This window comes from Humulus lupulus, chromosome 4 (genome assembly GCF_963169125.1).
Source record: "Humulus lupulus chromosome 4, drHumLupu1.1, whole genome shotgun sequence".
In the NCBI taxonomy this organism is placed as follows: domain Eukaryota; kingdom Viridiplantae; phylum Streptophyta; class Magnoliopsida; order Rosales; family Cannabaceae; genus Humulus; species Humulus lupulus.
In genome coordinates this window covers 113,150,306-113,222,394 of record NC_084796.1, presented here as the reverse complement: position 1 = coordinate 113,222,394, position 72,089 = coordinate 113,150,306, and the positions used below count along the sequence as shown (strand labels likewise).

The following is a 72,089-nucleotide window of genomic DNA, read 5'->3' as shown; positions in this document are numbered from 1 at the left end:
TTTATCATTATACTGAAATAGTTGGTATAAGGAATTAATAAAATCAATAAATAAATTTCATACAACATACGACAGCCACCAAATTTTTGGCTCCGTTGCCGGGGACTATTTTATTTAATTTGTTATTCATTTTTTTCCTCTTTTTACTAACTTGGTCTATTAGTTGTGGTTGATGTTTTTAGGGCTTGCATTGAACTTGGTTTGGGACATGGAAATGTACTATCAACATTGTTATGATCCTCAAATGAATAGATATGACTCATATTCTAGCAATTACAATACACAATGGGAGGAGTATTCTCATACTATATATGGTGGAAATCAATATGTTGAGCCAAATGACTACTCTCAATCAGAATATAATGAGTTCACCCACAATATTCAAATCCATCAATTGGAGATCTCATCAATGCATTGAATGACAACACTCTCCAACTTCAACAGATGTCAGAGCAGGCTTATGTGCCTTTTCCTCAACAACCTCCTATAGGAATGTCACAAGATCAGGAACCATCAATTTTAGATATGCTAAAAACATTGCTGGCTTCAACTATGCAGACCCAAGTTATTCTTCAGAGTACAGAAGCTTCCCTCAAGAATTTGGAGAGTACTATGGGAAAAATTGTTACATCATTGAATAATCTTGAGGTTGACAATATTAGAAAATTACGCACAGAATTAGAGAGTAATCCAATAGAGAATGATGGTACCCTAACTCTTCAAAGTGGTCCGCAACTTGACATGCAACCTCATCCAGAGATAACATTTGATCCAATTCCAACTCAAGAAGTCAACAACTCAACCCCAGAAGCATCTTCTCCATCGGAGATCAAAACTTTCACGTCAGTTGGTCCATCATCGCAGAACATGCTACACAAACCAACTGTCAGATCATATGTCCCTATTCCTCCTTTTCTGAACAGATTGACAAAATTTAAGAATGAGGAGGAAAATAAGGTAATCCTTAAAATCAATATTTCGCTCCATACAACCATTAAGCAAGTACCACCATATGCTAAGCTTCCTAAGGAGTTGTCCACAAATAAAAGGAAGTTGAAAGGTGATAAAAAGATAAGTGTGGGGAGAATGTTTTTGTTATTCTCCAAAGGAAGTTGCTACCCAAGTGTCAAGACCTTGGGATGTTTATAAATCCATACACTATCAGTAAAAGCAGGTTTGATCATTGTATGATAGATTTAGGAGCACCTATTGATGTTATGTCTTATTCTATTTTTGCTTCTTTAAATCTAGGGTTATTAAAAGAAACTAGTGTTATTATTCGATTGGCTAATTGCACTAATGCTTATCCCCTAAGTGTAATGACCCCAAATTCGCTAATAAGGCTTAAGGGCCTTGATTAGTGTGTCGGGAGGGCATTATTGGGTTAAATGTGATTTGAATGATTTTATTGATTTCAATGCATAATTATATGATTAGTAATGCTTGTATGATTATATTGATATTAATGTGATATATATATATGGCATTGTGAGAACCACATTATTATGTGGGTAGGTCTACAGAGCACGACTCGAGGCAATCCTAGGGCTAGATAGTAGGGAAAAGTCACAACGGGGCTTAACAGTTGACTTTGGATAAGTCAAGGGTATTTTAGGTATCGGGTAGTTATTTAGACTACCGGGTTATGAAAATAAATATATGGAGATATATTTGAGGTTAGGAAGTCTAGGGGGGAATATTGGGGAATTTTACTGTTTTGCCCTCGGGGACGTTTCCGGCACCCAAGCCTCGGGATTGACTTAATGGGATAAGATTAGACTGAAGCTTTAGGAAAACAGTAGACAGAAATTAAACCGACCTTTATTCAGCCTTTCCTCTCTATTCTCTCTCAAGGAAAACACAAGGAAGAAAACACTGAAATCTTAGGGGAATTCAGTTGGGAACTCAGAGGAATTCAGGAGTGATATAGAGGCTTAACTCAAGAATCAATCAAGAACTTAATCAGGACTAAGGTAAGCATTGAATTTCCTTTTCTGTGGCTAGAAATTCTGGGTTTTGGCTAGGTGTTGAGGTAATTGTGGTTTTGATGTTTAAGGGCAGAATTAAGGAGGAAGGCTTGGGAATCAGCTTGGTTTTGGCTTAGAGAAGTGGTTCAGCAGAAGAGGTAAGGCTCAATTCATGATTTAGAGGTTTCAATTTGAGTTTGAATGGTTGGTTTGAATGTTTTAAGTGCTTGAGTTTCAGGAATTGGAAATGGGATTCTAGTGGGTTTTGGAGCTGTAGTTCTGTTGGGATGTGTTGTTAGAATCGTGATAAAAATGTTGTGATTAAAGGGTTTTGAATCGAGGAGCTTTGGGATGGCCTTGGATGAGGTTTAGATGTTGGAAATGGTGGGTTTTCTGGGCTCGAAGGGAAGGGTCGTGACTCTGTTCTAGAGTGATGCGGCCCTAGGATGAAGATGAGCCAGGAGGGCTCGACCAAGGGTGACCGCCGCGGTGCCCAAGGCAAGGGCCGCGGCGCGTGTCTTCTTTCAAGCTTGCCCTTGGTTCTGTTTTGAGGGCAGGGCCGCAGCTAAGCTTCGAGAGCTGCAGCCCTTGGGTGCACACTTGGACATTTGGGGATTTTAGGCATGGGAATATGGTCTAGAATACTCGGAATCGATTTCACCACCGTGCTTGATGGAATTCGGATTCCCAGAAGTTAGTTTTGTACTCGGAAACCCTTATTTGAATATTAATGGAACCCTATATCTTGGTTGTGACTAGGTGATAAAATCTTAGGCTCGGGAACGGATCGTGCTTGAGGAGTGTTGCTCGTAATCAGTAACCGCAAAGATTAAAGGTAAGAAAACTGCACCTGGTTGAATATATGTGATGGGACTAAGGGTTCCCTATTGTGTATGCTTGAAAAGATGGTATTATGCCATGCAAGCTAATTAGTGAACCAACGGCCTAAGGGTGCCAAGGGTTACACTAGCGCACAGGACGCGACTTGGCCACTGGTAGCCGAGGACAGCTTAATATGCACTGAGCTCGGTTTAAGCGAGCTGGAGTCAGTGGGATAAACAGAGGGTGTGGCCTAAGTTGTCGACCCTGAATATTATGTGTTATATATGTTATAAGTGATTGGTTGCATCCTTGATCCTAAATATATGCTGATTGACTAATGTGGATTATTTGATGAGAGCTCATGCTTGGTGAATTTACTGTCTGTTATTACTGTTTGTGTTGCACATGTTTTCTTGCTGGGCCTTGGCTCACGGGTGCTACGTGGTGCAGGTAAAGGCAAGGGCAGACTTGACCAGCCTTGATTAGGAGAGCTCTGCGAGCGGAATGTACATGGCCAGTTGCTCAACCGCCACGGTTGAGGTTTAGGTAGGGACGTGTGACCCAGAGATTGTCCATTTTGCCTTAATATGGCTAACAGTTGTTTGTATTACTTATGGAAGTCTGTAATTCAACTTTTAAACTCTGTTTCTTTTGGGATCCCGTGTATATAACTGCTCAATTATATAAAACGAAACTTTTGAGACCAAAACCTTTTTAACCCTAGTTCATACATGTTTAGTGACACGTTTTTAAATTAATGACTCGATTAGCGAGTCTTGCACCTTTATAAGTACACAGTGTAGCGGTCTTGGCTATCCAGGGCGTTGCACTAAGGGTAGTTGAAAATGTTTTGGTGCAGGTTCAATTTGCCATTCCTACTGATTACAAGTAGAAAGATGGATGTCAAAGAATGGGCACTTACAATAGAATTTGATGGTGAAGTTATACAGTTTGATAAGTTTAATTCTATTAATAAATACAAGAGGAAGAAGGTTCTGTTAAATGACCCACCATAACAATCTTGACCACAGCATTCAGTCGAGCTAACGAAGTTAAACAAAGCGTACTTGAGGGAGTTTTTTTTTCCTTATCTTTCCTTTTATTTTCATTGAGGACAATGTACTATTTTAGTGTGGGGGAAGGGAACAATTTCATTTTGTCTGTTGTTGGTTTATTTTTTTTCTGTTTTCATGTTTTTTTTTATTTGTTTGTGTGTTTTCTTGTGTTGGTCTTGTTGAAAGCATTGGTCGATGATGAAACTTTGAATTGTGCTTAAAGTGATGTTAGACAATGGGGAATTTTGTATGATTTGTGTGCTTGACTCCTATATGAATTTCTATTTTGATTTATGTTGTTTTTAACTTTATGCACGAATGAATTCACCACTGAAATGTATTGGAAAAGATTTATGCTTGTTGAAAAAAAATATATTTTGAAGTCCCAACCACTCTAGAAATCATTGATCAATTGTTTGAGGCGAAATCATAAGTACACATGATTAGGAAGATGATTAAGGCAGTTCTTTGGATCGTTTGAGCCGTTCAAGCCAACCTATTATATGATAATCCCTAGTTTCCCATGTTTGAGCCATGACGACTGTTTCTTTTCTTCTATGAACTGAAATTTTTGACCCTATACCTCTGTGAAAAATATTTTTTTTGTAACCCATTGCACCATGGTTATATATATGATTTTTTATTTTGTGGGATGATTTGAAAGAAAAAAAAAATACTTATGGGTTATTTATTTGGTTGTAATTTGTGTATGATCTCTATTTCTCTCCTTGGAATATTATGAAGAAAAAAACAAAAAAAACAAAAGAAAAAAAAATGATTTGCAATGAAAAAAAAAATTCTTATATGCAAATTTTGCAAAAGTATTAGTGTGGGGGAAATAGTGAGATCATTATGTAAAGAAGAGTAAGAAAAAATAGGTATTTGGGGCAAGTTCAAAGAATGGAATTGATGTATGCTATGGTGTGATTTGAGCTTAGATGTATCTTTCTCAACTACCTTTAACCTTAGCCTTACATTACAAGCCTATAAAGACCTTTTGATTTTTTATCATTGTGTGTTTATATTAGTGGAGAACGATTGGTTAATGTCTATGGAGGGAATGTTTCTTAATTGAAAAACATTTTGGTATATAGGAACTGATTTAAAAGAAAATAATTTTGCAAGCATGGATTAAATTTGATGCATTTGAGTTGGTGTTGTGATTAAGTGCTTAGCAAATTATTTTTGAAAATCAAATGGTAAATTACATATGGAGTTGAAATTCTAAAGAGTATGAAAATCTGAATTGTTTTGGCATTACTTATTTGTATGATTCTCAGAGACATTCAAGCTTTTCACAAGAACTTTGTTTAGTGAGTCTAGATTAGTTTGTTTTATTTTCATTTTTAGTTTTTTTATTTTAGTGTTTTGCTAAGGGACTAGCAATATTCAAGTGTGGGGGAATTTGATAAGGTCATTTTTATATTAATATTTTATAAGTTTTTCCAATGCTTAGATGGTGTTATGATAGCATTTTTAGTAGTTTTAACTTAAGTTTCATGACTCTACAATATATTTTCTACATTGCATTTTATGATGATAAATCTAACATTTTGATGGAAAGTGTAGTTAAAATGAAGTTTTAGGAGTATTCCAGGCTTTCAGGATTGAAATGTTGAAGTGGAAGAAGCGTACAAACTTTCTAAGGTTGAGAATTGAAGAAATTAAAGATAGGCCGCGTCCCAAAAACTTCAGGCCGCGGCCCTTTAATTGAAATTGACGTTTCAGATTTTCTGTTCCAGACAGGCCGCTACTCAGATTTTTTAGGTCGCTGCCTGCATGACAAATTTCTGCACATATTTTGTTTTAGGCCGCGGCGCGAATTTTCTAGGATGCGGCCTGCGACGTCGTTTTCAGATTTTTAATTACTTTTTAATTAGAATTTAATTGAGACTATAAAAGATTTTTAGGGTTAATTTTAGAGGAGGTTTTTATTACGGTTTAGGAGAGAAAAAGACTTAGAAAGGGCTGGAGAAAAGACTACAACACTATTGTTCATCAATCTAATTTCTATTCTTCCCTTAATCTCTTTAATCTTAATTAAAATTATGTTTGTGATTATGATTACTATTATGGAATAGGTTCTTTTTAGGTTAAGGGTTAATTCAAAACCCAAGACATGAATTCTTGATTGTTGATAATGAGCATTATTCTTTAATTTCTCTCAATATTAAATTGTTTTTATTTTTCCAATTGAATGTTATGGATTTTGTGATTTCTTGTTAGGTGGCCAACTAATTAAGCTTTTACATTGTTCAATTGCCATCTTAGAATTACTACTCACCTAATAGTTTAGGATTCTAAGTGTATGTGATAAATTGCAATTGATAGTGATGTCAAAAGAATTGTTGATTGTGATGAAAAATAGAACCTAGGTTAAATGAATTATATGCTTCATTAATTTATTGCCTAGATTAACTTGTTTCCATAGGACTTAATGCTTTATCTAAGTTAAATAGATTGTATGCTTCATAAATTTATTGCTTAGCTAAAAGAGTTAATTATTGAGCACTTCGCCTTGATTACTTATAATAGGGAGACTGGGATAATTGTCTGCTTCAGCGTTATCTGTGGGGTTAATAGTTTAATTGAGAAATTTGAATGATATTTATTATTAGTGATTGGGAATGATTGTTGAGGGTGGAGATTAACCTTTAACTGTTTTTTTTAATATCGTAATATCAATCTTTAATTGCTTTCTAGTTTATGTTATTTAATTTTGAGTTTGAAATCTAAATCCCCTTTCTTTATTAGTTTTTATATTTTGAATAATAAATTGAATAGTAGTCCTCATGGGTTCGACCCTTATTTATCACTATACTGAAATAGTTTGTATAAGGAATTAATACAAATCAATAAATAAATTTGATAAGGCATACGACACGCATCACTTACCCTTTTGAGACTTCAGTCTCGATTGAGGTAATTTCGTGATCTCGAACTTTCGAGCTTGGATTACGGAAATTGCGCTTTCTTTGTGATTTCCCTTTTACTGGGCCCTCACCCTTTTCTTTCTTGTTATTTGTTGTAGTACTCTGAGACTCAGTGGGGGCCCAACCTCACTATTCCATACTCCCCGTCAACTCCCAGTCCCGAATCACCTTTCACGCAAAACCAGTGCCAGATATGTGAGCATAGAGAAAGGTACGAGCAAGAAGACATCTGAGATCGGTTTCAACGTCAAATTGACGAGGTCAAGGAAAGAAAGAGAAGAATACTTCGGGTCGCAGTTTATCCAGATCTGAACCCCGAAATCAGACCAATTCCACTAGATCCCAAGCTCAAAGTCACTGTTGCCTTCGAGCCTGGTGCACTTTCATTCTTACTAATGGAAGAGCTTTCACAACGTCCTTCCACTTCCCAAGCCGCTTCAATTCCTAACTCGAAAGAGGAATTCTTTGAGGCTGAGCATTATTGAGCTCACTCACTTCTACTAGCCAGATATCTGAGTTGCTAACTTACCACGGGCTTAAGCTTTTTGGCACCCTAATGTGCCGACCTATGACTTCAAACGAACGAAGTTGTTTCGCCTCGGGAGACAGAAATCCTGACACCAAAATCAAGCTCACCGTGTGGAGTCGCGAGCATATGAGGGCATGGGCTCTGCTTCCCCTAAAATCGTACTTCAAGGACTTCATGGACTTTGTGGGGCTGGCCCGATTCTAGCTCCAGAAAAACTCTTTCAGGGTGTTATCAGCCCTTAGGTCGCTCTACCACGAGCTAAAGTGGGAAGGGCCCTTTTGCCTTAAAAGCAACCCATCTCAGGCTCGCGGAGGGGATGGATTTTATTACTTATCAAGTTACCCGAAGGAAAAAAAATTGTTTGAAGATATGCCAAACCATCCTCCAAACTTCAAGCTCGCCTTCTTCTGGACGAACGGCCTCGCCCCTTCAAGATTCTACTCCTTTCAACGTATCCGTAAGTATCTTACCACAAGTCCCTGAGGTGGAACCATGTGCCGCTTCCTGGTAACAAACTCCACCCAAGCGGAGGTCTTCGAACTCGCGGGCTCGTGCCCCTGTGGTCCGCCATCATGATCAGCCTTCCTTGGGCAATGAAGCCCAAGATGAAGCCTCACCAAGCTCGATTGATGGAGGTAAAGTAGTGCTCAACTCCTCCATGTGGTCTCCCTCTTCTCTTAAGCACAAACCCGACATACTGATCCATTTTCCAGATCCTAGGGATAACTTTTATGTTTGGTCTTGGGTAGATTATAGAGTTCGTAGGTTTGATAGCTAGTTAGGCCGATAGAAAACTATGTATAGTCTGAACGAGGTCTGGGATGGGGTTGTCGTTCATTACGGAACCAACATTTATAGAGACCTCTCGAGGCTATCTCCTTCTTATAGAGATGGGACTCCCCCAGCATCCTTAGAAAATAGGGGGACTCTTGGTCGCCGAGCTCAAGCTCAGCTGAGAGTACTAGTTAGGTTTCTTTTATCCTTAGTCTTACTTGTTTTAGTAACCTTGTCTCAATCACTAAAGGGACTTTTTTTTTTGCAGGTGATATGGAATCTGATCTCGACAATGTGCTCAACCGCCCCTCGATGGCCAAGGGAAGCAAACGCCCAAGGGCTTCTCAAAGAGGGGGCCATCCCTCCAAAGTATCCAAGAAATCTGAGGTGGCCCCCCCAATCTCGGCTATTCAGGGCCCGAGCTAGGCTACTGACCCTAATCTCAAGGTCTGAGTAACTACTGAGATCGAGTTAGTGGCGCCTGTAGACCCCCTGCCTCCCCCTTCGGTGCGGGTCTCCCAATAACTTGTTGCTGCCCCAAAAAGGCAAGTTCCCACACAGGAACGATTTTGGTCAATCTCAACTCACATCCCAGAGTACATGCTTGCTAATGCAGCTGGGTCGCACGGAGTCAATCTAGGCTCGGATGTCCTATCCCGCATTGGTCAAAGTCTCAACAACCTCGGTGCCCCTCAATGGGAGTTTCTCACCTCCTACCACGATGCCAACACCATCTTCAACAAGGGTGGCGAGCTTCTATCTTCGATAAGTCATTTGTACTGTGACTTTGTCATACTGACTTACATCGCACGCTTAATAACTTATATTTGTTTTTGTGTACAGGCATTCATTGCATTTGTTCAACACAACTTTAAGCTGAACAACGAGATGGATACGAGCAGGGCACATGCTCAAGAAGCCAAGGACCTCCAGCTGAAGCTCACAGACGAGCTCAGAGCAGCGAAGTTGGAGGTGGCAACAGGGGAGGTAGCCATTCTCAAGGTGTCTGAACTTGAACTGAAGCTGGAGGCTGCCCTGGAGACTGCTCAAAGAGTGTCTGACCTTGAGTCAACGATGGCAATGACCTTGAAAGAATTCGAGGTCAAGAATTCCGAGATCAAGGAGATAGACTCCAAAATTAAGGAACTTTAGGAGCTGAACGCCAAGTTGGAGGAGGAAAAGAGGGCAACCTTCGAGATAATCGAAGGTGAGAAGGTCCGCCTTCTTGAGGAGTTTAAGATCAAGAATGATCACTCTGTAGACATGGCGATGTATCAAATCTGGGTCAACAACCCTGACCTCGATACTAGCTTTTTCACCAACTTAGAGGCTGAGTTTGTTGACAAGTGGCAAGCTCGACTTGAGGAAGAGGAGGACAAGCTCGAGTCTGAGAAGATGGCAGAGGCACCCGGCGCTGCTGGTGGGGGAGGCGTCTACCACGTGAAGACGACATCATGGGATGCATCCCATTAAACTTTTTGTAACTTAATCAATTATTTATTTTATATGTGCTCTTGGGGCAGAGATAATACATAGCTCGATCTAGAGAGATTTTTATTAAATATTAACTTTAATCTTTATGCATACTTTTCTGGCTTGAAAGTCTTTTATGCATTTGATTTTATTTTAAGATTTTTGCCTTAATAGTATGCTTTACATTTCTGGGTCGAAATATTTCGAGCATATTATATTAAAGGCTTGTTTTTATATTTGTTTATTTGTACAAATACATCTATTGGATTTAAGCTTTAATTTCAATGCACTCATGCACAGTTTTATTCAGAGTATCCACTTTCGACTTCGTTAATGTCAAGGTCGAACCTTACTTTTACCATGCACTCGAAAGTACTTAATTAGCATGTAATTTTAATATTTTAGTTATATCTTGCTTTTTTAGTCCCTTTTTCTCACCCTCGAGTATATCCTATAGGTTACGAGGTTGAGACTTATTTTGCAAAACTTTCCAACCTTAGGATCGATTTTAATTCATAGTTGGTTTAAATTCAAACTTCTTTTATTGTTGCTTAGGTCAGTTTGTTCCAAACTAATTTAGCTCGTGTTTGGTTAGTGATCCATACACTTAAAAAAATTATTTTATTTTATCATATACCACTTATGCCCCCCTTAATATCATGTGAGTGTGATCCTAGGTTATTAAATTAAGAGGGTTTGCAAAAAATACAACATTAAAAGAGAATACAACTTTTTTGAACAAAACTTAGAATTGTTGATGAAAAGCAGAAAAAATAAAATTTCTTGGTTGCAATGAAAACATCATTCCTATATTATTGATGATAAGGTCGCAAATGTTCACCATTCCAAGCTCGCGACACCAACTCTCTGTTTAGCCTTTCCAGTTTGTACACCCCAGGTCGAATGATAGACTCAATCTGGTAATGTCCTTCCCAGTTAGGTCCAAGTACCCCGGCAGACGGGTCTCGTGTAGCTAAAAATACACGCCTCATTATCAGGTCTCTCAATCTGAATTTCCTATCTCAAACCCTCTTGTTGAAGTATCTAGTAGCTCATTGTTGGCATGCAGCATTTTTCAATTGCGCTTCATCTCATTTTTCTTCAATAAGGTCTAGACTTTCTTCTAAATGAGATTGGTTTGAGGCCTAATTGTATGCATGGCTCCGTATTGTAGGGATTTCGACCTCAATAGGCAACATGGCCTCGCACCCATAAGCTAGGGAGAAGGGAGTATGCCTTATTGAAGTTTGTGTTGTGGTTCTATAAGCCCACAAGACTTGAGGCAATTCTTCTGGCCACCTCCCTTTTGCCTCCTCCAACCTTTTCTTTATGGAGCTCTTTAAGGTTTTATTTATCGCTTTGACTTGGCCGTTTGACTAGGGATGGGCCACGGAGGAGAAACTTTTTATTATCCCATTTTCTCACAGAAATGTGTAAAAGGGTCACTATCGAACTGGGTTACATTATCTGATACTATTTTTCTGAGCATTCCATATCGACAAACGATGTTTTTTACAACGAAGTCTAAGACTTTTTTCAAGGTAATAGTTGCCAATGATTCAACTTCGGTCCATTTTGTAAAGTATTCGACCGCGACCACAGCGTATCTTACTCCGCACTTTCCAGTTGGCAATGATCCTATGAGGTCAATTCCCCATACTGCGAATGGCCATGGAGAGCTCATCATGGTGAGTTCGGTAGGTGGGGCTCGTGGAACCGTGGCAAACTGTTGGCATTTATCACATCGTTTGACATATTCGAACGAGTCTGCCTTCACTATGGGCCAGAAATACCCCTCTCTTATCACCTTTTTGGATAGACTATGCCCCCAGTGTGGTCTCCACAAAATCCTTCATGGATTTCTTCCAAAATTTTCTTTGCCTCTAGAGGAGTGACACATCGGAGTAATGGCATAGAGTACCTTATTCTACACAACTTTCCTTCCACAATAGTGTATCTTGGGATCTGATACATCAACTTTCTAGCCTCGTTCTGGTCTGCTGGGAGACTTCCAATTTCAAGGTAGTCAACTATCGGGGTCATCCAGGTTGGTTGTGAGTCAATCATGCATATGTCTTCATTGTCAGGATCGCTAATATTCGAGGTCAGCAAAAACTCTACTGGGACCACATTCAGTGTCGGCCTCGTTAGTTGTGGCGTGCCTGGCCAATGTGTCTGCATTTGAATTCTGTTCTCGAGGGACTTATTCTATAGCGTAGAATTTGAACTGTTCGAGGGCAGTTTTTGCCTTTTCTAGGTACGCAGCCATTTTTGTGCCTCGAGCTTGATATTCGCCCAAGACTTGGTTAACCACTAAATGTGAGTCACTATAGCAATGTATAGCCTTTGCTTTGAGCTCTCTGGCTATTCGAAGTCCTGCTAGTAATGCCTCGTATTCTGCCTTGTTGTTTGATGCTTCAAAGTTGAACCTTAAGGCCGAATGGAATCGGTTTCCTGCTAGGGTAATTAATATGATACTTGGCCCCGATCCGTTTTCATTAGAGGACCCATCGACATAAAGTTTCCACAGCTCGTGGGCTGGGGTTACAATTTCGTCATCTGAGATCCCGGTACATTCGACAATGAAATCTGCCAGGGCCTGTCCTTTGATAGTTGCTCTTGGGTGGTATGTGATCTCGAATTGCCTTAAAATCTTCCGAATGCTTCTGGCTTGGAAAAAACTTGTTGTAATGGTTGGTCGGTCAACATGTGAATAGGGTGTGCGTGTAAATAAGGTTGGAGCTTTCGAGATGCGTGTATCAGGCTCAGAGCCAGTTTTTCCATTAATAGATATCTCGATTCTGCCCCCAGTAATCTTTTGCTGATGTAGTACATAGGTTTTTGTATTTTTTTTCTCTTCTCGCACTAGTATCGCACTAATGGCATGCTTGGTTGTAGCGAGGTATATATACAAAATCTCTCATGTGATCGGTTTGGACAAGATTGGTGGTTTGGCGAGGTGTTTCTTGAGATTCTAAAACGTGAGCTCACACTCCTCTGTCCACTCTAATTTTTTGCCCCCTCTCAAAAGATTAAAGAATGGAAGGCACCAATCCGTAGATTTCGAGATAAACCTACTTAAAGCCGCCATTCGTCTAGTTAGGCTCTGGACATCCCTATGTTTTCGAGGTGAGGGCATATCGATTAATGCCTTAATCTTTTCTAGATTACCCTCTATTCCCCGTGCATTTACTATAAATCCAAGAAACTTTCCCGAAGACACTCCAAATGAGCACTTTTGTGGATTAAATTTCATGTTGTATTTCTGAAGTATAGTAAAACATTCAGCGAGATCATCCACATGGTTATCGTTATGTTTAAATTTGACTAACATATCGTCCACATAAACTTCCATGTTATTTCCTATCTGCTCAGCAAACATCCTATTCACCAGCCTTTGGTATGTGGCTCCAGCGGTTTTGAGCCCAAAAGGCATGACATTGTAGAAGTACAACCTTTCGATTATGAAGCTCGTATGTTCTTGGTCTAGTACATGCATGGAAATCTGGTTATATCCAGAATACGCATCCATGAATGACATGATGCCGTGGCCTGCACTGGTGTCTACGAGCTGATCTATCTAAGGTAAGGGGAAACAATCTTTAGGGCACGCCTTGTTAAGATCTGAGTAGTCGATACAAGTTCGCCATTTGTCGTTGGGTTTTGGGACCAACACTGGATTGGCGATCCAATTCGGATAAAAGGCATCTCGTATGAATCGATTTTCTTTTAACCTATCAACTTCTTCTTTGAGGGCCTTATTTCTGTCATCGTTCAGGAGCCTTCATTTTTACTGCTTCGGAGGGAAGCTCTTGTCAATGTTTAGTGCATGGCTTATGACATTTGGACTGATTCCTACCATGTTTGAGTGTGACCATGTGAACACGTCCTGGTTTTCTTCCAAGAAGCAAATTAATTGCTATTTTTCCTTTTTTGAAAGATTCTTACCTACTTTTACCACCTTCGTTGCATCCATTTCCTCGAGCGTCACTTACTCAAGCTCTTCCAGAGGTTCGAGATCAGCCATTTCTTCTACTCTGGGGTCGATCTCCTCATCTATCTTAAAGACGGGCCCATCCGTCTCCTGAACAATTACAAGTGTCTGCGCACTTGTTTGATTCTTTCCTCTCATGGAAATTTTGTAGCACTCCCTTCCTGGGAGCTAGTCTCCCTTCAACATCTCGATGCCACTAGAAGTCAAGAACTTGATGGCCAAGTGCCTGACAGATGATACTGCCCCTAGCCCAATCAGGGCGGGTATCCCGAGCAATATGTTGTAGGCCGACGGGGTGTCCACCACTATGAACTCCATCATCTTGGTTACTGAAACTGGATAGTCTCCCAAGGTTACGGGGAGTTCAATGGATCCCGTACAGGCAATCCCTTCTCCTATAAAACCATACAATGTTGTTGCACACGCTTTCAAATCACGAAGCGTGAGTCCCATCTTTTCTAGAGTGGCTTTGTAAAGGATATTCACCGAGCTCCTGTTATCAATCACGACTTGGCGTACCTTCCTGTTTGCGAGTTGGAAAGTAATGACTAGGGAATCGTTGTGAGGAAATTGAACGTGTGATGCATTCTCTTCAGTAAATGTAATGGGCTAAGTCTCAACCCTCTGCTGCTTTGGAGCTCATGGTTCAGGTCGTAGGGAGAATTGTTTCTAGTCTTGAGCTCGTTTACATATCTTTTTTGGGCGTTCCTGCCCGAATCTACAATATGCGGTCCCCCCAAGATGGTTACTACATCCTCTCCATTAATCGGAGGGGGTCGATCATCCTCCCAAACTCGGGAGTTATTGTTTTGGGCAGGTTGTGCAGATGTTGCCCTCAGACCTGTTGAGGCTTGATTGGAAGTTCAATTTCTAACATACTGCTCGAGAAATCCTCTCGAGATTAAGCCTTCGATATCGACCTTCAGTTGGTGACACTCATCAGTTGTATGCCCGATGTCTTTGTGGAATCTACAGTATTTGTTTAAGTCCATTTTTGCCTTCTAATTTTGCATGGGATCAGGTCTTCTGAATGGGACCTGATTTTCATTGGTCAAAAATATTTTTTCCTGAGACTCGTTGAGCTTGGTATATACTGTGTAAACGGAGAAATATATATCTCCTTTCTGCTTTTTCCCTCCATCAGCCTCGGGGTTATTTCCTTCGTTATTCTTCCTTTTAGAAGGGTTATCCCTTGAGGGTTTCGAAGTTTATGGGGCCGCCGAGGTGGAGGCAGAGTTAATGTTTGTTGTAGTTATGGGTTGAGTGGTTAGTTTTAATGCTAACCTTGCCTCTTCTACATTTACAAACCTTTGGACCCTCCGATTGAACTCGGTTAGTGACCTGATGGGTTTTCTCTATAAATCTTCGCAAAGGGGACTTCCTGGTAAAATACCAGCTCTAACGACCATCAATTGGCAACTATCATCGACATTTCGGGCTCGAACCACTTCTACGTAAAACCTTGTTATGTAACTCTTTAGTGACTCCTCTTATTATTATCTAACATTGGTGAAGGCTGAGGCTTCGACCCTGATACCAACCATAGCCTTGAATTACTTTTTAAATTCTCTCGCTATTTGATCCCAAGACGAGATTGAATGTCTTTGAAACTTTTCAAACCATTTTTTTGCTAGTCCCATAAGAGTAGCTGGAAACAGCATACACCTGAGCTCGTAGTCAACATTGTTGGCTCGCATGATGGTATTAAAAGTGCTCAGATGACTGTACGAATCTGAGTTTCCATCGAATGGTGCTATGTGAGGTATTCTAAATACTTGTGGAAATGGGGTGTTGGAAATGTGTAGGGCAAAAGGCTTGAGCTCCTCATCGGACTCTTCAGCCTTATCTCTACTCCGCTCATCTTGCAGGAGCCTAAATGCCCTTTTTAACTGATCAATCCTTTCTTGGACTAGATCCACTGGGGGTTGAGCCTGAGCTTGAGCTTGAGGGAGTTGGTTATCGTTAATAACAACCCCAGTCACTTGGCTCAGCATAGGGTTATATTCTGACTGTTTACGACCATTCAGATGGTCTCGCAAATGAGGGTTTGGGGGATCAACTCGTTTCCGGTTATGGTTCAGGTGATCCCACAAATCAGGATGATTCCCCCGATTTCCTGTATGTCTAGGCTCAATATTATAAATGCTTACGGACCGACTGTAGTCCGAGCTTCTGCTTGCGTAGCTTGCAGCCCTTTCTGGCTGTGAGGCTCGATAATTACGGGGTGGGTCTCTCCTTAACCCAACAGATTGTGATCTTGAAATTTGTCTTCCCGAAGGTTAAGGAGCTTTGTGCTCTCGAGTAGCCTCCCTTTCATTTCCTCGTCCAGATTTGGCCTATTGGTTTCCATCCCAATTACCACTGCAAGACGGTCTTCGTGGTGAAGGTCGGGGGACCTCTTGGATTGGTGAGGGGTGCCTTATTGGTGACAGTGGATGCCTTATGGGTGACGGTGGCTGTCTCCCATTGTTGGGCCTGGATGGCCCAAAATTTTCCCACACAGGTTCCAAGTTATTTCTCGTAGCTTCAGGATTCGGGTTCCGAGCCACTGGAGGGGCTCGGTTATTACCCGTTCCTGTTGACAATTCTATAATCAAGTTGTTAGTGGCCCCAGCCTGAGTGTTTCTCTGAGGCCTTGGCTGATGCTGTTGCGATGCTTGTTCCACCCTCCTGGCAGCCGTGCTCGCACGAGGACATCCTCTCGGCCTCCGGTGAGGTACCTGGGTTTCAGTAGCCTGCCTAGATAATTCCTCATTGTGCTTTGTTGCCTCCGCCAACTGTTTGCGCAGTTGGCGATTTTCAAGTTCCATGATAGGGACATAACTTTCAAGATTGTAGTACAGATCCTCATCAGGCCTGGGAGCAGGTGGCCCCTGAGAATCAAATGAATCACTTCTTTCTTTAGGGCCTAGGTCAGCCATGGGCTACTTTCCAAGTTGTCGCAAATAGTCTTCGGTACGAGGAGTTTGCTCCTCTGGTATTCGGGGCAATGGTCGCCCACCAGCGCTGGGATTTTTTTGCAGTGACCATTGATTACTCGGGAGGTTTTCTGATTAAACAGGCTAACGTCTTGTTTAATGGCTTTCAATGAAAGTACCAAACTATTGACGTCATTTTTCGTCAACTTAGAAATGAAGAGCACTAAACACAAAATCAGAAAAATAAAGAGGAAACACGATTTTTTACGTGGTTCAGCAGTTAAAATCTGCCTAGTCCACGAGTCAATGTTATTCACCTATGGAATTCTCTCAAAGCTTTTTGGAAGCAATTCGGCATAGTATTCCCAGTGCCGATTTCCATGTGTCTACAAATAAATTTCTCCAATCTATTTATAAATTGGTTTACAGAATATCTCCCCTCACATTTTGGGGAGTTATCATTCAAAAATCAAAAAATAAATACAATTAAATGCATATGAATATATAATACGCATATAAATCCCTTGATACTTGGGATTTATTAACAGATTACAACTGATTCCTTAGGTATAGGGATTCTTAAACAGTAACCGCGTCCACATTTGGCTATCGATCTCGAACATTCGACTTACATATCTTCGAGATCAGCAAATCATCACGAGCTCGCTAGCTCGGCTTCCCTCGATCTTATTAAATAACTTTATCAAGGTTGTCTCCTCCAAGCTTGCCATGCCTAGGCTCAATCCTTCGTAATTGCCGCTAATACAAACAGACTAGGAACATTAAACAAGTGTTGAACCCTTGTCACTGTAGCTTTGAGCTTGTCTCGTAACCTCGAAACACCTTCAAGATCACGTAGTTCCGAGCTCACCATTTACGACGTCATCATTTTAATATTGAACGAGACTGTCAAACTCGATTCTCATTAATGATGATCTCATAGCCAGTTTGCATATTTCGAGCTTACACTTTACGAGCCTAACTTTCGAGACCAAAACTTCTAATCTCAAAATTTGGGTGTAACAGTTAATATTGATGATTAAATATTTCTAGGTTCATCTCATCATCATTTAATCATTTAGTTTCTTATGTTCAAGATTAACAGTCATATCATGAACATGTTTTCTTTGATTATCAAGAATTGCATACATATGTTGAATTTGGATCTTGATTAATATCTAGGATTTGGAATATTGCATTATTCCCATTATTCATTGTTGATTTGCAAAGTGTAAAGCCATATTCTCATCAATCAAAAACTTTATCCAATTACTTTCATTTTTGTGTTTTGCATAATCAACAATTAGGGAAATTGGTTCATCTTCTACGACCATCTAATCCTTGCTTCAAGATTTGGTTTACGTTGAACACATAATCATGAAAGGTTAACGAAAGTTCTATTTGGATATTTTCTACATTAATGTGGATATGGATTCAAAGTCTTCATAAACAAAGGATGAAACAACACAATGGGATTACATACTTAAGGAGATTGGTATCATCAAATTCCTTGTTAATAAATGTGTAGATTTCAAGAATTTGAATGAAATGCGTTTGCTGCCATATTTTCGTGAGTTTTAGATTATTATTTATATTAAGAGTACAATGGTGAATGTTATGAACAATTCAAGGGTGATTGTTATACTTGTTTTGTTTGTAAAGTTATTGATCATCGTGTGAGATATGGTAATTATAAAATTAACCATAATGAGATTAGGGTTAAGGCAATTGATGTTGAGATCATTTCACTTGTAAATAAATTTAATTTGGTCACTTTAATTTATGATGAGATCTTTGTGACTTTGATTTAATTTAATGCATTTAATGAGGAATGCATTGTAACCCTATTTGAGAATAATGTATTCGATAAGGAATGCATGATAACCCTAAAGAGAATTAACATAGTTCATGCATGTAGTGATGAGACTAATGCAACCTTAAGAGAAGGTGAACATGTCAAATCAATTGATGATGAGATCATTGCAGAAGAAAGTGAAGATACTAAGGTCAATGCATTTGATGTAGAGATCATTGCAAATCTAAGTAACGAGACCAAGACTAATGCATTTGATGTTGAGATCATTGCAACCTTGAGTGAAGTTAATGCAACCCAAAGAAAGGTGCAAGGATGGTGTTATGATACTTGTGCCACCATTCATGCAACCTATGATAAAACTCTTTTCAATACCTTTGAAAGTGCAAAGGTGGGACTTGAAGTCCAAATGGGAAATGAAAAGAGATCCAAGGTACTTGGAAATAGCTGCATTGATGTTTTCTTCACTCATGGAAAGAAAGTGGCCCTAAGTAATGTTTTCTATGTTCTCGATATGACTAGAAACATTATGAGTGGAAGCCTATTGAGTAAATCCAATATCAAAATGAAGTTTGAATTCGGTAAACTCACTTTGACTAAATTGGGCACTTTTGTTGGAAAGGATTATACATATGATGGAATGATCAAACTTTGTACTCTTGATAGTGACAATAATGATATGGCATCTAAATCTTCGAATATGGTTAATTCCAATTCTATTACTTTGTGGCATAATAGACTTGCTCATATAAGTTATAGCACAAATGAAAATGTTGTTAAATGTGAATTGATTAATTGTGATGTGAATGAGCATGATAAATGTGAATTATGTGTTAAATCTAAAATGTTAAAGAAACTTTTTCCAAGTGTTGATAGATGTACAAACTTTCTAGATTTAATACATAGTGATTTATGTGAATTGAATGCATGTTGACTAGAGGAGATAATAGATACTTCATGACTTTTATAGATGATTGCTGTAGATATACTTATGTGTATTTACTGAAGAGTAAGGATGAGGAATTTAATGCATTTAAAATCTATAAAGCTGAAGTATAAAATCAATTGAAAAAGAAATATGTACTCTTAGAAGTGATAGAGGTGGTGAATACCTTTCAAATGATTTCAATGTGTTTTGTGAACAACCTGGCATTATACATGAATGCACTGCACCATACACTCCACAATAAAATGGAATAGCTAAATGAAAGAATAAGACTTATCTTGAGATGATAAACTCTATGTTTTTACATGATAAACTGTGTTATAATTTGTGGGGTGAAGCTTTGCTTGCTGCGTGTCATATATTGAATCGAATTCCTATATAAAAAAAAGAACAATGTGTCTCCATATGAAGAGGTGCCTTGCTTACTACAAGAGCATGGAGCCTAAAAGGACTAAGTTGGGTCCAAGGGCAGTAAGTGTGCAATTGTAGGCTATGCCTCAAATAGCAAGGCTTATCGGCTATTAAACTTGGAGTCTAAAGTGATAATTGAACCAAGAGAAGTGGAGTTCTTTTGAGAATATGTTATACTATGATAGAAACTCTCAAGAACCCACAAGTGTTGGAGAATCTCTTAAAGAGAAAGATCCAAAGGATGAAGAGCAACCAATATTGCCTCGGCGATGCCAGAGGCTTAAAGAGTTGGGATCAATTGAGAAATGTTGTCAAGTAGAGATACTCTATGGTAGACTTGAAGAAGTCACATAGAAATTTCATATGATTCTTCAAGTTGAGGATGATCCCAAAACCTACCAAGAAGAATTGTCTTCGAGAGACTCTAATTTTTGGAAGAAGGCAATAAATGGTGAGATGGATTCAATTATGTAGAACCACACATGGGAATTGGTAGACCTTTCACAAGGTTAAAAACCAATTGGGTGCAAGTGGGTATTTCAGAGGAAATATCACACTGATGGCACATACAAATCATTCAAAGCTAGATGAGTAGCTAAAGGATTCAAACAAAATGAAGGAATCGATTATTTCTACACATATGCACTGGTCGCTAGGACAACCACAAAAAGAGTTTTATTTGCCTTATCATCAATATATAATTTTTATGTTCATCAAATGGATGTCAAAATGACATTCCTAAATGGAGATTTGGCTGAGGATATTTATATGACACAACTGGATGGTTTTGTTCTAAGGAGAAATGAACATAAAGTGTGTAGGCTTGTTAAATCATTATATGGTTTTAAAAAAGCACTGAAACAATGGCATGAGAAGAGTAATAGATCTATTATTTCAGATGGGTGTAGACACAATAATGGACAAGTGCTTATACTATAATACTTGTGATGGCTATGTCTTCTTGGTGTGTCCATATCTTGATGATTGTTGATTTTGAGTAATGAGATGATAGGCATAATAGAAACGAAGAGGTTTCTATCTTCCACTTTCTAAATGAAGGACCTTTGAGAGGTCGATACCTTCTTTGGTATAAAAGTGAGAAGAAATAGTGGGGGTTATGCCTTAAGTCATGCTCACTTTGTTAAGAAAGTGCTTGAAAAGTTTAGTAATCTAAACATCAAAGAGGTAAATATACCATTTGATTCAAGCATAAAGCTTGATAAGAACAATGGTAGAGTGGTTAGTAAACTAAGTAGGTTTACTAGCAATCCAAGTATGGAACATTGGAAAGTGATTGAGAGAGCTCTAGGGTACCTTAAAAGGACCAAGCATGTAGGCCTCCAATATTCAATGTTCCTGCAGATACTTGAAGGATTTCCGTTGCTAGTTGGATATCAAGTGTAGGAGATAATCTATCGACAAGTGGTTGGGTGTTTATGCTCAAAAGAGGAGCGGATTCTTAGGACCCAAAGAAACAAACATATATTGCACTCAACCATGGAGAATGAGTTTATAGCTCTAGTGGCAAATGGAAAAGAGGCCAAGTGGCTTAGGGATTTCATGAGGATTATCCCAATGGTGATAAAAAAAAGTCATATTAGCTAGAGTTTATAATGGCATGAGAAGTCTAGACATATAAGTCTAAGACATGAGTATGTGATACCATTGATTCGAGGAGGACTCATCGATCACATATATAAAACGACAAGTGAAAACTTAGCAGATCCATTTACAAAAAACGTCTTGCGAAGAGGTTAGTAAGTTCCACTTCAAAAGGGATGGGACTAAAACTCCTAGAATAATATATTCACCAATGATGGCAACTCAACTCCAAACTTTTGAACATCAAGGGCAAGAGTTCAATTGGTAAATACAAGTTATTGGGTGAATAGTTTCAACACTAACAAAGTCGTGAGTTTCATCCAAGGATAATTAGTGTTGGTTGCTACCGAGTGAGGGTTAAGCCTAGTGCTTTTAATGAAGTTCAATTGTGTGCAACAAGCATATGTAAATGTAGCAAAGATGTTGTAAGAACTTCATGTAGCGCACCAAAATATTTTTTTTAGTTTAATTAATTTTCTCCTTTGTTTTATTATCAATTGTTAAGTATTAGAAATTTATTTTTAAATATTTGAATTGTTTGGCAGGAATTATGTGAATTTATTTTGTTACTTGTTTATTTTAATTTGTAAGTAAATGAGTTTTGATTGAATGCACCAAGGTGCATGGTAAGTAGTGATGCACATGAGCTATTGTGTGTGTGTGTGTGTGCATGGTTGCATGGTGAGCATGCAATAGTTTTTCCTACACATAATTTCCTTTTTATTTTATTTATTTAAGAAATTAAAAAGAGAATAAAAAGGAAAGAAATAGGAAATGGAAGGAATTTCTTTTCCAATTATTTGTTTTATTTAAATCAAGAGAATAGACAAAAAGGGTAAGGCTTTGATTTATTGACTTGTGCTAAGTAATTAAGGTAGGATTGTGAATAGATTAGTGTGAAAAGGCCACACATAGCCGAAATTGAGAGAGATAGGGTTCGGTCAAGAGAGAGATTTGGTCTCCCTTTATGGTGCTCCATCACATGAAATTAAGGAAAGGAATCAAGGGAAATTAGGATCTTAAATGGGGAACTTCCTTTTTCTTTTTCTTGGATCTAGGGTTCGATCAAGGAGTGGTTTATATAGGAAAGGATGGGAGTGTGAGAAGCCCTAGTGGCTGTCGTGTGCATAGAGGAAGAGGGAGAAAGAGAGAGGCTCGGCGAGAGAGAGAAAGGGAGAGGGAAAGAGAGAGCACGAACAAGGAGAGAAGAACAAGAACAAGGACATTTCGAAATCCCTAAGGTATGAGTTTAGGTTTATGATTCCTTTTTTCTCCTCTTCTTGGTTCTAAGTTTGATGGAATCCATTGGTAATGCTAGGTTTAATCTCACAAGTGCATAGGGAGGTGTGGTTTAGGGTTTTGGCCTACAAGGGTAAGTTTGTTTTGGTTCCTTATGTTGATTTATATGGGATTTTGGCTTGTTAGGTCTAATGATTTGGTGATGATGATAAGGTGTTGGAGGCTAGCATTTAAGAGGGTGACCATAGTTATTTTGAGTTCTTTGATTATCCTTGAAATGGTTCTTGTTGTTGTTGTGATATTTTTGGTATATATACTCTTGGGGTGTTTTATTGGTTGATCAGTTATGTTCTTTTATGTTAAAAAAAAATTGTTTTCTATCTTGTAATCAATAAGAGCATGAAAAGAGATATGCATATTGATTAGGTATGAGTAGTTCTTTAAGGGATTTTCTATGAAGTTTATATGGCTTAGGTGTGTGGGATCTATGATTTTATGTGCTTGAGTATGCTTGGGCGTGTGGTGTATATAAGCAAGCATGAATAGAAATTTTTGGGCATGCATGAAGTATGAGATCTTATGATTATGTTTTCATGGTTATTTTAAATCTAATGGTTTATGTAACAAGAATGCAAGAATGCTAATTGTGGATGCCAAAAATCCACCAAAAAGAAACTCTTTAGTCCCTGGTTGGAACATAGGGATAAGGGTCGCTTATTCATGCTATTGGGCTCGAGCCTGTAGGCCTTGTTGAATACAGGAGATCATCTCATGAGAAACAACACATTATGAGCCACAAGCTTTGGCCCTGCTAAGCTAAGGGGCCACAATGAATACTGCAAGAGGATAGGTGCACAAGGCCCTCACATAGTGAGGTCCGACGTGCCCGCGCAAGGCTGACATGCTCATGGGTCAAGATGCACTCATACGCGTGAATGCTGCCAAAGACGCCCGGGACATACACCTATGGATGCTCAATATTCCACGCTTATAAAAGACCCAAAGAACGTACTTAGACCCCCATACGCCTACACTCTCATTGGGTCCTCGGGCCATCAGGCACACGCCCCTAGTGAGGCCATCAGGCACGCACGCCTCCTAGCGAGGCCATCAGGCACACGCCCCCAGTGAGGCCATCAAGTACACGCCCACAGCGAGGCCATCAGGCACGCACACCTCCTAGCGAGGCCATCAGGCACACGCCCCCAGTAAGGCCATCAGGCGCACGCCTCCTAGCGAGGCCATCAGGCACACGCCCCCAGCGAGGCCATCATGCATGCACGCCTCCTAGCGAGGCCATTAGGCACACGCCCCCAGTGAGGCCCTCATGCGCGCGCGCCCCCAGCAAGGCCGTCAAGCGCGCACCCCCAGCAAGGCGCTCATGCGCACGCGCCCCCGCGAGGCCCGTGGGCCACCATCTTCTCGGGAGGCCGTTGCACCATCGCGTCACTAGTCTAGATCCATGCCGCAAGGAGAAAAGTATAGCTAGGCCCCTCGCCACTAGGAGCCTTGCAAGGCACGGCCAGTGCATGGGTCATTACCTCCTCGCATCTATGCCTTGCAAATGAGGGTCACATGGCATTGATCTCATGAGGTACGGAGTCCACTGACAAACTGAAAGGAGTTAGAGTACGGACATAGTACCCACGTCAGATAAGTAGTGGAGGTACGAACAAAGTACCATCTGTTGTTCTCACCAGCCACTCCTCTGACACCCGTACCAGGCAGGTAGTGGAGGCATGACCAGGTACAGAAGGGGAGGTGCTCCCATGATCTCTGACCTTGTACCAGAGCCGACACCACTACCCCTGGAACCACTCTCCTGTTAGTGTACTCGTGTACCATCTGGTCCCCTGGACCACCATGTACCCAGGGCCATTAGAGCCTACTATAAAATGAACCCCACTTCCACAGAGAAGGGGGTTGGAAAATTCATTGTATGCAGAGGCTATTAAGCAATATACATTTTTCACTCCATTGTTCATCTGTGTTTATCCTTTCATAAGTTAATTCTAAGTTCTTATCTAAACTTCGCTGCATTTACCTTTAAGTTTTCCGACCTAATTTCGTTGACGAGATTTCACCGTCAACAATTTGGCGCCGTCTGTGGTAAGAACAAGCATCAAGCCAGTGTTCTTCCATCATTCCCAGCAAAGAAAGATGCTGAGACGTTCAAAACGCCTATGGCAAATACAAGATGATGAGGTTCTCCGGGATGAAGTAGAGCGGAGGGCTACCCAGAAAGACCCCCCTCCGCCTAAACATGGAGGCAGACCGGAGGAGTCTCTTCCCCCAAGGGAGGAGAAGGAAGCCTCATCTCTGACCATCCGGCCCGACGGAGGTCATTTGGAGCCGCCAGTGCATTCACTTCACCAACCTCTGGTAGCACCACGCTCAGGCCACCAAGACCCAGGTCCATCAACGCACGGGCCAAGCAAGAGTCCCGGGGTACGCTCGGTAAGTTCAGGCTCAAGGACTCGCCTCTACAGGGATGAGATTCAAGAGTTACATAAAAAGACTCGAAAGCTGGAAACCCAGATAGAGAACATGCAAGAGGTTTTAAATGACCTATTGCGAGGAAAGTCAAGCACACCCCCTCCTGCGCGTAAAGGGAAGGAGCATGAAAAATGGGAAAGCACTGTCTCCGTAGATGATGGGGGAACCCAACTTTCCGCCAGTAAAACCCCCCAGACAAGGTATCAGGGGGGACCTAGGCCAACAAAATGTCCCCAGAAGCAAAGGCGGAGGGAAGGTGATGGTCGTAAGAACAAGGCCAAAGTCCCCTCAAAAGAAGCACCCCCTGGCCTAAGAAAAGAGCCCCATGGAGAGAGGTCAGAAGTAAGAGACGTACCCCCCGCGGTTCCCTCGAGGGACACAACCAAGGCAAGGGATCAGCCCTAGAACCTGCAAAACTCCTTATGCAAAAAGAGGAGGGGACTAGACACCAAAATGCGAAGCCCTCGAGGCAAGATCACCACTGCACTTGGGGGGCACATGGATGACGAAGAATTTGACCGTGATTCACCCTTCACAAGGGAGATTCAGGCTGAGCGGATGCCCACTGGCTTCAGAGAGCCTCACATGACTTCGTACGAGGGTACTACTGACCCAAAATATCATTTAGACACCTTCAATAACTTGATGAGATTAAGAGGGGTCAAAAACAGGGCAAAGTGTCATTGCTTCGTCGTTACACTTAAAGGAGTGACATACAAGTGGTTCAAGATGTTGAGGCTAGGGACAATTGAGTCATGGCAACAATTCTCTGATGAATTTCTTCAGCAACACCATGCAGCCTGTGATAACGTCATGCCAACCACCAGCCTCGCTAACATAAAACAAGGTGAGAATGAAAGTCTGAAGGACTACATCCATAGGTTCTGTATAGAAGCAACAAAGGTGAAAGGTTTAACCAAAGCGGAGCACAAGATGGCTATTACAGCCGGAGTTCGTCCAGGAAGCAAGTTGTGGGGGAGCATGCTCAAAAGAGAAGTTTCGAATTTGGACGACTTCGAGAGAGAGCACAGAAGTACATACGTGTGGAAGAGGGCCATAAGAACTTCTACGTGGAAGAAAGCGAACCTTCCTTCAGTTGCCCTACTACCAATACGTATGAAGATTCCAAATAGAATGGGGCGTCGTGCTAGAGGGGTCGCTGACCAAGCTCGAGATTGAATGAAGACCATCTAGCCATGAAAGTCCCGACCCGAGGGGAGATCAACTCAAAAGTAGCAAAAAGGGTCTCCAAAGTAGACGCCTGCAAAATGGGCCTCCAGAGTAGACGCCTGCAAAAAGGGCCTCCAAAGTAGACGCCTACAAAAAGGGCCTCCAAAGTAGACGCCTGCAAAAAGGGTCTCCAAAGTAGGTGCCTGCAAAAAGGGCCTCCAAAGTAGACGCCTGCAAAAAGGGTCTCCAAAGTAGGCGCCTGCAAAAAGGGCCTCCAAAGTAGACGCCTGCAAAAATGGCCTCCAAAGTAGACGCCTGCAAAAAGGGTCTCCAAAGTAGGCACCTGCAAAAAGGGTCTCCAAAGTAGACGCCTCCAAAAAGGGTCTCCGAAGTAGACACCTCCAAAAGGGGTCTCCAAAGTAGATGCCTCCAAAAAAGGGTCTCCGAAGTAGACACCTCCAGAAAGGGTCTCCAAAGTAGACACCTCCAAAAGGGGTCTCCAAAGTAGATGCCTCCAAAAAAGGGTCTCGAAGTAGACGCTTCCGAAAAGGGTCTCAAAGAAGACGCCTGCAAAAAGGGTCTCAAAGAAGACGCTTGCAAAAATAGTACTATGCCTAATGACGAGAAGGATGCTTCTCGCAAGATATAAGAAGCGCGCGCGAAAATATATAAAAGGATAACTAGAACCCAAGGGGTCAATATATCCTTATAGGTGCAACCAAGGTGCACCAAATAGAGACCTATCGAACTCCCTTTCGCGTGGGTTCCAAAGGACCTCGAGCATAAAAAATATATATATATATACACAGAATAGAAATCAAAAGAAAGAGAAGAGTCTACAAGAACACCTAAAGGCCTCCCTATAGACTGGGGGGCAAGTGTGGATGCCAAAAATCCACCAAAAAAAAACTCTTTAGTCCCTGGTTGGAACATAGGGATAAGGGTCGCTTATTCATGCTATTGGGCTCGAGCCTGTAGGCCTTGTTGAATACAGGAGATCATCTCATGAGAAACAACACATTATGAGCCACAAGGTTTGGCCCTGCTAAGCTAAGGGGCCACAATGAATACTGCAAGAGGATAGGTGCACAAGGCCCTCACATAGTGAGGTCCGACGTGCCCGCGCAAGGCTGACATGCTCATGGGTCAAGATGCACTCATACGCGTGAATGCTGCCAAAGACGCCCGGGACATACACCTATGGATGCTCAATATTCCACGCTTATAAAAGACCCAAAGAACGTACTTAGACCCCCATACGCCTACACTCTCATTGGGTCCTCGGGCCATCAGGCACACGCCCCTAGTGAGGCCATCAGGCACGCACGCCTCCTAGCGAGGCCATCAGGCACACGCCCCCAGTGAGGCCATCAAGCACACGCCCACAGCGAGGCCATCAGGCACGCACACCTCCTAGCGAGGCCATCAGGCACACGCCCCCAGTAAGGCCATCAGGCGCACGCCTCCTAGCGAGGCCATCAGGCACACGCCCCCAGCGAGGCCATCATGCACGCACGCCTCCTAGCGAGGCCATCAGGCACACGCCCCCAGTGAGGCCCTCATGCGCGCGCGCCCCCAGCAAGGCCATCAAGCGCGCACCCCCAGTGAGGCGCTCATGCGCACACGCCCCCGCGAGGCCCGTGGGCCACCATCTTCTCGGGAGGCCGTTGCACCATTGCGTCACTAGTCTAGATCCATGCCGCAAGGAGAAAAGTATAGCTAGGCCCCTCGCCACTAGGAGCCTTGCAAGGCACGGCCAGTGCATGGGTCATTACCTCCTCGCATCTATGCCTTGCAAATGAGGGTCACATGGCATTGATCTCATGAGGTACGGAGTCCACTGACAAACTGAAAGGAGTTAGAGTACGGACATAGTACCCACGTCAGATAAGTAGTGGAGGTACAAACAAAGTACCATCTGTTGTTCTCACCAGCCACTCCTCTGACACCCGTACCAGGCAGGTAGTGGAGGCATGACCAGGTACAGAAGGGGAGGTGCTCCCATGATCTCTGACCTTGTACCAGAGCCGACACCACTACCCCTGGAACCACTCTCCTGTTAGTGTACTCGTGTACCATCTGGTCCCCTGGACCACCATGTACCCAGGGCCATTAGAGCCTACTATAAAATGAACCCCACTTCCACAGAGAAGGGGGTTGGAAAATTCATTGTATGCAGAGGCTATTAAGCAATATACATTTTTCACTCCATTGTTCATCTGTGTTTATCCTTTCATAAGTTAATTCTAAGTTCTTATCTAAACTTCGCCGCATTTACCTTTAAGTTTTCCGACCTAATTTCGTTGACGAGATTTCACTGTCAACACTAATAGACACATGATAGGGCATACGTTTGGTTTGGCCTATGTTATGATAATGTTGTATTTAAATATTCTTGTAAAAATGCAAAATAAATATGACATGATCATGAGGGTTTCAACATAGGGTCTTATTAGGTGTTTGGTTTTTGTGTTGATTAATTTTCATGCTAAATGTAATAGTGTGGTGTTCAAGTGGAAGAGAATGTTAGGGTAAATTGTTAAATGGATAAAAGCATTTTATGAGAATTGTTTAAACATGATTTGGTAATTGTATGCTTGCTGTTTTTTTTTCTATATATTTTGTGATGGCAATGGTAAAATAATGTTTTGAAATGCACATATGATTCCCCAAAGTGGTATTTTATTTTATGAAAACAAAAAGACATTTTATTTCACATATTAATGGTGTTTTTAACAAATTAAATACATGCAGATTTTTGTATGTTTTTATGAAAGAAAATATAGTTTTAAGTCAAGTGTGTGAGTTTAGTTTAATAAAAATAGATGCTGAAATTTTAGTTGATAGTAGGAAAAGTATTTTTAAATGAGATAAATAAAACTAATGCATCAAATAAACTAAATTATAAGTAAGTATATGATAAACGTGATATTATTATGATTTAAATATATATTTTCACACTTAAGAATATATGTAGTTTTTTTTTAATTTTGTGAAAAAGAATATGGTTTAAACTCAATTTTATGATTTAAACAAATAAATTAGCTTGCTGAAATTTTGGTTTATTAAGAAAAAATGATTATTTTATTTAAGATAAGTAAGTCCTACACTCCAAATTAAGTCTTAAATTTTATATATACAAATGTAATTTTTTCACACTTTATTTATGAATTTTCACATTTATAAACATGCAGGTTTTTGAGAGATTAGTAAAATTATTTTTCTAAAAGAAAACAAGAAATGTATTTAGTTATTCTAAAAAACTACAATTTTGTCACAGCCTTTTTAAATGTTATTTAAATAATAAATTGAATTATTATTTCATGAGAAATTAGAAAATTCTAAATGAATTATCTTATAAAATAAGTAGTTATATTAAAGTTTTGTATAACAATTTTGTGGTTAAAGAAACAATTAAATGGTAAACAAAGTATGTTGTTGAATTTTGTTTGAAGAGGCAAGAAATTATCGCTTTAGAACGTTAAATTTTAAGAACGCTCCCACGTATGCATGTTGCATGCAAATGCATTTTTACTTTCAAATATATGTCTATTGTTCAAATACATCACTTTACTTTGTAACCATGAAGGATTAATAGATAGAATTAGCATTATTCCTTTATGATTTTATGTGAAATTATTGTATGTTTGCAATTGTAGTGCAACTTGTGCTACGTGTGCATGGCCCATGCACACGTGGGGTATATATGTTGGGCATAAGTATTCTTACATAATTCTATGAGACGAACGTTTGATTATGATTATAAGCTCATTGTGAAGTTTTCTTATTTTGGTTTTGTCGAACCTGAGGTAAGGAAGTTAGATAGAATTTTCTATGTTTATGCTATGAAATGGTAAGATTTATATGTTACAAGAAATAATGTGCTATGGAATTGAAGATGCTATGTTTTGATGATAAACCAAGTGATATGGAAAAGTAGAATTTTATCTTGATATGTATGACAAGTATGATGCAACATATATTTTCTATGTTTTGATGTGAATGGATTACATGTGTTTGTATGATGAATGAAAAGAAAAGTTTGCTAGTGTGCTGAACGAAACACAACAAAGGAGTTACTTAGGATATGACGTAACTCAAAGGGCGGACATGTCGAGGTTATTCAAGGACCTGAGATCCTGTTTACCTCATAAAGGAGGTTTTACTAGCCCATGTTATACTGGTTACCTCAAGATGTGACATGGACAATAAAGGTGTCATGATCACAAAGAGTATGTTTATGATGTATGAATGTGATGTATGACTATGACTTCGTTCATGTTTAAGATATATGAGTATGATGATGTTATGTTCTACCTTGTTTCATTATACATGTCATTCTTGTGTTTTCTTGATATTGTTGTATTGTTGTACTTCCTTACTGGGCTTTTAGCTCACCCCCTTACTTTCCCCCTTTCAGGTAAAAAATAGAGTTTCTCTCTGGCACGCGCTGTGATGTGGGGAGTTCTGATGCCTGAGTATGTATGGCGTGGGGGTTTCCTATGAACAAATAAACAATCAATATGAACACCGGGATTTAAAGAAATTGTGTTATGAACATTATTTTCAATTACACCAGTGGGACATTCTTTTAAACATTGCATATGAATACTTTATTTTTATTTTTAACTATTGGGCCCAAACTTGCATGTTTTATCAAGGCCCCACTGAGTTATTCCTTTAAGTGGTATTTTTCTATTATCTATGAGATAATTGACGTTTTTATAAAAAAATATAACTAGGGCGGACTTTACACTTCACCTATGTGAACTTAGAGGTGATGCCGCCTCTCACGGGAGTTGGAGTTTCTCCCTGAAAGTTCATGAAATGGATGACCGCATGACCATATGAGTGTTGAGCGAGAAAAGTGAGAAAATGAATGGTCAAGTGGAGGTGTGTGAGGTGTTACCAGTTTTATCATTAAGGAGTACTTAGCTCAATCCTTAAGACAACAATGACATCGATAAGGCTTTGTAATACTTTCACTAAGGTAAAGTTCAAATCGATAGATACTTTATTTTATGCACCAAAATTGGTAAGCTAATAAGAGAGGATTATATTTAACCAAGTGAGGGAATGTTGAGATTGGTTAAATATAATGGTTAAGATGTTTACACTTTCAGGTGCAAAACACGTAATGGTTTTCACTTAAAGAGAAGTGAAAACATGAGATTGTGTAGAAGGCATCTAAAACTGACTTTTATGGGTATAAAGTGATATAATGAGGTATCCAAACATTCCCAAAACGTTTGGGAGCATTTGGAGGTGTTTTAACACAAGTCTCAGAGTGCCAAATGAGAGACATCGGCAAGGCGACACGTCGCCTAGGGCTTACAAACCCTAGCTAAGACAGACCAAGCGATGCATCGCTTGGTCACAGGCGATACATCGTCTGTCAGGTGATACATCGCCTGAACTTTTACAAGTGTCTATAGAGTTTATGTAAAATGTTTCAAATGATGTGTTTTAAATGCTCTAATCCTATTGGTTAGATTAGTGATGATGCCTACACTATAAATATGGGTTATTAGAGTTGAAAATCCTTGATCACACTTTCCAACTCTCTCTCTAGCTTTCTAAGATGAAAGTTTTCTCCAAGAAACACATCAAGCTTTGCTTGACTTGCATGAGTTTTAAGGCTTGTTAAATCCAAAATTTCATTCTACTTAGTTGAAACTTCAAGAAATTAGGAAGGTTTGGAATAGAGATTTTGGACAATAATATTCTTATCATGTATAAGTCTTAGAAGTGCCCCAAATTTGAAGATTCAAGTTGCTCTAAATCAAATGTTATATCTATATAACCCTAACTTTGTTTTATGTTACTCTATTGTGCTTTCATTGTAAGCATTGATGATTAAATGTTTCTAAGTTCATCTTATCATCATTTAATCATTTAGTTTCTTATATTTATGATTAACATTCATATCATGAACATGTTTCTATGATTATCAAGAATTGCATTCAAACTTTGAATTTTGATCTTGATTAACATCTAGGATTTGGATATTTCATTATTCTCATTATTCATTGTTGATTTGCAAAGTGTAAATCCATATATTCCCAAAAGTAAGTAATCGTTATAAGTTTCATTTTTATATACTAGAGAATGAAAAAATTTTAATATCCTTCAAAACATATAATAGTTTTGACATTTTAGGAGTCCCTATTAATTTTTTGTAATACTATGTTTAGCACCATTATATTTCACTATTATCTCTATTCAATGGTGTATGAGCTTAGAAGCACAACTACTTTTTTCTAAATATAAACAACTTCATCACTCATTCAAGTTCACACACAATAATAATAATCATATTTGTTGTAGCCAAATAGATTTAAACATAATATGAATATATCACTCATTTTTTTCTCATTTCTTTTCAACAAGTGGTTAAATTTATTAATGAAATAAATCATTCATTCTTATGACTTGATATATTATATATATTTGAATGTATGACTGGTACATATGATGAGTCATTTCTTGACACATTCACAATTAGAAAGAAATTGTACAACTAGTACATAAAAATAAATTTGACTTTAGCTAACAATTGTGTTAATATTCCATCAAGAACCTTTTCAAATAATCATTGTGGCTTTATAAAACTTTGAGGAATGTAATTGTAAATTATATATGGACCAATGACAAAGTTCACTATAATACTAGTAATTTTATCATTTACTTCCAGGAATGTGCAATGAATAATTGGCAAAACTAGTTGTTGGTATTAATATAATAAAATCAGGGACGCAATGGAAGGGGGTGGTGGTTTTAAAAAATATTAATATAGCGCTAGGATCAATACATATATTTATACATTAAATCTACACACAAATAAGAAAGAATAATACATCTTATAGCCTATCAAGAGTCCTTGAGTATTTTTGTATAATCAAACGATGTTCTTATCCACGCGAAGACTCACACCAAAGTCTTCCAAGACATTCTTTAAACACACAAGGATGTGTGTGGGCACGTAGGATTCACTAGTTTGATTATTTAGGCTCTCTAGATATTCTCAATACGTGAGATCTAAAGAGTTTGGAGAAGAGATTTCTTTAGAGAGTTCTAGAGAATTTTTTAGGCTTCAAAAATTCTATCGACTATTTTTTACTGATGCGTCTTGTTAAAGATCGTACTTCTTAACCTTATAAAGATAATAAAATAATTTTATTACTTTTTAAATTTAATTAATTAAAAACTGATCGGTTAGATTTTTATTTTTAATTATTTCTTTTAATCAAATTAAAACAATAATTAAATAAGTAAATAAACAAATACTATTTGAATTTTGAACAATTCAAAATTCAAATCTCAGAGACACTTGTCAATATGTGTGGCATCACACACTATGCAAGCACGGTGAGTGGCGTGTACCACACTTATTTGTCCCTAATTTTTCTAATTTGTTTGTTTAATTAAGATTAAGACAATATATTTTTTAAAAAATAATATAAATATTATTTCAAAAATAAATGTAAGTTAATTCAAAATTAACGTTATCTTAATTTATCAGTTTGAATAGTTATCTTGTATTAAGATAATATTTAACTTTCTATAATATTAATTCAAACACTGATTGATATTATCAACTAATATAATAATTTTCAAATAAAAACTAATTAATCAAATAATTAATCAGCTCACAATTAATTAATTACACATAATTATCACTTAGCCCTGGAAAATTAATTCCTTTGCAATTTAGTCATTTTATATATTAATCTTGTCAATGACATCTTTAACCTTGACAGTGTAGGAAGAATGCGACTTGATGATCATGGACCTATAACACTTTTCTCCAATAAACTAGACTTTTAATTAAATTCTTTGATTAAATAATCTTATTTATTAATTTGATTATTACTCCACTATAAATATGGAATTGCACTCTTAGTAATTATAGAATTATATTTACAGAGTATTCTCTTGCAGTCCATTGATATAATCAATTTATATAGTTATGTCCTCCATTTAATTGTTCGTTAATTAGATCTGGTCAAGATTTACTGTTTTACCCTTCTAACTACATCTTGTTCCTTAAGTACCATTAATTCACCAGTGAATAATTACTCTATAATCATATTATAGATTTGAGCTCAATAACTATTCAATCCTAGAATTAACCTTTAAGGGAACCAATATTCGATCCGTTAGGAAAGCGTGGATTTCATTATTGTAAAATCATATTTCCCAGTCATTCAAGATATTGAATCTCCAAGAGAAAAAGTCACTAGCCTCATTATATTAAGAGACCACAACAAATGAATCAAAAGATCCAATAAACATGAACAGGAGTTTATGACTACTTATGATATAGATTGATTTACAAATTATCATCATTTAAAATATGAATTAAATTTTTATGGCAAACGGTAAGTTTATAAAGAAATTAATTTACATCGGTCCTGTCATATCATAATTATATAAAGTACATTTGCCAATATGTCTATCCACATCTGTAATCTGAATCTAGATTACTTGCATGCCAACTATATGCTTAGTAAATCGTACTAGCAACTATTGATTAAAGATTCCTTACATTAATATGTTGCTAACTACTTTATTCATTATATATGATCTTAATTTTGTCGAACGCATACAATATCATATTCTCATAAATGAATATGGAATTTTGTGATATTTATTTATAAATTATTCTAACAATAATTTTAATGATCAAATATAATAAAATTGTACCTTTATTTAAATAAATCAACAATAAAAATATCTTTTCACATACTTCTAGGCCACCAACCTTAACATTCTTCCACTTCTCTTAAAGCAAGTGAGACATCTCTCTCAATCTCATATTTCGTACATTAGCCATAAAACACTTTGCAAGAAGTGTCTTGGTAAGCGGGTCTACCAGATTTTGTTCCGGCGTTATCTTCATAACGGTCACATCACCTTTGTGCACGATCTCTCTTACCATATGATATTTTCTTTCTATATTATTTCTTCTCTCGTGGCTTCAAGGTTACTTTGAATTAGCTACCGCTCCACTCTTGTCACTGTTGTCTTTCTAGATTCTTTCTATATGCTTTCTTATCTTTTGTATTAGTGGCTTCTCCATATCTGGAATCACTTCTAGATTAGTGTAGAACTTCTTAAGCCAAACTGCTTCCTTAGTTATTTCAGAAGCCGCTATATACTCGGCTTCCATAGTTGAATCTACAACACTAGAATATTTGATACTTCTCCAGACTACAGCTCCTCCACCAAGAGTGAAAATTGACCCAGACGTCAATTTACCACTGTCTTTGTATGATTGGAAATCAGAATCGAATTATCTAGTAGGGTTTAACTCACCCTTGAATAAACATGCATATAATCTCTCATTCTCTGAAGATACTTGATTATGTGCTTTACCACAATCTGGTGTTCTAAATCGGGATTTGATTGATAATGACTAACGATTCCCACTGCATATCATATGTCGGGCCTTGTACACAACATAGCATACATCAGACTCCCAACTACTGAGGCATAGGGATACTTTCTCATGTCCTCTTCTTCCTGAAGTTTCTTTGGACATTGTTCCTTGGAAAGAGTAATTCCATATCTCGTGAGCAACTGACATCTCTTGAAATTCTCCATTAAGAACATTTCTAGAACCTTATCTATATAATTTTCTTGAGAAAGCGCCAAGGGCTTGTTCTTCCTGTCCCTTAAGATTTGGGTTCCCAGAACATAGCTCGCTTCGCCCAAATCTTTCATTTAGAACTTTTCAACTAACCACTACTTTTACATTTGACAGTGTCTGTACATCGTTGCCAATGTGTAGAATGTCATCCATAGAAAGAACTAATAAACCACTACTTTTCATTTGATATATTTATATACACATGCTTTGTCGACATTTTGTTTGAAGTCATGTTTTAATTGTCTTATCAAAGGTAATGTTCCAAGATCTAGATACTTGCTTCAATCCATAAATGAATTTTAGCAATTATCACATCTTATGATCTTCACCTTTCTTTACGAACCCTTCTGGTTGTACCATATAGATACTTTCATCAAGATATCCATTTAGAAAAGTTGTCTTGACGTCCATCTACCATATCTCATAATCATAATTGGCTACTATAGATAAAAGAATGCGTATGGATTTTAGCATGGCAACACGAGAAAATGTCTCTTCATAATCGACACCCTCTCTCTGTGTATAGACTTTGGCTACAAATCTTGCCTTGGAAGTCTCTACTTTCCCATCAACACCTATTTTCTTCTTGAAGATCTATTTGCACCCAATGGGCCTGACATCTTCAGGTGGGTGTACAAGTTCCCATACATAATTGGAATACATTGATTCCATTTCTTGGTTCATGGCTTCTTGCCATTTTTCCTTTTCAAGGTCTTCTATTGCCTCCTTAAAGGTCAATGGGTCGTCCTTGTCTGTGTTTGAAACTAGGACATGTGCTTCATGCTCATAGTGAACAGGCTGTCTCACAATCTCACTACGACATTGCACTGGGGCTTCCTTTTCAGGAACTGTGGTTTCTTTAGTTTTTTTTATCATTTAATGATGACAATGATGGAATTTTATCAGCTGTGAGTTCCTCCAAAACTACTGTGCTCTGATGTTTATAGTTAGTCATATAGTCGTGCTCAAGGAAGGTTGCATTTGTGGAGACAAATACATTTTGGTCCTTTAGACTATAGAAATAACCACTTCATGTCTCTAGAGAATAACCCACAAAAATACACACTTCGGACCATGAGTCAAGTTTCCCTGACTTAGGTCTACGAACATGAGCGAGACAACCCCATATGCGAAAATGGTGCAAACTAGGTTTGCTACCATTCCCATCCTCTAGTGGTGTCTTGCTTATTGTCTTATATGGGACTACATTCAAAATGTAATTTTCCGTTTGAAGTGCATAACCCATGAATGTGAGAGGAAGAGATGAATAGCTCAACATAACCTGACCATGTCCTACAAGGTCATGTTTCTTCTCTCTGAAACACCATTTTCTTGTGGCGTTCTAGGTGCTGTGAGTTTTGATAGAATACCATGCTCCAACATGAAATCTTTGAACTCTAGATGCAAATATTCAACACCTCCATATTATCAAAGCGTCTTAAGATATTTACCTAACTTCTTCTCAACTTCATCTTTGAAGTCTTTAAACTTGCCAAAGGTTTCTGACTTCCTAAGCATTAGGTAAGTATAACCATATCTTGAGTAGCCGTCAATGAAAGTGACGAAATACTCATAACCACCTCTAGCTTGTATATTAATTGGACCACACACATCGATGTGTACAAGCTCTAATAGTACTTTGGTTCTATTGTCTTTCACTGAGAAAGAGCGTTTAGTCATTTTTCTTTCTAGACAGGATTCGCAAACCGGAAGAGTTCCAACAGTTAGTTCTCTCAATGGTCCATCTTTTGTTAACCGGTTTATTCTGTCTAGACTAAAATGACCTAGTGTTAGATGTCATAGATATGTATCATCTTCTTTAGAAACTTTTTTGTCTTTTGTTACCCTTTGGTTTAACTACTTTAAATAACTCGGAGTTATTAAGCGATTGTTCATTTGGCTTGAGCACATACAGTCAGTTTGTTTTCTTAGCTTCACAAATTTTGAAAACATTCTTTGAAATAACAATCACATTATTATCAAAAGAAATATGCAAGCTTTGTTCATGCAACATAGATAAAGAAACTAAGTTTCTAGTAAATTCAGGAATAAAATAAACATTACTCAAAATAAGAAAATTGTTCCAAAAAAATAAACGGATTGTTCCTAATGCTATTGTTGACACGTCTGCTCCACTTCCAACTCGCGTAGTCACCTCGCCATCAGCAAGTTCCCTTGATGACTCAAGTATTTGCATAAACATGGTTACTGGCTCCTGAATCAATAATCTAGGATGACATGTCTTCTTCCTCTATAAAAGCTTCAAGTACAAGTAAATCAGATTTACCTTTCTTTTTTAGCTCAGCGAAATACTTGTTATAGTTTCTCTTCCAGTGACCTACAACTCTGCAGTAGAAACACTTTTGTTTTGGTTCCTTATTTTTTAAGTTATTGTCATTCTTGTTCTCCTTGGCTTTTGGCGCCTTCTTGCCTTTCTTCGACTTCTTGCCCTTACTCTTATCCTTGTCATTGTTCTTCTTCCTCTTCGTGGTTTTATCCTCAGAGGAAGAAGGTTTCTCTTCAATGACATTTACCTCTGCCTCTTTTGTTATAGTTTTGTTAAGATACTCAAATGCTTGCAGTTCATTCAATAGTTGGGTCATGTTGAATACCAACTTATTTATAATATAGTTGGTAGTGAATGCAGAGAAAGCAGGAGTGAGCGATTCAAGTATGATGCTTACTTGAGTACGATCATCAAAGACAGCCTCATATATTTCTGCCTCATGCACCATGTTGATCATGCTCAAGACATGTTCACGCACACAAATACTCTTCTTCATCTTAATAATCATGTAGATTCTAGTAGCCTCATGTCTACTTTGATCATATTGTTGCCCAAGCATGGTCTGCGGAGATTCCAATATCTCATCAATCTCCATGGGTTCATGTTTTGTTCTCTGAACATCATTCATGCTCACAAGCATGTAACACCTAGCCTTTCTGTTGAATTGAATCCAAGCGTCATATTTGTTCCAAATAGTTTTCGGGGCAGTGGCAGTGGTCTATTCAAGACTTTCCTCAAATAGGACAAATTTATGATTCTCACAAATCAACATCAGATTTAGATTTGATTTCCATCTTATAAAATTATCACCATTAAATTTTTCAAGTGAAAGTAAAGCAGTGATCGGATTGCCTATATTTGACATTTCTAAAAGAGATAAAAATTACAAAAAATATTATAATTTGAAAATAAATATCAATAACTTTTGGAAAGTAAACATGATGCATGAATGTAAGAATTAAAAAACTTAGCATTTACTCTTCCACGATAAAACTACCTGACAATTAAAGTGTCGTCTTAGGGTCGGTCAAGTTAATTTCAGATAGTCTATAAGACACTCTTATCTTTATTATTCAAAACTCAAAATAATTCATATTTTCTCTTGTTAAAATAAAGTACCCATTGTTTTGGTCAAGATACAATTATCTACTACAAAAGTTTAATTGTATCTTTGTGAGTGTAACCCATTATTTTAGAATTTATGACTTAACTTAGAGAGTACCTCCATAGGGTCGATCAAACGTAAAATATATCACTCTTTCCGATCTTCGTAAGAAGTCAACATTGATATTAATATGACCAAAAACCTTCCTTAGGGAGGGAAACAAAGCCACCTCAAGGCCCTAATCATATTTCACGATGTTGTACTAACAATGGAGACTATAGGTCACATTGAGATGTCAACCTTCTCCCACTCACTATTTTAGAATGTATGTGTTTATTAAACTAATCAATTAATTTTAAATTAATTACTAGTTCATTTATAACCCTATAAATGTAATTAATTATAAAATCATACAATTATAAAATAGCATGTTTCTATAATTAAGTTGATCTAGAATAATCACTCATTACATTCATCAAACTTGACTAAAATATTTTTTAAATAAAGTTGGTTATCATAAAATACCTATATAAACTATTGCATTTATTATTGTGCGATTTACCAAGTTTTAACTAATTTAAGACTTAGTAGTTTGCATACAATTGGTTTCACTAAAACAATTCACATAAACATATAGGACAATCCTAGATAATCATGTTTCTACTAAAGACATGCATGATTAATTAAAACTATGTGTGGTTTCATGTATTGCATGTAGTGGACTAATGCATGATCATGTTATCAATCAAACATTTATTTAAATAAATACAATAAATGAATGAATAAACAATTAATTATGAACCGAGTAACTACTGGGTAATTCTAAAATTACAACCCTTGAAAAAATAGAAATTAAAAAAATTACAAAGCGAGCTTCTAGTCGATTATAAAAACTCTAATCTGCTTCTTCTTCTCTTAGGCCCATCTTCATAATCTTTAGGAATTTATAAGGCCCATTAATTAATTAGTAACTAATTTTCTAACTAATTTATTTAATTAAAAATAATTTTTAATTAATTTAATTAAAACTAATTTTTAATTAAATAACAATTTATATTCTTTTTAATTTAATTGAATTTAAATAATTAAAAAAATCAAATTCAAATAATTATTTAACTTTAAGATTTTAAAAAAACCTTAACCAACTAAAAGATGTTATATTTTTCTAATAAAAATTAAACAAGATAATTAACAATCTATATTCAAACAACTTAAAAAATTAATTAAATAAAAGATAGTTGCTAAAAATTAGGGAATTTGCTGAGCACCCAACATGGTGCACAAACTAGGGCCGGCTGCTAGGCAGGTGCGTGCACAAGGCCATGGGCCATGGGCGCACGGGTTCGTAGGCAGCTGGGCACGCGCAAATGGGTAGGCGGTTGGGCGCAAGGCGCGTGCGAGTGGTTAGGCACTAGTTTCTCAGACACGCACAGGTGGGCAGGTGCTCGGGGCGCGTGGGGGTGGGCAGCTAGGCGCATGGGCACGGGCCGACTAGCGCCTAAGGGCTCGGGTCGTGTGCCTTAAGTGGTGCATGGTTTGGGTCTGTTTTTCTTAATTTTCTTCTTGTGTCCAAAAATTTTACAACACTATTTCTCAAATAAAATTACAAAAATTCATATGCCCCAAAATGACTTACACAAGATCTAAGAAAAGTAAATTTTAATTCCTAACCCAATAGTATCATATAATTAACGATTCATCATTCAACAACGCATTCATAAAACAAAACCATCCATTCAATATACATATCATGATACATATAAAAAAAAATGCAAGAAACACACACAAAATTTAGTGTACACATATATGTAGACAACTCTAGTACCAATTTTTGGTGTTAATTTAATAAAACTAGGGACGCATCGAAAGGGGGTGGTGGTTTTAAAAAACATTAATATCAAGTCATGATCAATACATGTATTTATACATTAAATCTACACACAAATAAGAAAGAAGAATACATCTTGTAGCTATCTAGAGTCCTTGAGTCTTTTTGTATAATCAAACGATCTTCTTATCCACCTGTAGACTCGCACCAAAGTCTTCCAAGTCATTCCTCAAACACACAAGGACGTGCGTGGGCATGTAGGATTCACTGATTTGATTATTTAGGCTCTCTAGGTTTTATCAACACATGAGATCTAGAGAGTTTTGAGAAGAGAAGGCTTTAGAGAGTTCTAGAGAATTTTTTAGGCTTGGAAAACTCTATCGACTGACTCATACGTCTTATTAAAGATCGTATCTTTTTAAACTTATAAAGATGATAAAACAATTTTATTTCTTTTTAAATTTAATTAATTCAAAACTGATATGTTAGATTTTTATTTTTAATTGTTTATTTTAATTAAATTAAAACAATAATTAAATAAACAAACAATATTTGAATTTTTAAACAATTCAAAATTCAAATCCTAGGAAAACTTGTCAGTGTGTGTGGCGCCACTCACTATGGAAGCACAATGAGTGGCGTGTACCACACTCGTTTGTCTCTAATTTTTCTCATTTGTTTGTTTAATTAAGATTAAAATAATATATTTATTTAAAAAATAATATACATATTAATTTCAACTAATATAATATTTTTCAAATAAAAACTAATTATTCAAATAATTAATTTATTACACATAATTATCACTTAGCCTTGAAAAATTAATTCATTTGCAATTTCATCATTTTCTCCATTAATCTTGCTTGTGACATCTTTACCTTTGACAATGTAGGACAAAGGCGACTTGGGGACCATGGACCTATAACACTAAGCTCCAATAAACCAGACTATTAATTAAACTCTATAATTAAATAATTTTATTTATTAATTCGATTATTACTCCACTATAAATATGGAATTGCCCTTTTAGTAATTATAGAATTATATATACAAAGTATTTTCTTACAGTCCATTGATATAATCAATATATATAGTTCTATCATCCATTTATTGGTTCGTAAATTAGAGTTGGTCAAGATTTACCGCTTTACCTTCTAATTACCTCTTGTTCCTTAAGTACCAATAACTCATCAGTGAATAATTAATCTATAATAATATTTATAGATTTGAGCTCAATAATTATTTAGTCCCAGAATTAACCCTTAAATGAAGCAATATTCGATCTGTTAGGAAATAATAGATTCCATTATTGTAAAATCATGTTCTCAGCCATTCAAGATATTGAATCTCAAAAACAAAAGTCACTAGCCTTATTATATTAAGAGACCTTAATGAAGGAATCAAAAATCCAATTAACCTGAACAGGAGTTCATCATGACTACTCGGGATTTAGACTAATCTACATATAATCATCATTTAAGATGTGAATTAAATCTTTATCCCAAACGATAAGTTTATAAAGAAATTAATTTACATCGGTCCTGTCATATATAATCATAATGATATAAAATACATTTAACAAGATGTCTATTCACATCAGTAATACGAATCTAGATTACTTGCATCCAACTATATGTTTAGTAAACCGTACTAGCAACCATTAATTAAAGATTCCTTACTTTAGTAAACCGTACTAGCAACCATTAATTTGTTCATTATATATGAGCTTAATTTTCTCATACGCATAGAATATCATATTCTCATAAATGAATATGAAATTTTCTAATATTTATGTAAAAGTTATTCTTACAATAATTTCAATAATCAAATATAATAAAATTGTACTTTTATTTAAATCAATCAATAATAAAAATATATTTTCACATGCTTTTAGGGCACCAACTCTAACAGTAGTGACTATGTATTTTTCTTATCACTAATAATTATTTGAATATCATTCACATCTAGTAATAATATTGAAAATATCGTACTTGCTTATGGCAAGGAATATTGCATATATGAAAAAATGACTAATATATATAGTACATATACAATATAATAATATTGAAAAGATCGTATTTGCTTCAGGGAACGACGTTTAAATATTTTTTTAAATGTACAACAAAATTGATGTACATGTTAACTTCTTTATTGTTCAATACATGTATACAATTCAATATCAATGGTAGTTACACCTGAATTAGTTTGTGCTCTTCATATATTTTTTTTCAATCATGTTCATCACTATTTCATATTTTGATGCAATTTTCTTAAAATTCTTTTGAGACTTAAAAAAAATCAGTCTCCAATTGCATCAATCATAAAATATTTTAAATATTCTTTATTTATATTCATGGATGTAATATTATTGACAAATATAAAATATTTACTTCAGGGAATGTTTGCTAAAATATCACAAATCTTTAGCAATTATAATTTTTTTTTCAATATTGTCAAAAAATACATGAATATATATATATATAATTGAGATTATGAAAAAATATATATTTTAGTATGTCATAGACATTGGACTTTACAATTTCTAATATAAACAATACAAATAAGTATAAAATTATTGAAAAAATGAATAGCGCAAAGTATGCATTAAATAATGTTAAATTCAATAATATATACTGAGTAATAGAGAGAGATGTAAAAAGAGAATGAACACTTGTATATTATTTCAATGTGGATTGAACATTATTTATACAAATAAATATGATCTAAGAAAATCAAGTAAGTATCACAAATACAATCAATAATTAATGTTGACATTTAATTTTGGGTAACATGGTGATTCTCCATTATTATGGACATCCATATATATATAATATTTATTTCAATTTATAATTTAAATATTCATATGTATTTTATTTATAAAGTGAAAATATTAATATCTTTTATAATTAATTATTTAATAATAAATTAATATTTTTTTATAAGAAATTTTCATCTTTAATTCTCTTTCTATTTTACTTTTTTTTTTCAAAACAATCTAATTGATTCAACATGTATAAACTTCAAGATATTAAATTAAATTCTACTACTGTTATTTTTGGTAAGTGAAATAAAATATATTTAATAATATTGAAAAAAAACGTTACTATACAAAGCTTTCTAAATATGAAAAATCCATATATTGAAAATTATAATTATTTTTATAAAGTCTGGTAATTTTATAATACATAATGTATTATCATTTTGGTTGAAAAATTTGTGTATGTTTCTCCTATATTATTATGACAGATTGATGTTTGATATTGATTTATTTATGTATAAATTATTTTAGTATTAATACAATAGTCACTTTTTTAAAAAAAAATCAACATATGATTGATTAATAATGAGTCTATTCGGTAACTATTTTTTAATCAATTTTTTATTAATTAATTAAAAATATGAAAAAAAATTGGGAAAATATGTTGGATAACTCTATTTTTACTTTTTATTTTATAAAATTTTAATTAAAATTTATGAAATTTGAAAACATAATTTTTTTGCTTTGAATTTTTTTAAAATCATTTTTTCATTTCTCTTTCGCTCTCGTTTTCTCTCGTCTTTCTCACGCACCACAATAATGGTTATTTCTTCCACTCTCCAAGCCTAGCTCTCGGACCAACGATGCCGCGTTGGAGACTGACAACGAGGTCATCAGACTTTTCAAGGAATTGGGCGATGATAGTGACGATTCTGAAGATGGTGAAGGGAGAAGTGATGGCAAGAAGTTGTTCCTCATGCCAATTGGATCGCCCTCTCCAAGTAATAGTAGTGTTGGTCATGTCATTTCCAATGATGGTAAGCTCTTGTTTTTAGTGCTTATTTTTTGTTTGGTTCTCGAGAAAATGATATTTGTATAAGAATATAAAATCATCTCCCTATATATGTGTATAATGCCATTTAAAATTCCATAGAATGTATCAATAAATTTATATTCTACTAAATATAGAATCCTATTTAACTCAACACTAACCATAAGATAAATAAGCAGAAAATAGAAACCAAAGTATCAAAAAAATGAATGAGAGGAAGAAAACATTCTAGTTTGAAAATGAATTTTTTGTATTCCTAGCTCTTTTTCGACCCGCCCACAAGAATTTTCTATTTTTAATATCAACTAATCATATCAAAGCCTTAGTTATTTTTATCTCTTTTGTTCGATTTAGGAATAGTAACAAGTTCAATAAATCTATATTCTATGGAGTTCCCAAAATAATTTTCTTATCTTATTATTAATGAAGAATTTCGTATATAGCTAGAATGACCCTCAGAAATCGCAAATACTAATTTGTTAAGAATTAATCGGATTGAAGCTATAGCATCATCATTCGCTGGAATCGAAATATTTGCTAAATCTGGGTCACAATTTATATTGATTAAACAAATTGTTGGGAACAGATGTTCTGAATCAAGTAATTTCAGTTAATTTTCTAAAAATATCATAAAAAACGAAAATGACATTTTTTAAAACATAAAAAAACATTTATCATTTAGACAAATAAAATATTATGATTATTAAAAGATCAACAAGATCTACCCCCTCTTTCTTTGTCTTCTTCGAGGGAGATTCCGTTGAGTTCTTACGCTTTCATGTCCTAACTACAACTCAGTCCAATTTGGATTTGCCTATATAGGACAAATGGGCAAATAGTATGTCTTTTTGCTACAACTTCTTTTTTTTTCAATTTATTTCATTCAATTTGAAATCACCTCTATTCATATTAGAAATTAGAAATCAAATAAAATATAAAATATGATCATCTAAGTAGAAATCCTAGATATATTACCAATTGTTTTGTTTCTTAACGAAGCTTGGATACTTCATTTTATTGGTCGAACTAAGCCAACCATAAATTATTTGAATTTGATGAGAGATATGAACAAGAGGCTTCAAGAAAACTAGTCTTTTCTTAATTATATGAAGCCAGTAAGCAAACAGCGAATCCATGGGTATTTGAACCTGGGTATCCGGGCAAAAGCAGAATATTTGATGGAAGAATGGTGGATCCTTTTGAGCAACCTATTATAATAGGAAAATCGTAAATCAGAAATGAAATGTTCAAAATGTTCTTGTAAATTCTTGCTCCCATTGGACCATTTGTATCTATATGCATTAGGATCCCACTTCATGGATCTTTCGGTTCGAAAAACAAAAATAAGAGGATCAAACCATTTCTTCTAACTCTTTTTCAAATTTGAGAAATGTTGGTTGATCATATATTTCATTAAAGTTCTATGATTCAGAGTATCGTTACCTATTTGATCCCTTTGAATTACATATTTGAAGTTGTGATTGGATCTATTCATTAAAAAGAATCGATTTAATACATTCTTATTTATTAAAAAATAAAATTTGGAAACATAAATGCTTATTATTATATTAAATATTAAAACAATCATAAGAAAGACTGTCTTGATTCCTTTGATATATAATCAAAATGTCATTTCTTAGTTTTATTTTTATTGGGAGATTTACATTACCCATCAGAAGCAACAACAACCTCGAAATAAAAAAACCCAAAACAGAAATTGGGTGTAAGAATCAGAGACCTTATGAATAAAATGAGATTGGAAGAGAAGATTGGCTAGATGGTTTAGGTAGGGCACAGTGTGGCAACCCCAGATGTGATGCAGAAGTACTTCATTGGTATGGGAAAATATATCTGTAAAATCAGTATTTTAAGTCATTCTAAGAGTGCCATTTTTTTTTTTCATATTTGTGACAATTCTTCATTAATGGTTTTTGGGCATTGGATTTATTGTTTAGAAAAGTTGTTGACAGGGTTTTTTTTTCTGTAGGGAGTGTACTGAGTGGTGGAAGGAGTGTACCTGCTCCAAAAGCTTCTCTTGAGGCTTGGCTTGATGCGGTGAATACCATTCAAAGGAATCTTTATCTACTCGTCTTGGGATTCCTATGATTTACGGTATTGATGTTATTCATGGTCACAACAATCTCTACAATGCCACTATTTTTCCCCATAACGTTGGACTTGGAGTGACTAGGCAAGTATATTTAGAACCCTAAAAGTTAATGTCTGCTTTTTTATTTATGGAAAGTCTTTGAGTTTTTCTATTCATATTTTCTTATTGTAGATAGTTTGGTGTCTATCAGAGTTCCTAAGCTTATTAAGAAGATTGGAGAGGCAACTGCCCTTGAAGTCAGAGCAACACGAATTCCTTATGCCTTTGCTCCATGTATTGCGGTAATAGTTCAACACCATGTCAAATTCAATGTTTTACTGATTTTGTGAAGCCTCCAAATGGATATTGTTTCATTGTATATCTTTTTTTCCAGGTCTACAAAGATCAGAGATGGGGAAGGTGCTATGAAAGCTATAGTGAGGACCATAGCATTGTTCAAGCAACGACTGAGATTATTCCTAGTAAGGATAACAATTTGTACTCATTTGATTACCACTTTACCTACTTGTTAAATTTGTCTTTGGTATTTCCCCAATCATGCATATATATGCTATGCTACATCTGTGTATGTTGTTATATGGTCTCTTTCTCCTTGGTAGACGTCCAAGGAGCTAGACAAAGGCAATATAGAACTGTACGCCCTAATTCTCCACGGGCTATTAGCGAGCTGAGGTGTGGCATAATTATATCAAACACATGGAAGTCACGTGCTCAGAGCTGCTGTCTTTAGCTCCCCCCCCCCCCCCCCCTTTAGCTCGTGGTAACCCAAGGCTTACTAAGATTACTAAGGAGTCGAATCAGGAGTATGGACACCGCAAACTACGAAGACATCTAGTTCGAGGTATGAGCTTGAGTTGGAAGCTATGACCCTTTATATAAAGTCAACCACGCAATGTAAACGTGCATATATCAGACATCACATGTCTGATATATCCCTGAATTCTCGGACACGCAGCATAAACATGCGTGTTCAGGCACCCCACGACTGGGTTGGGCCATGTGGCCCATTATCCCCCTTACCTATTGATTAGACCACACTTCATTTGTCAAGTTTTAGGAATTAATCATGAATGTCACAGAAGTGACATGATGGGTAAGAAGGTCACGGGATGACCCCCCTTGCTAACCCCCAGGTGCCCTCTCCTATAAATATGGAGACCCTGGGATTTGCAAAGGGTTGAATTCTATTGTGTAAAGAAATACCCTGGAAAGAATACCAGAAATATAGCAATAATATTGGCTGGTGGAGTAGAAGGATTTTAACCTTTGAACCACCTAAAAAAGTATTCGTATCACCATAGCCAATAGGCCAAGATGACACTGGAAGTTTGGCACCCCAGCCACCTAATCTGAACCCAGATTTCTACACGGCGGTAGAAATGGAGAATGCTCAGCTGAAGAGTGAGCTGGCGAAAGCTAACCAGCAGATTAAGGAGGTGTTGGCCCGACTACCCCCTCTTACAACCGACGTTAACGTCGGAAAGAGGCAAGGCGAGACTCATAAGTCCCGCCTGGGTAATTGGTCCAGGCCTAGCCGGTCGGTCAGACCTCCGATATCAAACCCTACTCCTTCATCGCACCACCGAGAGACCACCTTCGAAGAACTACCTAGGGCCGAGCAGCAGTATAGCCGATCGGTCCGAACTTCAACTCCCAGCTCACTACCACCCTCGAGTGCGCCCAGGAGAGCTCGAGGGAATTCTCGAAGGAGATCCGGAGAGGGCTCGCAGCGACAGCCCATCCCGGCCAGCCGTCCTGTTCCTCGCTCAGACCGTCGAGCGCAGGACCCAGAGGTTGGCAGAGCCAAGCGGAACCTACCTAACCTGATCCGCCCTGACGGGACCAGGATTGCATCCCCGGTCAGACATCCTCCTTCACCGATAAGATATCTGTCTCCTCCTCGGCCAATCTGAGATATTCCAGCTTATGGGAGCAGTAGGAGAAACCCACCTTCCGCCGGACCTTCCCATCGTAGCAGGGCGGCCAGAGAAGTCCCGGATCCTCATCCCCAGAGGCGGGCTCCAAGCTTCTCAAACAGAAGCTATTGGATCAGAAGCCGCCGAAGTGACCTTTCTGGCGGAGACCTGCGCCAACGCCTAAGCTTGGCGCAAAGTCCTCAAGCTACACCGAGGGGCGACCTCCGAGATCGTCTTACCTCTCAAAGGGGAGACCCAGTAGGAAGTGGCAGTTGTGCTCTCCCAAGGGAAGACTTGTCCGAGGTACGCAACAGCGGGAATGTCCCATATAACCTATCTCAAGATAGGAGGGACAATAACCCGCCAAACGTGTACAATGGATCCGGAGCTGTTGAACAGCCCCGGAATAACCAACGAAATTAGGAAAAAACCCTTGAGCGGCTGGCTCAGATGGAGGAGCTAATGAGGAAGCTCCTGTCAGAGAAAGAAAAAGACAAATATGATTCATGGGACGAACTTGAGCTCTTCGCTCCCAGGATAGCAGCAACTGCATACCCGCCCAGTTTCCGTATGCTGCACCTGTCCAAATTCAACGGAGACGGAGATCCGTCAGATCACCTGGGTATGTTCAATACCCTGATGATGGACCACAACATTGGCCCCGAGCTAAGATGTTTAATATTTCCCTCCACATTGACTGGGCCGGGCAGACAGTGGTTCAAATAGAGTAAAAACACAGTCAATCAGCTCGTGGAAAACTTTCTCTACTGACTTCAAGAGAGCATTCCGAGCTTCCCAGGCTGCCCGCATCAAAGCCGATACCCAGGAAAACGTAAGGCAACAACCCGACGAGCCTCTGAGGCTTACCTGAGCAGATTTGCGAATGTCCCTGCTCAGGCCAGAGACGCCGATGACAGCTTTAAGCTCATGGCTTTGAGGACTGGAATCCTCATCGGAGGAGGACTCTAGAATGAGATACAAAGGAAGGGAGTCAGCTCTGTAAACGAATTCCTGAATAGGGCCCAAGGGTGGATCAACTTGGACGAGGCACAAGCCTCAGCTGCAGGAACCAGCCAGGTCCCTGAGCAGCCCGCTGGAGTGGGAACGGAGGTCGTGACAGTGACCCAGAACGTTACACAGAATAACCAGTTTGGTGGAGGCAAGAGAAAGGGGAACAGCGAGGGCAACCAGCACGGCCCAAAGAAGAATAAGTCCGTAGAAAAATTTAAGCCGGTCTACGCGACTTATACGGAGTTCACCCACTCTAGGGAGAACATCTTCCTAGCAAACTCTGCTCGCCTCCCCTGGAAGAAGCCGGAGCCGTTAAAGCACCAGAAGGGGAAGCGAGACCCCTCCAAGTTTTGCCGTTTCCACAACGACGTTGGCCACAATACCGATGACTGTAGACACTTGAAGGATGAGATCGAGACTCTCATCCGAGCCGGCCCCTTGGCTCAGTATGCACAGAACAGGGTTCCCGCAAGCCAACCAGCTTCGGAGGTCCCGGTCAATCAGCTCGGGTCTCGGATAGATCAGGACGTCCCTCCTCCGGTGATAGGAGAAGAGATCTCCACAATCTCTGGAGGTCCTCATTTTGCTGGCACGAGCAGAGGTGCCCAAAAGAGGTACGTCAACGAACTTAAGGCTCACAATGGAGTGGAGTTCGTGCCCGAGCAGCATTGCCGAAGCAGCAGCGATTGGAGAGGCAACCAATCATTTTTACTGAGGAAGATGCCAGCCACGTTCAGTTCCCTCATAACGACCCTCTGTTCGTAGCAGTGCAGCTCGCTAATCGGAGGGTTAGGAGAGTGCTGGTCGATAATGGGAGCTCGGTAAACCTTCTATTCTGATCCACGCTAGAGAAGATGGGTTTGTTTGTCACCGAGCTGAAAGCAACGTCCATGATGCTTTATGGTTTTTCTGGAGAAGGATCGGCGGCTATAGGGACGATCGAGCTGGTGATCACCTTAGGAGAGGGACCTCAGACAGTCTCAAAACTCCTCGAGTTCGTGGTCATCGACTGTCCCGTCGCATACAATGCCATTCTGGGTTGACCTACACTTATAGCTTTTGAAGCCATCACCTCCATCCGCCACCTCGAACTGAAATTCCCCTCTTCCACGGGGATATGCATGGTCCGCGGTGATCAACTTGCTGCCAGGGAATGCTACAACATTTCCATGAAGGGAAAATTAAAACCCGGATAGTTAACAATGACCGTCTAAGGTGGAGAAGAGGAATCTCAGGAACCTTTGCCTAATCCTGAGATTGAAAAACCTCAGAGTGCTGAAGGGGAAAATATCATCCTAAGTGAGGATATTGACCCCTGAATAGGCGAGGATAAGTCCGAGCTCCAAGCTATCGAAGAGCTCGAGGAAGTAAATATCGATCCACAGAATCCCTCACGGTTGGTTAAGCTCGGGAAAAACCTCTGTGGCAAGAGGAAGGCAGAGCTGATCAAGTTCCTGCAGGAGAACCTGGATGTGTTTGCATGGTCACATGAGGACATGGTGGGAATCAGTCCAAGCATCATCATCCACACCCTCCATTTGGATAAGAGCGTGCCTGCGAAGTCCTATAAATAGAGGCGCCTGGGAATAACTCGAGCTGAAGCCCTAGAAGAGGAAGTAGCCCGGCTTAAAAAATGCGGCTTTATCCGCCCAGCCAAGTTCCTGGTCTGGGTCGCCAATCCCGTGTTGGTCCCGAAGCCCAATGGGAAATGGCGGACCTGCATCGACTTCTCCGATCTGAACAAAGCCTACACCAAGGCCGAGGATCGACCAATTGGTAGATGCCACGGCGAGGCACGAGCTCATGTCCTTTATGGACGCGTACTCGGGCTATAATCAGATCGCCATGAACCCAGCGGACCAGGAGCACACTAGCTTCATGACCCCAACTAACGTCTATTGTTACAAGGTCATGCCGTTCGGACTGAAGAACGTCGGTGCTACATACCAGAGATTGGTGAACAGGATGTTTGCCAACCAGATCGGGAAGAACATGGAAGTGTACGTTGATGACATGCTGGTCAAGTCGAAAACTGCCGATAATCATGTTTTCGACCTGGAGGAATGCTTCATGAGACTAAGAGAATACGGCATGGGGCTTAACCCGCAAAAGTGCACTTTCAGGGTCGCATCTGGAAAATTCCTGGGTTTCATTGTCAACACTAGAGGAATCGAGGCGAACCCCGATAAGATCAGGTCGCTACTGGAGCTGCCCTCACCATGATCACGAAAGGACGTTCAGGGCCTGACAAGAAGGGTGGCGGCCCTTAATCGGTTTATTTCTAAATCCACTGACAAGTGCCTGCCATTCTACAACCTGCTTCGGGGGAATAAGAAGTTTGAGTGGACAGAGGAGTGCGAGCGTGCCTTCCTCGACCTGAAGGCACATCTGGCCGAGCCGCCCGTATTGTCCAAACCAACGGCAGGAGAGCCTCTTTTCCTTTACCTAGCTGTCACAAAAGATGCAGCTAGTGCCATATTGGTCCGAGAAGAAGACCGGGTTCAAAAACCAGTCTATTACATCAGCAAGAGACTTCTCGGGGCTGAGTCCCGATACCCGTTGATGGAGAAGATGGCATTCTGTCTCATCACGGCCTCCCGAAAGCTCAGGCCGTATTTCCAGTCCCACTCAATACACGTCATGACCGATCAACCTTTAAGGCAGGTTTTGCAAAAACCTGAAGCATCGGGACGCCTGTTGAAGTGGGCTATTAAGCTTAGCCAGTTCGAGATTTTGTACACTCCGCGAACTGCAATAAAAAGCCAGGCCTTGGCTGATTTTGTGGCAGAATGCACAGGATTCCAAAGAGACCCTGTGGAAGATTCACCCCAGGTCACCTCGGCCCAGGCGTCATGGAAGATCTTCGTGGATGGATCATCTAATGAGAACGGCTCCGGGGCTGGAATCATTTTGATATCCCCAGAGGGGCATAGATTCCATTCGGCGCTGAGATTCAAATTCAAGGCATCCAACAATGAGGCCGAATACGAAGCTTTGCTGGCCAGGCTAAGGGTTGCCCAGGAGCTGAAGGCCAGCTCCGTTCAGTGCTTCAGCGATTCCCAGCTCGTGGTAAACCAGGTGCTAGGTGAATATCAAGCGCGGGGAACCAAGATGTCTACTTACTTGGCCAAGGTAAAAGTCAAGTTGTCCGCATTCGAACAGGGCTCAATCGAACAGATACCTCGGGAGCAGAATGCCAACGCAGACGCCCTCGCCAAGCTCGCTACCTCCAGGGAGACGGAGACTTTGGGATTAGTACCGGTGGAGTTCTTGGAGAAACCAATCATAGAAGTCAGGGCGGAGGTTGAGATGATCGACGCCGGACCAACCTGGATGACTCCCATCCTCGAGTATCTCACCGAAGGAAAGTTACCCGAAGGGCGTGTCCCCTAAGTTATCCGGTTTTGCACCCAAAAGGCTGGATATTTCAAACAGGCATACCAAAAATCCTACCCAAAAAATTTCCCAAGAAAGCGTACCCTATGAGTCATGCTCCTAAATGGTTTTTTCTACGATCGATGCCCTAAAATAAAAACCTATGCCTATCATACCCACAAAATCCAACAGAATGTTGCATGCGGCTACAGAAACAATTTACCTAAGCAACAGTGAAGAGGAAATTTAAAGCATGCATAAGCAGAGAACTTACAGAGTGTTTTGCTGCGGGGAGGATGAAAGGGTCGTCTGGGTTGGAGCCTTGTCGAAATAGCTGGTGCCAAAGCCTCAAAGGAGCTCTCGCGCCTGAACTTCTGGAACGCTGGGAACAGTAACTGGAAGAAAAAGAGGGTTTTTTGAGACTGAGAAGGAAGAAGAAGATGGGGAAATAAGAAAATTTTCAAATGAACGGGTGCCTCGTGCGTAAGGTGGACACCCCCTTTTATACGTAAGAGGCCAAGTGAGGAGGGTCGTTGGATTGCCTTGATGTAGGATACGAGGCTCTCTACTCGAAAGGCGAAACGACGGCCGAGTATAGACTAGGCCATTTAATGCGGTTCTCGGAAGACGTACCGTCACCAACCATGGTGCTCCACGTATTCGGTGCCTGCGTAATGGGCGGAATGTGAAGAGTCCACAAGGAAGCCTAAAAGCCCCCACTGTGGCCCCAGGTGGCGTCGTGTGCCACGAGCAGGGGCTTGGGGGGCAAATGTACGCCCTAATTCTCCACGGGCTATTAGCGAGCTGAGGTGTGGCATAATTATATCAAGCACATGGAAGTCACGTGCTCGGAGCTGCTGTCGCTAGCTCCCTTCCTTTAGCTCGAGGTAACCAAAGGCTTACTAAGATTACTAAGGAGTCGAATCAGGAGTATGGACACCGCAGACTAAGAAGACATCCAGTTCGAGGTACGAGCTTGAGTTGGAAGCTATGACCCTTTATATAAAGTCAACAACGCAATGTAAATGTGCATATATCAGGCATCACGTGTCTGATATATCCTTGAATTCTCGGACACGCAGCATAAACGTCCGTGTTCAGGCACCCACGACTGGGTTGGACCGTGTGGCCCATTATCCTCCTTACCTATTGATTAGACCACACTTCATTTGTCAGGTTTTAGGAATTAATCATGAATGTCACAGAAGTGACATGATGGGTAAGAAGGTCACGGGATTACCCTCCTTCCCAACCCCCAGGTGCCCTCTCCTATAAATATGGAGACCCTGGGAGTTGCAAAGGGTTGGATTCTATTGTGTAAAGAAATGCCCTGGAAAGAATACCAGAAATATAGCAATAATATTGGCTGGTGGAGTAGAAGGATTTTAACCTTTGAACCACCTAAAAAAGTATTCGTATCTCCATTTTATTTTAAGATCATTCATCTGTTGCGGTTCATTACTTAGCACTAATCACATTCTCTTATTTTTTTTAATTACCTGTTGGCGAAGAACCGCGTCAACAAGAACAATCTTAATTTCTCTTTTTCTCTATCCCAAATAAATGGTCATCTGTTGCAACATTATTAATCTTTTTTTTTTGTATAGAGTGGAGATACAGTGTTGCAACATTGGGTTGAATATATATAGTATTTATTAGTTGGTGTTCTCGTGTCTCTAGTTATGTTCTGTCTTTGTCTTAGTTGATGATATTCCGTACTATTAGAGAACTTGTTTGTATGTTTATGCACTTTCGTTTGTGTGTTTTTTTACTGGTGTTGTTTTGTTGCACTTTGTTTTGAGCTTTAGTATTGTAGAACTTTTTCTGTGGCTGTCCTTTTATTAGTTTGCTCTGTCAAGGCAGTATCGTGTTTTTTGCTACAGCCTAGTTGTTATACTAGAGTGGCCTCTGGTATTTTTTTTTCCAATAGGTATTGGCTCTTAGTTATTATTGGACTTTGCAGCTTGGTAGATATTTTGGAGCTTAAAAAGAAAGGTTTTTTCAAATATTTATTATCATATGGGAATATTTATGTATGTTTAAATGAGATTTTAAAGCAATCAATATGTTTTGTGTGAATGTTTAAATGACATTTAAAATTAAGTCAAATGTTTGAATACGAAATAGTTGCTGAGACATATAAGATCATGATAATATCAGATGAAATCTAGACTACAAGGGTACATATAGATTGCTTATTAGTCATAATAAACATCAAAATGTCTAAACCCAATCCAGGAATATGCATGAATCTCAAATAAAACAACACTCAACTCACACTCCAATGGATTTGAACCAAGAAATTTTTTGGCCTTGACCATTTTTCTCCTGAATAATAAAAAAGTCTAAATTTTCTTGCTCACATTTCTTCTTTACACGATAGGGTTTTCATAAAGGGGTTTCATATTTCCATATCAAGTATATGTTTGGTTTATTTAACTCTATTTTATCTTTCAAGGCATTCACACAGCAATCTTATTTATACATATATATTTATAATGGTACAACTCAATCAATTATTATTTCATATAACTTAGTACATATTGTGATGACAAAGAACATGCATTATGACAAAGTGGATCTTTCTCTTATAGTTGGCTATGGCTTTCGTCCTGGAACTTTATCTGTTCATTATCACGGTATAGTACTCAAACGTCATCAAAGTGGCATCAACAAAGTTGTAGATTGAAAAAAGAAAAAGAGTTTTTTTTATCCATTGCCTATCGTTTCCACCTGATCAAAGAAATGTGTCATTCATCATCAACTAGAACATAAATGTATTGTATTCATTCATTTTTCACAATATAAATTCATATGGTTGAAACTTTGTTCCTATTTTCGTCTCCTGAACTCAGTTGGAGAGGTCGTCGGAGTACTTCGGATACTAATTTTAAAGGGGTTGTCTCATAGAACTAGAGGCCAAAAAAGGTCAACTTTAGAATAGCATATTTGTTAAAATAACTTCCTATAGTCTTTTTAAAATCTAAACCTTTTAAATTTTTAAATAATTGACTTTAACAAATTTGGGATATATTTAATTATATTATTATACAGCGTACATAATTATCTTATATTTATTTTAAAATAATAATAATAGTCATAAAAATATATTTAAGTTTTAGTTTAAAAAATAAAAACATGAATTATCAAACATCTTTTTATTTTTAATTTTTTTAAAACAAAAAATAAAATAAAAGTTACCAAATTTATTTTTTGTTTTCAAAAATAAAAAACAAAAATAATTATCAAACACATTTTTATTATTTTAAAATAAAGTAACAATGATAAAAGAAATTTATTTTTATGTTTAAAATTAAAAAAAATAAAAATTTTACCAAAGTCCGCCAATATTTTTCTCTAAGTGAAAAAAATTTCGTAGTAAGAAAAATATATAGTGCCCTTGTGGTTTTAAATTCCTAGAAATATGACTAGTGAAGCAACCAACAAAATTATTTATAATATATATGTTTAGACTTTGCAATACAGTTCTGAATCTCCAAATACTGAAACAGCCTTTTCAAAACTCCAATAACAGAGTATTACCATGCAACGCCTCAATTCTAGATTTCCAATTAATTCTAGTCTAATGCAATTGAAAAATATACGATTATTGTTTAAAAAATATACGTTACATATGATATATGTATCAATCCTAACCAAACGCTGGAAACAAAAAATTTAGTCGTAATTATAAATGTTTTACTCTAAATTTATATGAAACTCTATTTATAACCTTTTCATTTAAATATTGTGATTAGGGTTATTTATGCCAAAAACGCTTAATATTTACTGAATATAACATTTAAATACAAAAAAAAAATGAGAAAAATATCAAAAATTGCTAAAATGTAGCATTTAAATATCTAATTTTTTTTGGAAAAAAATATTCAAAATTGTTAAAATGTTACACATTTACTACTTAAATAGTTAAACAAAATTAATACAAATGTATTTAAAGTCATAATAAGTCATTAAAATTATACAAAAATATAACAAATAGCCTAAATTAATTCTAAAATTAAAAAAAATAGTTTTATTTAATAAACATAATAAATAAATAATTTTTTATTATATTGACGTTTTTTAATAATTTGTTTTCTCTTTTAATAGTTTTTTAGTTATTAATTTTTCTTTTAACTATTTTCATTTAAAAATATTTTTTTCATTAAATAAACTATTTTGTAAAATTTTAGAATTAATTTAGGTTATTGTTGTATATTTTTATATAATTTTAATAATTATTCTAACTTAAAATACATTTATATTAATCTTTTTAACTATTTGGTAATAAATGTACAACATTTTAGCAACTTTAGGTATTTTTGCTGCCAATAAAAAAAATTTGGTATTTAAATACTACATTTTAACAATTTTGAGTATTTTTCCTGTCAAAAGAAAATTTTAGGTATTTCAAAGTTACATTCGATAAATATTGAATATTTTTGCCGCAAATATCCGTTGTTATTAATATATGCTTTACTTTTAGCCATTGGGTCAATGTGCATTTAATAATATAAAATTAGTGTAAAGATATGTGTCCACAGAGTCTATATATATTATAATATTTATGTTGTTTATATTTCTATTTCTAAATTTCGCTCCCAGCTAGCTCAATTGATCAAGTTGTATAGTGAAGAAAAGGATTTGATTCACTAATATTGCTTTTCATTAATTAATGTTAATCACATCTTGGCAAGCTTCTCTAAAATATACAGTTTAGGACGCTTATGGTGTGAGTGACATAAGAGAATGCCAATTTGGTATAAGTTGAAAATGACATGATAGTATATATGACAAAATTTTAGAGTTAAGGTCCAAATGGAGACAAATGCTACTTGGCAAAATAGATGCTTAAATGAGAGAAACGATCGAAAAGAATAAAAACAAGCTGGTGTTGAACACCACAATACGTGAAAACGTAATTACTTTATTATTACAAAAGTAATTACACCAAAACTTGGATGCAATATTTGACCACAATACACATTAAACACTTACACACTTTGTTTTGGAGTACTCACTTAATAATTTCTCTCACACTCTTTTTAGACACACTTATATAATATTTACTTAGACTCACACTTTTGGGACACTCACTTTGCTACTCCCTTGGACACACATTACATTTGTATTTATAGGCTACAAAGGAAACATCCAAATCTTTCTAGAATTTTCTAACTTTATAATTTATTTAATTACTATCCACATTATTCTAAATGATTCTAGAACTCTCTATATGTTGTCTAATTAGTTGTAAGTTTCTTCAAAAGCTTTCTAGAATGTTCTATGTTCTTCCTAGTATATTCTAGAACATTCTAGAACTCTAGAGCATTCTAGATACGGTAATGACTTTTAACACTCCTCCTCATTACCGAATCTCTAAGCTTCTTCTCGTTTGACGAGGTTTAGTTGAGTTCTGAATTTCGAAAACTTGATTGTGCTTAGTCCTTTGGTGAATATGTCAGCAACTTGATCATCTGTGTTGATTTGTCTCATCTCTATTTCTTCTTGAAGCACTTTTTCTCTCAGAAAATGATAATGCACTTCCACGTGATTTGTCCTTGCATGAAATACTGGATTTTCTGCTAAGCGAATAGCAGACTAATTATCACAATAAAGCGGCATTGCATTGTCTATAGATTGGTGTAGATCATTCATTAGTTGCATCAAACACATACTTTCCTGAGCTGCCATTGCTGCTGCTCTATATTCTGCTTCAGTGGTTGACAAGGACATCGTTGGTTGCTTTTTGCTACACCAAGATATAGCTCCAGATCCAAGCTTGAATACATACCCAGTAGTTGATCATCGGGTATCATCATCTCCAACATAATCAGCATCACAGTATCCAACTATCTTAACCTCATCCCCTTTCTTATATAAGAGACCATAGTTAATGGTCTCTTTGACATACCTCAGCATTCGTCGCACTGCTTCCAAATGAGGTTTCTTTGGGTGTTGCATATATTGACTTGCTACACCAACTGCATACGAGATATCTGGTTGAGTCAATGTTAGATATATTAGACTACCAACCAGCTGTCAGTACATTGCCCCATCTTGCAAGTCATTCCCTTCATACGCGCATAACTTGGCATTAGCTTCCATAGGTGTTGAGATGGGCTTGCACTCGAGCATTCCAAACCTTTGCAACAAATCTCTTACGTACTTTTGTTGACAGAGAAATAAACCTTTCTTAGTTCGATCAACTTCTAATCCAAGGAAATGTTTCAATTCTCCAAGTTCCTTCATTTGAAAGGGAACTGACAGGTTCTCCTTTGTTTGGCAAATTTCTGCTTCATCATTGCCAGTGATGATGAGGTCATCAACATATACCAAAACAACTGCAATATTTGCTTCCTTTACTTTAACAAATAAGCTTGAATCTGCATGTGCCATGACATATCCACTCTCCACTAAGAACTCAGCAATCTTGCCATACCATGCTCTTGGAGCCTGCTTCAATCCATAGAGCGCCTTTTTCAGTTTACAAACATACTCAAGATGAACTTTATCCTCAAATCCTCTTGGTTGGACCATGTATATTTCTCAATCTAGTTCTCCATGTAGAAAGGCGTTCTTCACATCCATCTGCCATAGTCTCCAGTCTTTACATGCTGCAAGGGCTAGCAGGACTCGCACTATTGTAATCTTGGCAACTGGGCTGAACTTCTCATCATAGTCTAGCCCATACTGTTGAGAGAATCCACGAGCTACTAATTGGGCTTTATATCTCTCAATCGATCCATCAGGATGAGTTTTTACCTTGTATACCCATTTGCAAGAAATGGGTTTTACTTCTTTTGGCTTTGGCACCATCTCCCAAGTTTGATTCTTCTCTAGTGCACTTATCTCTTCTTTCATAGCTTCTATCCACTTGATATTCTGGGACGCTTCTTCATATGTATCTGGTTCTCTGAACTTTTCTTCTTCGACTACAGCAGCATTGACATACTTAGGATTTAGCTTCCGTGCCCTTGTTGATCTCCAAGGTTGTGGGCTTACTTCTTCAGGTTGAATATCACTTGCATCGTCTGCTACTCTTTGATGCACTCCTATTTGCCAGGGACTTTGTGTTGCCTCTTCGTTGTCATCCTCACTTTGTTTTTCTTCATCAATTTCTGGAGTCGAATGTAGCTCAACAATTTGCTCCCCCGTCTTCTTTTGCAAATTATCTTCTATTTCTTTAGAATCTGAAAACTCTTCCTTTTGTGGTGACCACCATGATGAGGCTTCATCAAATACCACATTCCTTGACGTATAACATTTTTCAGTATTAGGATCGCAGCACTTCCACCCTTTCCTTTGGCTATCGTATCCCACAAAGATACATCGAATTGCCTTCTTGTCAAATTTGCTACATAGATAACTTGGCACGAACACGTAGCATACACAGCCAAACACTCGAAAGTGACTTACTGCAGGTTTACAACCCCACAGTTTCTCAAAGGGTGAAATGAATCCTAACTTTTCTTGGGGAAGTCTATTGATCACATGAGCTGCTGTCTTCATACCTTCTGCCCAAAATCTTCCTGGAACATTCTTCACATGTAGCATGCTTCAACATGTCTCTACAAGGTGTCAATTCTTCCTCTCAGCTACTCCACTCTGTTGTGGTGTATTGGCACATGTGAATTGATGGCATATGTGACACTCTCGTAGGTACTAAGAAAATTCACCTGATGTATATTCACCGCCATTGTCTGTTCGCAGACATTGAATTTTCTTGCCAACTTCTCTTTCGACTATTTCTTTGAATTCTTTAAATTTTGAAAAAGTTTCAGACTTTTCTTTTATAAAGAACACCCATACATACCATGAGAAGTCGTCAATGAATGTAACCATGTACTACATGTCGCTGATCGATGGTTGCTTGACTCGCCCGAATACGTCAGAATGGACTAGCTCCAACGGTGCTTTGGTTTTGAACTTTGAGTCTTCATACGGTAATTGATGTGCCTTACCGAATTGGCAGCCAGCACATACAGTCTATGTTCTAACTTCGAGTTGAGGAAGACCCTTCAGCATAGATTTATTCATCATCACCTTGAGTTTATGATAGCTGACATGTCCTAGCCTTGCATGCCACAAATCTGTTGTTTCGTTCTTTTGAGTCTTGTCTAAATAAGCAGACTCTGCTAACATTACATAGACAGACTCTAAACGTCGCCCTTTCCTCATTGGTGTTCCAGAAATCTTAAGGTCTTGATATATCTTGACATCATGAGGACCGAATACGACATGGTGTCCTGATGTCGTAAGTTGCGCTACTGATCGTAAGTTTTTCTTCATTCCAGGTACATGGTAGACATCCTAGAGTGATACTTCATGTGTACTGAATCGTGGCATTATTTTTGTTTTACCGATATGGGCAATCGGTAATCTTGAGTTGTTGGCTGTCACTACCACGCGACCACCTTTGTACTCGGTCATGCTTTGCAACTTCTCTTTGTCCTCTGTCATATGATTTGAGCAGCCAGAGTCAATTATCCAATCATTATTGTAGTCGATTGGTCCGGAACAGTAATAGCCAGAGCTAATTCTCCTTCCTCCACAACGAAAGATGCTTCAGCGTCCCATTCTTCATCGCTTGCTCGTCCTGTGTTTGACGTGACTACATTGCCCTCTGCCATTTTCTTCTTGGACCAACAATTTTTAGCAATGTGGCCCTTCTTCCCGCAGTTGTAGCATTTACTGTTGACCGCGTTTTTGGCCAACGACGTGAGAACGTCAAAAACGACAAACATTCAAGAGAAATAAAACGACACAGACAGTTTTTGAACAGAAAGTAAATAACACACGCAATTTTTATAGTGGTTCAGCCCCAATATGTTGGTAATAGCCTAATCCACTTAGAGTTGTGATTATAGATCTGTACTCAAGATCAGATGAACTGAGCCAACTGAGTTTCTTCAGTACAGATTACAAGAATACAAGGATTCGTTATGATACCAGTACTTTCTCTCTCTAGAAAACTCAGACCCAAAATTTCCCAAAAGTCTTTCCCAAGAAGAGGAAAAAAACCCCTTCTGATCTCATGAGCCATGTATTTATAGGCTTAGGATCATACATCTAATATCCCCTAGAATCGGGATATTTTATTATTCTTATTATATTTAAACTACAAAAAACATTCAAAATGTAACAAAACCCCCAATTCGTGGGAAGCGCGTGCCAAGACCGGTTCTTGTTGAAGTCGTTTCTGGGAATCTTGACTTAGTCCTCCTCTATCTGGTCGACCCATATCTCCTACTGACCACTCATGCAAGTGCTTGTCGGACACATGCATGCTGGACATATGCAAGTGCTGGTAGGACATACACTTGCTGGTAGGACATGCACTTGCTGGTCGGACATGTGCATGGTGGTAGGACATGTGCATGCTGGTAGGACATGCACTCCTCTCGCCTAACATGGCACTCTCCTCTAGCATGCCATATCTCTCCTCTAACATGGCACTCTCCTCTAGCATGCCATGTTTCTCGTCTAACATGGCACTCTCCTCTAGCATGCCATATCTCTCCTCTAACATGGCACTCTCCTTTCTTCGGACCAAGATCCGACCACCACCCTTGGGCTCTCCTCGGACCAAAGTCCGACCACACCCCTTGGACTGCTCCTCGGACCAAAGTCCGACCACCACCCTTGGGCTCTCCTCAGACCAAGGTCCGACCACTCCACCTCAGAGTACTCCTCGGACCAAAGTCTGACCATACCTCTTGGACTGCTCCTCGGACCAAAGTCCGACCACCACCCTTGGGCTCTCCTCGGACCAAGGTCCGACCACTCCACCTCGGAGTACTCCTCGGACCAAAGTCCGACCATACCTTTGGAGTGCTCCTCGTACCAAAGTCCGACCGGGCACACCCTAGCCCAAGTACTCTCCTCGGGTGCACTTGGCTTGGACATGCCACCTCTCAAGCAGTCCAAACTCTTCACTGATGCACTGGGCTGCTGCTAAGCCAGATCACCCAACTACTCCATGCCACTTGCCATTTCTATTGCCACATCATCATTTTCAAATTTTGAGAATAACATTTACCATCATATCTATTGTTACTCTTAAATTGGACACCCCCGTTGTATTTCTTTTGAGCTCCCCCTGTTTGGGAGCTTCCATGATGTCCATTTTTGTCATCATATCTTCTAGAACCTTTGCTAGAACTTGGTCGGGGTCGACCTTTCTTATTACTACTAAAGAGTGCTTCTTCGTCACTCTTTATCGAGACTCCAGATAATTGCTTAGCCAACGCTTCTTGGTCAGCTAGCAAATTTTCTAATTCAGTAAGAGAAGGTTGGCTTGGCCAACCTTGTATTGCGGCAATGAAACTTCTATATTCAGCTTTTAATCCATGAATAATAATTCTTCTAATTCTGGAGTCTGATACTAGCAGTAGAGTCTAATGCAGAGATTTCGCGACAAAGAGATTTTATCCTGGTAAAGTATTGGCTTATTGTCATGTCGTGTTGTGTGATAGAGAGAAGCTCGTTCTTTAGAAGTTGTAATCTCACATCATTCTTCTTTGTGAATAATGATGTGAAAGTATCCCATGCTTCCTTCGGTGTCTTCGATTCCCTGATGTGCTCCAACATTTCATCTTCGACTGTGGTCCAAATAGCAAACAATGCTTTTCCAGCTTCAATCTTTCATTTCTTTAGAGCAACCGCATCTTCTGGTTGTGTGACCTCGTTGCCTTTAACGATCTCCCATAAGTCTTGGCCTTGGAGATATGCCTCCATATGCAACGACCACGTGTTGTAATTTTGACAATTAAGTTTCTTAATTCCACCGACCACTTGAAGGTCACCCATCGTGGCTTGGCAAAAATTCTATCTTTTCCAAGCAAGCTTGATTTTGACAACAAACTTTGTAGTACTAAAGCACACACGATCTCTCAAAGAAACTTAACAAACAACTCTAAGAAAGCTCTCTCAATGACAATCTCAAGTAATCTTTTCTGATGTGGAAGTTCAGTCAGAACTGCAACGATAGAGCATATTCAGAGTTTCAAAAGATCTCACAACCTTAGCTCTGATACCAATTGTTGTACACCACAACACGTGAAAACGTAATTACTTTATTATTACAAAAGTAATTACACCAAGACTTGAATACAATATTTGACCACAACACACATTAAACACTTACACACTTTGTTTTGGAGCACTCACTTAATAATTTCTCTCACACTCTTTTTAGACACACTTATATAATATTTACTTAGACTCGCACTTTTGGGACACTCACTTTGCTACTCTCTTGGACACACATTACATTTGTATTTACAGGCTATAAAGGAAACATCCAAATCTTTCTAGAATTTTCTAACTTTATAATTTATTTAATTACTTTTTACCTTTTTCTAAATGATTCTAGAACTCTCTATATGTTGTGTAATTAGTTCTAAGTTTCTTCAAGAGCTTTGTAGAATATTTTATGTTCTTCCTAGTATATTCTAGAACTCTAGAGCATTCTAGATATGGTAATGACTTTTGACAGCTGAAGCTACAAAGCTTTGAGGAGTCCTATTAGATTTTAACAATCTACACTACCTTTCTTGTTAAAAGTTTTCAATTTTTATACTGTTCTTTTTATTTCCTTAAAGTCCACTTCTGGGATCCTACTACAGGTATTCAATGCCTTCGTCATATTTTGTTGACTATAGAGAAGTACATAATACATTTCATGTTCATAATTTACAAGTCAAAATAGTAATGAGACGACTTTTTAACATAAAATGTACTAATTAGCAAGAACTGTACCATGTTATTACTAAATTGATAATAAAGAATGAACATGTAAAATTCATTGCATCAGCTAAGTACGTAGGATTAGCTATGTCGAACGAAGAAAACATTTAATACTATTGTTATAATCTATAACAATTAACACAATTTTCATACATATAATCTTTAGCTAGCATATATTGATTCATGTCCTTGTAAGATCCATGATCTATCATTTTCAGCCTTGGCCGGACATGTTACAGGTTAATCAGTTTGACATATTTGAGTATATCCGCTATATATACACATATATTATATATCAACCCAAATTGATTGGGTCATTGATGATTTCTGAAACTTCTCCAATTTTCCGGCCTGCAGAATCAACTATAGCTCATGAAATTTTGAACTTGTATATGCGATTATAGGTCATAATAGTATAACTTATTACAAGTTACAATGGATATGGCCAGTAAAAAAAATTGTTTAATACCCTTTTGAGGGATCTGTACATGAACAAAGAAACTAAGTCAATACATACATCTATATATAGCATATCACATCACGTGACAATATAACAAGTGAAATCAAAGTTTAATACCCTTTTATTAATATTATTCGTTGCATGAAATACCAAGAATATGCAGTATGGAGTAAACTATTTAAGATACCTACAAGAGTGATATGATGAACCAAATTGGTAAAAAATAACTCATCTTATCAGGTTTGAGCTTCTTAAACTGTTGCTATAAATATCGACCTTTATACTTGTGTAGTTTGAGCTTGTCGTTAAGGAACTAGGATATGGAGTTAAGCAGATCATTTCAGTACACAATTTTCTCAGCGGCTTTGATATTTTCTTATGTAGGTGAGCTTTTTCTCATGTATGCATCACTAAGACTTTAACCATTCTACGAGTGAGTGTCTAAACTGTTGTGACTTCAAATTGGACCGTAACAAAATCCACTATTCTTGACATCATCTTTAATTAGTTTAACTTTATCTAAATTTGTTTAACTAGAACTAATTTTCTACCTCATTTTATAGTGGCTTATGATACCTTTGATCCATTTGGGAGCATAAATATCAAATGGGATGTTGTCTCTTGGACCCCAGATGGGTATGTGGTAAGTGTTATATATCAACTTATTCAACTTCATTTCCTTTACTAGTCATACATACTCCCTTTCATTTTATTTTAATTTTTTTTTAATGTAACATCAATTGTTAAAAAATATTGACATAAGAGAGTGAAATAGAACATTGGAAAAGAAAGAGAGCCTTATGACTTAAAATCTACAAGAGCTTTTTCTTATACAAATCTATAAACAAGATAAGCAGTAGCTACTTTAGGTTAGAATTAAGAGACTAAAAAAAGAACAAAAACCAATTAATGCATACTTTCTAATAGCTAAAATGGTACTAGAACAGAGTTTAGTTTTAATACTTGGTAGCATTTTTAACCAGTGATTTTTCTAACATAATGGTCAATGCTCAGGCAGTGGCGAGAATTGAAAACTCCCAAATGTACAGGAACATAATGAGTCCTAGATGGACCTTAGGCTGGACATGGGCTAAGAAAGAAGTCATATGGTCAATGGTGGGAGCTCAAGCCACAGACCAAGGAGAATGCTCCAAATTCAAAGGAGACATTCCACATTGCTGCAAGAGGAACCCCACAATAATTGACCTTCTCCCTGGTGTCCCAAAGGACCAAATATTTTCTGATTGTTGCAAAGTCGGTGTCCTTAAGTCTTGGGGACAAGACCCTTCAGCTGCTGTGACGCCCCACATCACTATGGCTGCTTTCTGGAATGACGACTGGCCCTACAAACCAAGACAAGTCTTTCCAGCGTGCTTTGTCCTCACTCGCACACTTCCTGGGAAAACTTCCCAGGAGGTCACCCATCCCTAGATTACTCCAGACCAAGCACGCTTAACCATGGAGTTCTCAAGTGATGGGCTACCGAAAAGAAGATGCACCTTCCTGATATAGGTAGTACCCATCAATCCATTTAAGCCCTCTTCAACTGTGTAGTCCCATACCTACACAGTCTTAGAATCATTACACTTGACCTTCCCCAGGCGGTGTGGGATTGCACAGCTTACCCGGTCTTTCCCCTTACGGATCACGGGATTTTGACTGTCACAGCTGCAGTCTCATCCTTTCAGCTCAGTGTTGGCCTTTCAGGCACTTCAAACAAGACAATAAAACTACCAGAGAAATTTGTGTTGCTTGGTCCTGGACCAGGCTATACATGTGGTCCTGCAACCATTGTTTCACCCTCAGTTTTCTTCTCATCTGATGGTCGTCGAAGAACTCGAGCAATGAGTAAGTTTAACTGTCCTACAAAGTTTGAGCAGAATCCCATGAGTCCATGGCTTTCTTTCCTTGAAATTTTCTTTAAGAACTTTGAGACTATAAAGAATGGTTAATTTTTTTTAGTCAAATATTATATTTTGGAACATGTTAAAAGCTGCTTCTGAATTATGATAGTGGTTCACTAAAGAATCCTATACCAATTACAAGAGAAATCATCTATAGTTCTTCTTTTGTAACGCTTTTGCTGGTGTTGGTACAAAACAATTCCAATAGCTAATACACAAAACAGAATATTAACCATGCATTTTCTGCTTAAGATGGATATAGCAGATACATTTTCGGTTTATTTTTCTTATATTTGATTCTGTGTTTTCCATTCTCAGTGACATGGGCCATAACATGCTCTTATTCACCATTTCCGGTATCTAAGAATCCACTCTGCTGTGTCTCCATGTCATCTTTTTACAACCCTTCAATCACGCCTTGTCCATCTTGTGCCTGTGGATGCCAGGATCCTGACAACTGCGTTGCGTAAGTGGCAGCAGCCCTTTCGATTCTCATGTTTAACACTGCCTCCAACACTTGATATCTGTGCATCATTTTCACATAACTATTGTATGCTCCAAAGAAGGCCAAAGTCCTAATCATGGCAGCTAGAAACTTACTCAAACCAGTGAAGTTTAAATCGAATATACATATCTATCGGCATGTTTCTAGAAGGTTAATAGACTTTGATTCATTTTTGGTGAAGGGTGGTATCTAACTTTTAGAATTAGGATTGTGATGCAGAAATGATCCAAAGACTTCATCAAGCGCGGTGACATCAGAAAGAAGAGAGTTGAAAGAGACTCTACCAATGGTTCGATGCACAGACCAAATGTGCCCCATTCTGGTTCATTGGCATGTGAAGACCAGCTATAAAGAGTACTGGAAAGTCAAGATTACAATAACCAATTTCAGCTACTTGAAGAATTACCCTCACTTGACACTTGTTGTTCAGCATCCAAATATTCACAACCTCACCAAAGCCTACAGCTTTGTTTATACGCCACAAAATCAGTACAGACACTCAAGTAAGTCTAGGAAAAATAAAGTAATATTTTGCTAGATGCAAAGTTTTGGAAGAACAAAGGTCTTACACTCATTTCTGCATATAAATAGAATTCAATTAAGCCCCTTTCTAATTTTAGTGCCAAAAACTATGTTCAACCACGATATTCTTGTCAGGTAATTAAATTTTTTGAAAGCAACTTACTAGTTTTATAAAAAAAAAATTCAATTATCTGAATTTTTAAGTGATGTGGCATGATTACACGAGTTTAGCATCAAGCAACTGATATAGAACACAGGTACATATAACTAGATGTGATTTTTCACTTGGATATGCAGATGATACTGGCATGTTTTATGGCATAAAATATTATACTGATCTACTGATGGAAGCCAGACCTAATGGACATGTTGAGACATAGCTGATTCTGCAAAAGGACAGGAAAGCTTTCACATTCGACCAAGGTTGGGCATTTCCTATGAAAGTTTACTTCAGTGGTGGTGAATGTGGTGAATGTATGATGCCCCTTCCTGATTCATATCCACATCTACCCAATTCGGCTTGAATCCAATTTCATCACAAACTTTGGCAACAGTACTGTTGTTCCTGGCTATAGCTTAATTATTGTCATTCCATTATACATGAATCAATAGCAGAAGAGTGTTGTCATGAAGATAAATGCCATCATCATAGAAATTGTACAGTGGACTCTCATTATATGTCCAAATATTTGTAAAAGACAAAGGATAGAGATGTAATAATTTGCAATGTGTACGCCCTAAATATCTACGGGCTATTAGCGAGCTGAGAAAGGACATAATTATACCAGCCACGTGGATGCCACGTGCCCGGAGTTGCTGTTACCAGGTCCTACCTCTTTAGCTCGAGGTAACCAAAGGCTTAATGAGATTACTGAGTCGGGTCCGAAGTATGGACATCGCGAGCTGAAGAGTACATCCAGCTCGAGGTGCGAGCCTGAGTTGGCACCTCTGACTGGGTTGGGCCATGCGGCCCATTATCCCCCTTACCTATTGATTAGACCACACTTCATTGTCAGGTTTTAGGAATTAATCATGAATGTCACAGAAGTGACATGATGGGTGAGAAGGTCACGGTATAACCCCCCTTGCCAACCCCCAGGTGCCCTCTCCCTATAAATATGGAGACCCTGGGAGTTGCAAAGGGTTGGACCCTATTTTGTAAAGAAATACCCTATAAAGAATATCAGAAAGAGAGCAATAATATTGGCTGATGGACTAGAAGGATTTTAACCTTTGAACAACCTAAAAAAGTATGTGTCATCATTTTACTTGGAGATCACTCATCTATTACGGTTCATTATTTAGCACTAATCCCACTCTTTATTCTATTAATTATCTGTTGCCGAAGAACCGCGTCAACAGTTTGGTGCTTTCATTGAGAGGCTATTAGATTGGTGCTATCGCAAATACCCAAGCATGGCAGTCACTCGCTCAAGACATGGTAACGAGGCAGACCAACGTGATGGGCAAGAGGCCCATCATGCTGCCATTTCCGATGATCAGAACCCTGAGGTTCAGCAACGGCCGGGCAAGCAGCCAATAGGCCAAGATGACACTGGAAGTTCGGCTCCCCAGTCGCCCAATCCGAACCCAGATTTTTACACGGCGGTAGAAATGGAAAATGCCCAGCTGAGAAGTTAGCTGGCGAAAGCTAACCAGCAGATTCAAGAGGTTTAGGCCCGGCTACCCCCTCTTACAACCGACACTAACGTCGGAAAGAGGCAAGGCGAGACTCATAAGTCCCGCTGGGGTAATCGGTCCAGGCCCAGCCGGTCGGTCAGACCCCCGACATCAAACTCTACTCCCACATCGCACCACCGAGAAACCACTTTTGAGGAACTACCTAGGGCTGAGCAACAGTACAGCCGATCGGTCCGGACCTCAACTCCCAGCTCACTTCCACCCTCGAGCGCGCCCAGGAGGGCTCGAGGGAGCTCGAGAAAGAGATCTGGGGAGGGCTCACAGCGACAGCCTGCCCCGGCCAGCCATCCTGCTCCTCGCTCAGACCGCCGAGCACAGGACGCGGAGAATGGTAGAGCGGAGCGGCCGCGACCTAACTTGATCCGCCCTGACGGGAGTAGGATCGCATCCCCGGTCAGGCATCCTCCTTCACCGATAAGATACCTGTCTCCTCCTCTGCCAGTCCGAGACATTCCGGCTCATGGGAGCAGCAGGAGGAATACTCCTTCTGCCGGGCCTTCCCATCGTAGCCGGGCGCCTAGAGAAGTCCCGGATCCTCGTCCTCAATGGCGGGCCTCGAGCTTCTCAAATGGAAGCTATTGGACCGGAAGCGCTTGAGCTCGGCGCAAAGTCCTCAGGCTGCCCCTAGGGACAACCTCTGAGATCGCCTAAACTCTCGAAGGGGAGACCCAGTTGGAAACGGCAGCCACGCTCACCAAAGGGAAGACCTGTCCGAAGTACGCGACAGCGGGAACGTCCCATATAACCTATCTCAAGATAGGAGGGACAATAACCCGCCAAACGCGTACAATGGATCCGAAGCTGTTGAACAGCCCCGGAACAACCAAGGAAGTCAGGACAAAACCCTTGAGCGTCTGGCTCAGATGGAGGAGCTGATGAGGAAGCTCCTATCAGAAAAAAAAAAAAAAAAAGATGAATATGATTCAGGGGACGAACTTGAGCTCTTCGCCCCCAGCATAGCAGCAACGGCGTATCCACCTGGTTTCCGTATGCCTCACTTGTCCAAGTTCAATGGAGACGGGGACCCGTCAGATCATCTGGGCATGTTCAATACCTTGATGATGGCCCACAACATTGGTCCCGAGCTGAGGTGTCTAATATTTCCTTCCACCTTGACTGGGCCGGCCAGACAATGGTTCAAACAGAGTAAGAAGCAGTCAATCAGCTCGTGGAAAGCTTTCTCTGCTGACTTCAAGAGAGCATTCCGAGCTTCCCAGGCTGCCCACGTCAAGGCCGATACCCTGGAAAACGTAAGGCAACAACCCGACGAGCCTTTGAAGGCTTACCTGAGCAGATTCACGAACGTCGCTGCTCGGGCCAGAGACGCAGATGACAGCTCTAAACTCGTGGCTTTGAGGACTGGGATCCTCGTCGGTGGAGGACTCTAGGAAGAGATACAAAGGAAGGGAGTCAACACCGTAAATGAATTCCTAAATAGGGCCCAAGGATGGATCAACCTGGAGGAGGCGCGAGCCTCAGCCGCGGGAACCAGCCAGATCCCTGAACAGCCCGCTGGAGTGGGAACGGAGGTCGTGACAGCGACCCAGACCGTTACACAGAATAACCAGTTTGGTGGAGGCAAGAGAAAGGGGAGCAGCAAGGGCAACCAGCACGGCCCAAAGAAGAACAAGTCCGTAGAAAGATTTAAGCCGGTCTATGCTACTTATACCGAGCTCACCCACTCTAGGGAGAACATCTTCCTAGCCAATTCTGCTCGCCTCCCCTGGAAGAAGTCGGAACTGTTAAAGCACCAGAAGGGTAAGCGAGACCCTTCCAAGTTTTGTCGGTTCCACAACGACATTGGCCATAATACTGATGATTGTAGACACCTGAAGGATGAGATCAAAACTCTTATTAGAGCCGGACCCTTGGCTCAGTATGCGCAGAATAGAGTTCCCGCAGGCCATCCAACTCTGGAAGTCCCGATCAGTCAGCCCGGGTCTCGGGTAGATCAGGACGTCCCTCCTCCCGTTATAGGAGGAGAGATCTCCACGATCTCTGGAGGTCCCCA

The 72,089-nt window shown here is 38.6% G+C and overlaps 1 protein-coding gene and 1 pseudogene across 1 annotated transcript; both read left to right on the top strand.

Moving 5' to 3' along the window:
* The first annotated feature begins 46,484 nt into the window (after positions 1 to 46,484).
* Positions 46,485 to 49,818, top strand: LOC133832480 (uncharacterized). The gene is made up of 5 exons (XM_062262817.1): positions 46,485 to 46,658; positions 46,811 to 47,014; positions 47,124 to 47,214; positions 47,307 to 47,567; positions 49,747 to 49,818. The coding sequence occupies exons 2-5, from the start codon at positions 46,926 to 46,928 to the stop codon at positions 49,816 to 49,818; spliced, it is 513 nt and encodes a 170-aa protein (XP_062118801.1). The 5' UTR covers positions 46,485 to 46,658; positions 46,811 to 46,925.
* An 11,248-nt stretch (positions 49,819 to 61,066) lies between these two features.
* Positions 61,067 to 69,023, top strand: LOC133832478 (COBRA-like protein 4; annotated as a pseudogene).
* Positions 69,024 to 72,089: the final 3,066 nt, after the last annotated feature.

Bases quoted from the DNA above. Each gene is read 5' to 3' on its own strand.
- LOC133832480 (XM_062262817.1), top strand. From the start codon at position 46,926: ATGATTTACGGTATTGATGTTATTCATGGTCACAACAATCTCTACAAT. The intron at 47,015-47,123 runs GCAAGTATATTT...GGTGTCTATCAG, and splicing joins GTTGGACTTGGAGTGACTAG to AGTTCCTAAGCTTATTAAGA. The intron at 47,215-47,306 runs GTAATAGTTCAA...CTTTTTTTCCAG, and splicing joins CCTTTGCTCCATGTATTGCG to GTCTACAAAGATCAGAGATG.